Raw genomic sequence first — 72,089 nt, 5'->3', positions numbered from 1 at the left:
CCTAAACCATTCACAACCAATCCAACTCAAGAAGAGTGTCAAAAACCCCGCAATGTGGTGATAAACTAATTTACATACATAACTAAAGACGCGGAAATATAAGGATACAAACCAAAATAGAAAAGGGAGACATATGTCCCTTCAAATTATATACAAAACCAAAATAGAAAAGGTTTACTAAAAGGATAGCCAAACTAGGTCCAAGGTTCCTTGCTCACTAGCTCGTCTGTGACCCCAACTAAGCATCAACAACCTATCAATCGCATTTTATACAAACACGAAAGCCACAATTCAGTGGGGAGTAACTTCGAGTCCTCCCAGCCACGAATCGTCAAAATTAATGTAACATGTAGTAAAACATGTAAACAATATGATAAACAATGTAGTTATCATGTAATCTAACCTATGACCCCTAAACTGACCAAACTAAACTATCATGTGAATCACATAATTCAAATAGTAATCCAAACTTTATCAACTGTAACCGGCTTACATCTCACCTATTACAGTTCATAAAATCACCATACAAGAAAGGGCAATATATCAAAGACAGGCATAAGTTCTTAGTACGGTCAATAGTCACTTTGTAACTCGAGTCTATACCACGAGGTAGGGAAGGTAATCGAACCGGTATCTTGGCTCAGCGGTTAATATTAATAAAACATGGCCAAGAGACAACACAACCCTAGCCTAAAATCTGCGCAGACCTAGACATGCGGATACACACCACCGCACCCAAGACCCACAATTTTTCTAAAACAAAGTGAGTACCCTAAGGAGTCTACCAAAGGGTTGGCTAGTACTTAAGCTGACCCCTTACTATCAAAATAAGTAACTGAGGTCATGCCCCAACTTGGATATAAATCCACTAGTTAGGAACACAAAGGCTATCAAGCAGTGAACATATACTCGTCAAAGACTATAAAGACCTATCTATGATGAAGGCCGAAGTACTCACCTAGGACCTAGTCCCAGCTAGTCCCAGCTTGAATACTTTAGCCAACACCACACAAGTAAGACACTCACTTAACCATAAGAGGGCAAAAAGTCCTACTTACCAACATGAATTCTAACATTCTATCATGTGAAAGGCTATATAATTGTCTATTCAGCATACAAATCCAACACTGTCCTCAATAAGAATTCAATACTAACTTCCAATTCTAGCAATTTTAACAATATTAAAGGCTTTAGGGGAATCTAGGGCCATTACTACAAAATAAGAAGCTATTTAAATTCAACTAACTAAATAAGAAGCTATTTAAATTCAACTAACTACACATGTGAAATAGAGATATAATAAATGGCCTAAAACAAGAAAAAGGCCGATTATCTAATTCATTCAACCGAATTTTTACCCGCAACCCCACCTGCGACAGTGCACGGTCAAATTGCGGTGACCAATCACTCAATTAATCGACATCGCATCAGTCAAAGGGACTAAGGCTCAGTTTTCGGCACAATCAACAAAACATTACAATTATCGCTATAAAATTCATTTTGAGCCTATTAATTACAATTTCATTTTGTAAACTATCCTAACATGTGATAACTATTATTATAAGCATAGTTTTACCATTAACATAATTTTTATTACTTATATGATTCAATTCCTAAAGTGTACTCATACTAACTATGTCATTAATAAACCTTAAATGACAAATTTTGCATGGAAAATCGCGAAACAAGCAACGGACCGACCCGGGCCAACCGTGGGCTAGCCGTGGGCCTGCCACGGGCCTGCCGGCCTGCTGCCCGTCACCCTAACAACCTTTTTTTTATCGTTTTTCTTCATTTTAACTCGTTTTAAGCATTATCTAATCGTTCCCATATCATTTCCATACTATTATGATAATTTAATCTAACAATTGACATGCATGCAACCATTTTAAACATGTGAAAATTACTACACAAACAAAAATCATAAAACATACAAAAACAACACAACATGTGACGATCTTTCGTCGAGTAACTCGAAATATGTTATCTTAAGCTAAGAAAAGAGCAATTAGCACCTCAAACCCAAACCCTAACTAGCAACTATCCGCTTTCTTCGATAAAATACGAGTCCCCAAACTCGTCTTCCAATTCTTCACCTAAATAAACAATAAAAACACAATATATAAGCTTAAATACCGAATTTACCGAAAATTGGTCTTAAAACAACTTCAAGAAAACTGAAATTAAATTATACCAAGTTGTAGATCGCGACGAGGGGATTCCGGAAAGGTAAATTTCGTGAAAAACCGATAAGAAATGAAGGAATTGTGTCGAAAATAAGCTTGATTATGTGAAAATGGTGTTTTGGTATAAGATAATAGAGAAGATGAAGATAGAAAGTAAGAAAATCAGAAAAAAGAAAGAAAAGGGGGAAGGGGTGCCGCGTGAGGGAGAAAGGAAAGGAGGAAAGGAAGGTGCGGGATTTTTAGTCGGGATTTTTACGAGTCGGTTTTGACTCGTTTCAATAATAATTAAATCCGTAAGTCAAACGCAAATTCCGTCAAGACCAAAGTTTTTAAACACGAGATTACAAGAAAATTGAGTATTCATACGACCCATTTCCAATTTCGTTTACCCAACGGTCAAAAGAATTGTCATTTTCCCCCCGATACGCTCTTATTTCGAAATAAAAATTTTACACGGTTTAAACTATTTTTAAACATTTCAAAACTATCAAAATAAATACTTTTCTTCAAAATATAATAAAATTATATTTCTTTGAATTATTTTTACTTTAAATACATTAATGTCAAATTTTACTTGATTAATTAATTATTTTCGAAATATATTAACGGTCCGAAATTTACGGGGCGTTACACCTATACTAACAATGCAATAAAGATGAACTGAAAATAGAGCAAGTGAATACCGAAATTGCAGAAGGATCGTAACGGAATGATTGAAGTCACAACGAAAATCCAATGCGAAATAGTTTCCCAAACCCTAATTATTTATAAAGAATTGTATGTAAAACTTAATGTAAAAACTTGATGTCAAAACTGATGTTTCTAGGTTACGTTATATAGAAAGTATACGTAACTTTTATTTCTAAAACCTAAACATCATGGGCTTGCGCTTCCTCGGTCTTTTAATTCTCGTCTGGGATAGCAGTTGGTCGATCGACGATGGTAGTGGTCGATCGACGATCCTCATGTCTGATAGCTTCGAACCCGCATATTGGTCGATCGACTGAGGGTGGTGGTCGATCGACTGCTCGAGCTGCTATCAGCTTCTAAAATCTCGTGGATTTATCTTTTGGGCCTTGAAATGCGCACCAAGCTCGTTCCTCGGGTGAATAGTTCACGTCAATTGCAATGCAGGATAGGATTTAGCTCGATTTCCGCTGGATTCTTCACATTTCTGCAATAATGTACAAAAATACGGGAAGTAGACGGAAATAGGGAGAAATGTAGCATAAACTACATGAATGAGCTCTGAAATGCGTGTAAAATGGGATGTAAAACATCATATAAAAGACACGCATCAGTGGGTTTGCCCAAGAGCCAGCAGGGTAACAACATGATATGGGTTATAGTGGATCGACTGACCAAGTCAGCTTATTTTTTGCCAATGAAAGATATATGGACTAAGGCACAATTAGCTATGGCTTATCGGAAGAATGTGTTAAGGTTACATGGGGTGCCTAGAGACATAGTATCTGACAGAGATGCGAGGTTTATCTCATGGTTTTGGAAAGAGTTGCAGGAGTCTTTGGGAACGACATTGAAGATGAGTACAGCATTTTATCCTGCAACAGATGGTCAGACAGAGAGAACGATCAAGACTCTTGAGTAGGGATGGCAATGGGTCGGGTCTGATAAGACCCGGACCCGACCCGTGCCCCAAACATTGGACCCGGACCCGACCCAGACCCTAAAGGGTCTAAAATTATTGGACCCATACCCATACCCATACCCAAAGGGTCCGGGTAGGGTCCGGGTCTACCCCGGGTCTAGGGCAAATAATGCTTTTTTTTTTTTGAAAGGAGTACGACATACTGACAAGACAATAGAAAACATTTTGGTTTTGAATCCATACTCTTTTGTGAAGGAGTATGCCTATAGTGAACTACTAGATGCTTCAAAATGACTAAAGTCCAAAGAATAAGAATATGAGCAATGGAGTATAATCAGAGGACAAATCAATACTAATTTAATAGCAAATTGGTATGAAATTTCAATTCAAACAAGCAAGATTAAAATCATACTTAATAATTGAAGGATAGGGAAGAGGATTAAAAAAACCTAAAAAAAGAGGGATTTGCCTGTATTGAAATAGAGAAAAGAGAAGACAGAAGAGGATGTCGAACTCCTCGCCAATCGTCGTCCTTGCCGGTCGGGCCAAGTGCCCTTGCCGATCGATTAGAGTTCAGGGTTAGATTGATAGGGTGGGATTTAGGAAGATGAGGTGAGGAGAATTGTGTAGAACATTAAGATTGTTAAAGTTGTGAATGAAATGAACGGCTGATTGTGTGTTTTTTTTAGGTTAAGAGTTTTTTTTTTTTTTTTAATTAAACGGGTCCAAGGGTCGGGTCCGGGTCTCATAAATCAGACTCAGACCCATACCCGAAAATTTTATGAAGGACCCATACCCGACCAATGCCCGTAGGGTCTCAAAAACTCAGACCCATACCCGACCCATCCGGGTCCGACCCTAAGGGTCTGGGTCGGGTCCCCGACCCACTGCCATCCCTACTCTCGAGGATATGTGACGAGCTTGTGTGATGGATTTTGGTGGTAGCTGGGAACAGAGGTTAGATTTGATTGAGTTTTCCTACAACAACAGCTATCACACTAGTATTGGCATGGCGCCATTTGAGGCCTTATTTGGGAGGAGATGTAGGAGTCCGATTTGCTGGGACAACAGTGCTGAGGTAGTGGTTTTAGGACCAGAGATGGTACATGAGATGGTTGAGCAGATTAAGATGATCAGAGAGAGGATGAGAGCAGCTCAGGATAGGCAAAAGAGTTATGCAGATCTACATCACCGGGATATATAGTTTCAGGTTGGGGACAAGGTTCTTCTGAAATGGTCTCCTATGCGTGGGGTTATGGGATTTAGGAAGAAAGGCAAGCTGAGTCAGAAGTTCATAGGACCATATGAGATCCTAGACCGGGTTGGAGAGGTTGCTTATCGTTTGGTTTTACCGTCTTCTTTGGATAGGGTACATAACGTGTTTCATATATCTCAGCTGCGCAAGTATGTGACTGATCCGTCACATGTGTTAGAGGCAGAGAGCATAGAGCTAGATGAGTCCTTGTCTTACCTTGAGGTGCCTAAGCAGATTATTGACCGGAAGGTTAGGAAGACTAGACATGGTGAGACAGTTTTGCTTAAGATCCTTTTGTCCAATAATGAGGTTGAGGAAGCTACATGGGAGGCAGAGGAGGCCATGAGAGAGCGTTACCCGTTCCTTTTTTATCAGGTATGTATGGTTACGAGGACGTAACCTTGTTTCTTTTAGGGGGGTAGGAGATGATCGCGAAGTGTTTTTACACCTTTTTATGTTGTTTTTGGTATAGTTGGTAGTGAGTTGTGTCAGGTTGAGTTTGGGTTGGTAGCATGTGTCGGAGTTTTTGTGTTGAGTTTTGTTTTGGTTGTTGTGTCGGGAGTGTGGTAGTATGTTTTTATTTTGGTTGTGGTTTGAACTTCGGGGACGAAGTTTTTTTTAAGGAAGCAAGACTGTAATACTACGGTTTTATGAGTCTCTGGGTACTCTATCGAGTGGGCCTTACTCTGTCGAGCAAGGGTGTTTTGATTTTAGAAACAGTATTCTATCTGTAGGGTACTCGATCGAGTAAGTGGCACTCGATCGAGTACGTCAGTTACTCGATCGAGTAGCTCGGTTAGCGGGTATTAATTCAACGGGTTTTGTTAATAACACGGATTAATATATAATTTTTTCCGTCATCTTCAAAAATCACTTTTACAAACCTAATAACTTTAAAAAGGAGATTCAACCTACGTTCTTCGCATCATCCGTGTTATCGACAAATCCTGGAGCTTGAGTGGTCGGATTTCATTGTTCTTTACATCCTTGTGATCCTTCCGTCGAGGGTAAGATCTACATACCAATTTTATAGTAATTAGTTAAGTTTGTTTAAACCCTAGTTTGGGATATTGGGGGGGGGGGGGGGAGGGGGGGTTGATGGTTATTATGATTGTTAGTAATTATATGGTTATGTGAATAGGAGGAGTATTCGTAGAAGAGCGTTTTTGAGACAGCTGTTAGATCGTCTGCTGCTTGTTATTGCATTTCAGGTAGGGTTTTCCCTACTCAGTATTAGTTACATGATATGTATGGTAATTTATGTTCTAGTTAGTGTTGTTGATTGTTTCAGACGATTGTTGAGTTGTATTGTGATTGCTGATTGTCTGTCTGTCTGTGTGTGTTCTTCGGGGCGTGTCCCTGGCTGAGTGGAGTCACTTGCGGGAGTGGCTTCACGCCCATGATTCGCCTTCTGTGGAACCCGCCACAGAAGGGATGCGCACATTAATGGACGTGGGTTATCGCTCGATGGAGATGAGCGGGGATTTGGTGGGTACGGCTGCGGTTAGGGATGTCAATGGGGCGGGGTGGGTGCGGAGGAGGGGCAACCCCCACCCGCATCCGCGAACTATAATGCGTACCCACACCCGCCCCGCAACCCGCAGCGGGTTGAACCTTTCAAACTCGTCCCCGCCCCGCGGGGACCCGTGTACCCGCCAAATTACCTATCTCCTCAAAAAATAATTTTTAAAAATATAAATATTGAATCTAAAACATAGTAGTCTCGTACTCTCGTACATCTTATACAAATAAGTTTCCGCAAAATGGTCTAACGTTTAATTAACTAGTACACAAGTTTTTCAAACCACGAAATAGTTTGAGGATTAACGTTTCTTTTTTTTAGGGGGGTTTCGTTGTTGGGTTTTGGGTGGGTAAGAATTAAGAAGCAAATAAAATTTTTCTAGGTTTATGAAAAAATGGTTTACGCTTTTTATGTAAGTTATAAATTTTATTTTTATATATTACAAATTTGTTTAGGTTTATGAATAAGGCGGGTATACGCGGAGCGGGGTCATGCGAGGCGGGGTGGGCGGGGTGGGTGTGGGGCGGGTCTCACGTCATACCCACACCCGCCCCACGACCCGCGACGAATGACACTTTTGAAACCCATCTCCGCCCAACGACCCGTCAAATCCTTACCCGCACCCGCCCCAAGTGGGGCGGGTGTGGGGCGAGAGACCCGCCAAAACCCGCCCCACTGACATCCCTAGCTGCGGTCCCCCGCTGGCGGTGTGGAGTATCTGTTGCGATGGGTACTCTGGCAGGGTTACACACTTTAGTGTGTAGTCAGTTACGTGGAGATTGTTCATGGAGACCGGGGTTTGATGTGACGATTGTGCTATTTGGTAACTATTGTATTTTATCTTGTTTTGTGTAATTAGTACTGACCCCGTTTAATTGTTTTAAAAACTGTGGTGATCCATTCGGGGAAGGTGAGCAGTTATTGAGCAGGTTTGACTAGAGGCATTTGGGCTAGCTGGGATATGTCACCACGAGCTGATTAGAGTCTTCCGCTGTCATACTTTAGTTGTTTGGACCTTTGGTTTTGAGAACATGTATTGTACCTTTTATCAGTTTGGTTTTGGACTTGTAATCACTTTAAATAGTTTGGCTATTTAAATTATGTTTCTTCATTGTCATTTGATTATCATTGCCTCGGGAAACCGAGATGGTGACGTTCTTATACCTGAGTGATCCTGGTAAGACACTTGGAGTATGGGGGTGTCACAGTTATGCTTAAATAAACCGTTGTAAAAATTTTGAACTCGACAACGGTTATCGTTCGTTATCTTATATTTTTGGCGGTTTGAATGGGAGGGAAAATATGTCAATGGTTATTTATCTAAATAAAACCGTTGTCAAATAATTGTTTGCAACGGGTTGTTTTTAACCGTTATCGTTTTTTAATTATTTTTTTTAAATGATTTTAGCTTGTTCTAGCAGCTACTGAAATGCTATTTTTTCAAAGAAATGCTTTGTAGCAAAATGCATCACTGAAAATAGCATTCCAAAGCAGCCAGCAATCGCAAAAATTCAATCCTGCATCAAAATATTACACCCCGCGATCAATTAAACCCAGTTTCAAAACAGTACAAACAGCTTGATCAAAAGCCAAACACACAACTTCCTCAAAAAAACAAAAGAAGCCAATACACAATGGCTCTATATATACACACACTCGTACATAAAGCATGAGAAAACTATTGAGACTCCACTAATGAAACAACATAACTGGCCCACATATTTCTCATCTGATTGATGTCCTCTGGCGAATATTCTGGGGCTTTGTTGAATATTAGTGGAAACTACAATTCAAAATATACATAATCAAAATAGATATAATACATGGAAGTATACATAATTGAACTCAATTTACGTCTTAAATAGTTTTTAAATCACACTAACCCGTATCGGAATGGTAGATAGTTTTTTGTTGATAACCTCCCACATGGACTGACAAACGTAAAAGGCACATTGTTTGTCGTCTGGTGCTTTAGGAGACTATTATATAAATCACACACAAATCAGCTGAATTAGATAATCAATCTCTCGCATAAACATTAATTAAATGATACGAGTAATTATTAAGAATACACTTACTAATGGCGTGATAAAATTGGGAACAGCGTTGCTTTCATATTTCCCAAGTGGACATAATCTTTTTTTTTTTGCTTCAAAAACACTAATTCATAAATATACACACGTGCCATTATTATTTGCATATATATGGCTCAAGTAATATAATAACAAATGATATTATTGAAGGTTGTAAACTTACTTAGTTATCATCCTTACACAACTGTTAGAGGGTTTGCCTTCGCGAGAGTCAATCCAGTACACTGTTTTTGTTTCCACTTGGATTGCCAGTAGCACCCAATGCTTCCTATTCAATTTGGAACATTGAACTGTTAGTTCATTTACACGCATTTAAGCATGTTAATAATAAATTTATAGACCATGATTCATTACAATAATGACCTACTATACATACATTTGTAGGGAGCAAGCCATAGTTTTTTGGTCGACATCAACCGACGAGCGATACTATTGATTTGTTCTTCGTATGAAATTCTGTGCACAGAGAACGCCTTAGGACTTAAGAATCCGTAGGCGTGAATTGGGACCTTCCACTCAGCGAACTGATTATTTAGGTACCTATTACGCCACATGGAACGAAGAATGTTATTGTAAATGATAATTTGAACAAGCATCATTATTCGTAAATGAAAATGACTAAATAGTTTTGTTAGTGTGAACAAGAAATGTGAACAAACTTATTTCATTCAAATCAAAATGTGTACAACATCTAAATTGTCAAGGTCGACAAATTCCATCAGTTGCTTCGGGTCCAGTACGGCTATATCAGCTGCGTCCATAATTTCCTCTTCAATGTTAATCATGACTGCATCCCCTCTAGGTGACTTCTTTACAGTCAGGTTGTGCAAAGCCTTCAGCGAAGCAGTTTTCATTTTCTTATATTCACACGATTCATAATAAGAATCATAAGCAGGCTTGACTGCAACAACTTCCGTTGACGTAGTAGTAATTGCTTTACCTGCCTCCATGGCTTTGCTTAACTTCTGCAAATCTAAAAATTAAAGTACTTACGATGTGTTACTATTCGTACCCTAATATATTTAAAGAACAAATAATAATTAACGTTTGCGTATAGATACCTCGGGGATGACAACATTGATGAGGTTGTTAGGCTATTATTGCACATAAGAGCTTAGGACTTCTTTCAAATAAGTGATCACCTCATTAGAAAATGGTACTTTTACTTCCCCATACTCGTCTTTATATAATTGAAATACTTCCACTTTCCTGCAATTGTGACGAAGGGGTATACCATGAACCTTAACTTGTTGAAGTCGGTCGTAAGCGAACACGTATCCCCTAGCAACAGCAACTTTCTGTTTCCCCTGTAAATAGAACAGACGACAAGCCACCTTGAAATCGCCCTTCACGACAACTTTAATCAATTAGTACACATACATTCACTATCTTTAATAAATTTCATAAGTAAAAAACGTGTATTGAGATGAATAATTATAAACTAGCAGTTATTACCTTTTTCGGTGTAGAGAAGAACGTATGATCATCAACTACCTCAATCTCATCCTGTGTCACGGTCTTCCTGGCTTCCTCTTCCTCTTCAACTGCCTGATATCGATCCTGGCTCCCACCTCAGTCTCCTTTGCCATTTCTTTCTCCCTTGTCATGTCCTCATCGGCTTCCTTCTGTACATTAACACTTGTCCATATAACACGTACTGATTTTCCAAATGATATAACACATTGTATATATATAAGACATAAATATTATTACCACTTTTTCCTCCTCCTCCTCCTCCTCCTTCTCCTCCTCCTCCTCCTCCTCCTCCTCCTCCTCCTCCTCCTCCTCCTCCTCCTCTGCTTCCTTTATGACTTCTTGAACCATATCCAACTCTTTTTCTGATGGCTTTTCCCCAGTTTCCAACATTCTCACCATCAACCTGACTATTTTCTGTAGCTGTGTAGTAGAAATTAATGTCAACATATATAGTTATAAATTACGTTGGTTTAAATACAGTATTTATAGATTACCTTCTTGGAATCATCACCACTTCGAATAGTTTTCCCAAAATACTTAGTGATACCAACATGCGTCGATACCCCTCTCACACGACCTGGATGCTCTGCTTTGCCGATTGTCCTAGCAAGAATGTCATCACGTCCTTCAGGCTTCCATTTTCCTTCATGTACCTCCTTCTCACAGTTCCTCTACATACGCATAAAACCATTAAGCAACTCACAATTATATAACTCCGACCACTAGTGGTAGGAGTGACATATTTATTCAAACTTACAATTTTCTCTTTGATGTCCTTATCATATTCAGTTTCCGTCTTTCAATTCTTAGGAGTGTGACCTTCCACCCAAGCGTCGTGACGACTGGATTTCCCAAGCTTTGCCTACAATCATTCATCACATTGATATCCTCTCAAAATATGTATGATTACTATGAACATATATAACATCCGACTAAAACACCTAATAGTCTAATACTATAAGAATTATATACTTACAAGTTTCTTCTTAATCAATCTATAACCACCTCGGGAGCCGTAAAATACGGTCTTTTTCTTTGAAAAGTTCGCCTTGTTCCTCTCACTCATAGCCTTCATCAAATAAATTGTATCAAGAAACGTAAGCATGACCAAACACTAAACTAAGTACACTTCTTTACTTATTATTATTATTAAGTTACCTTAAACTTGTCAGACTGCCTATAAGAGATATATCAATCCCAATGGTCTTGACTGACATATGGATACTTCTTTGTTGGTGGTTTCTTGTTCATCTCCCCCGTTTCCTTGTTGAACAAGTGCTTCTCAGCAATCTTTAACTTCCAAGAACTGAGGGCTTCCCCTGTCTTTTTTTTAGGTACTTATCATACTTTTCGGGGACAACGTAAGCTAACTACATATATGATGAGCTTAGTTGATACAAGTGTTTCGGCTAATACACATATCAAGTAGTAACTTAATTTCAACTAAAACATTTATTATTGTATATACATACCTTTATTCTGTTCATTAGCATGGTGTTCCGTATTTTACTCAGTTCACTGATACGCGGCGTACCGAGAGGCATATATTGTCTTACACAACAACCAATCCAACTCGCAAAATACCCGGCATTCTCACCATATGGCAGCCCCGTATCTTTATCCCACTATAAAGGATTATGTATCTTTGAATTAATTGCTTCTAGGGAAACCATGTGGCGCATTCGACCCGCAGTGTGTTGCAAATTATTCTCATCACCTGAGTCGTCGCCTGACGCATTTCCATCGTTTCTTTTCCGCTTTTGGACCATATCTAAATTAGAAATTAATTAACAAATAATAACAATGCATACTTATAAGAACAAACAAATCTCTAGAGAGGAGGGTTTATTAATTCTTTAAAGAGGAGAATCCGGATTGATCTGGCGGCGGCAATGGCGATGATGGCGATGATTGTGACGGCGATAGGGTAGGCTGGTGGTTGAGGAGAAGCTCAATGTTTGAGGATATTATGCGGGGGAGGGGAAGCTCAGAGTATATATGTGTGAATAATATAACACTTGCAAGACCTTGTTTATTGGAAAGTAATAAACACGGTATAAGAAAAACCATTGTATTTTGTTTCCAAAAAGACAACGGTTTTGTTTGAAACCGTAATTGATTAGTACTATCTACAACGGGTTAGAAATAACCGTTGTCTGTAATATTTTCATTTTGTTTGATTTTCCCGCCAAGAAATAAAGCATCATTTTTATATACATAAAAACGGCCTGAACCGTTATAACTATATATGTCCTGAACAACGGTTTAGGTATAACCTTTTTATTTTATATTTCATTGTGTTTGATTTTACCGCCAAGAAATAAAGCATCATTTGGTATATGCCAGCTAATTACAATATGTTTCTCAGAAAATCTTGCTTATTTCCAAATAATTTAAAGGATTACAAGTTTACACATAAAGAGTACAACTACCACTATACATAATAAACTAGGTAAATGACAATTAGAAGAAGAAATTTGACAATTAACTTAAGCCATGCCTCATTATTTTTGAGTTCTACGATATCCATGGTTAACTTCTTGCATTCTTCTTTTGCCTTCAATATTTCACTGTCATTTCCCCGCTTTGATTCTTCAAGTTGATGTAGTATACTTCTCACTTGAGTAATCTTGATATCCATGCTCTTTTTCTCATTCACTAACCTGTTTATAACCTTCCTCTGTCACTCCGTCATTGGTTCATCAACCCACTTGAAATAATTGCATCCACGCATTTTAGTCTCGGGATTATAGAATTTTCAAGTAAGAAACTTTCTTCCCGGATTTTTCAAAGTCCAAGAAGTCCGCAATACTGCCGGAACTGAGCAATTACATGTCCCTGTTGAAATAGAGGAAGAAGAAGAAGAGCTACCACGCACTTGACATAATTTGAGTAATAAGAGAGAGAGAGAGAGAGAGAGAGAGAGAGAGAGAGAGAGAGAGAGAGAGAGAGAGAGAGAGAGAGAGAGAGAGAGAGAGAGAAAGAAAGAAAGAAAGAAAGAAAGAAAGAAAGAAAGAAGGTTATTTAAAATATATGTTATTCAGCAATTGCATAATCTAACATTGTTCTTATAAGAACCGTTGTAATTATCTTATTAATATCTTCCAATTTACATTTATTTTTAGAGATGTTTATATTCTAACACGGTTCTTATGCACTACCGTTGTCATTATATTATATGTTATTGTTTTATTCATTTGTCTGTTCGCAAGTTATTTAAAATCTATGTTAATAAGCATTTGCATGTAATAAAGAGTAGAACTATATATTAAAACGAGCATATTATACAATGGCGCAAAAAACAAAACTGTGAACCCCCGCAATAACGCGGAAAACATAACTTATAAATTCAAGCGCAAATTAGGAAATTTTTAAAACTTTTAAAATTTAAAGCGCGGGTTCATTAAAATCCAAAACATAGATAAAGAATGCGGAAAAAACGTTTAAATTATACAAACGTGATAGTCAAGGTGAGGGAAAATATATCCCTCGAATGACAATACAATATAAGGTGAGTCTAAACAATCCTAATAAACTGACTACAAGGCCAAAGTGCTCGCTAGCTCACACATGTCTTCACCCCATGAATGCACCAACTAATACCTGTCATTCATGTAAACATGAACGCCACAGTCAATGGGGAGTAACTCAAGGTTCTCCCAGCCACAAATTGTCGAAATGAACATAACAAAGAACTAAAACAGGTAAATCATATAAGATACTTACAAAAGATATGAATATCAAGTTTATATGTAAACAAGGCAATTAAATGAGATGGAACAAGATAGACCAATATTAGCATAATAAAGATTCAACTATTCATGTGAGACAATTAAATAATATGAAAGACAAGAATACGGTCATTTATACAAAAGCACGCATTTCAAGGAAATACAACATAGATATGAGATTTAGAATCCGAATCATATGAAGCAGTTAAGTAAGGGATCAACCAATGCAAATTACAAGAATAGAAACTGTAGCCATTATTTGGAAAACCACTTAGAAAACATTGCACGGACGTGGCTACTAATGTCACATTCATACTTATGGCTTGCATCTCACCATAAGAACGGATGGGAGCATCAATCCCGACGATCATATCGCAACTAGAGGGCTTATAGCTCACCCCTAGTATCCGATAGGACCAAGACAAAGTTGAAAGACAAATACCAATATCTATACCAAGCAAGACCTTCACTACTCATATATCAATATATAATTCCCCTCATAGGACGACAATAGTACTCCCAAGACTCAGTCCTAGTCTAAATCGCGACTCTCGGACAAGATGGGTTCCCGATTCGACATGCGGCAGAACAGTCCGCATCCAAGACTCGAAGACAGATCGGAAATAGAGAACCCACAATCGGCAGGACCGTCCGAAAGAGGCAGGAGATATGAGCTAAACCCACAATCGGCAGGACAGTCCGAAAGAGGCGTAAAGACAAGTCAAGCAAAAAGGTATAGCATAACACAAAATCTCATTGAAGACGGCGATATCCGTCACAAGTTTGTGACGGATACCATTTCCTCTCAAAAAATACCCATGAGAGGTGAGTGGGGAAGCACATGGGGGGTGCCCCACCTTATCCTATCTCCCTTTTTGTGAGAGGTCTTCAGCTTGTGACGGGATTAGCCCGTCACAAGCAAGACGCTTTGATAGCATAAAGGCATTATCATAAGAATACGACTCAGCCAAGCGATAAGAATCAACTTGGAAAGAGACTAAATAGTGTAATGAGCCGATGATAATCCAAGTAAGACATTTCATGCCAAATTATATTCATGAATATGAACAAGTAACCCATTTCTTCAATATTTGTCACTTGAACAAAAATGTAAATAATTGGTAACGGACCATTTATAATAAGCAAAACAAGCATTCAATTATAAATGACTCAAATGTAAGATAACCCATAAAAACAGTCCCTCATCACCCCATAAAACAAAGATTTGAAGCTTTTGTCTTATATGATGACCGAGTTAAGATTCATTCTAAATTGTTTCTTTTATATACTTGGGTAACCATTTGTAAAGCTAGTTAATAAGTGATACTCCCTACTGTAAAATTTACACAAAAAGTCACACGTGTACCATCACTGAACTGTCATCCTTTTTATTATATAAAAACCTAGACCAGTGAGATAAGATACCCGGTTGCGAAACGTCGCCGACGTTTTATAACGAATCGTCGACATTTTTCATAAAAAAGACGTCTTTGCCCTTCCTCTCCCTCTCACTACTCAACTCTCTCCTCTCTTCTTCCTCCAAAAACCCACCACCCACAAACACGACTGCCGCCATCGTCGATCACCGCCAGACCCACCACCGCCGCACTCGCCACCTCCGACGACCAGCACCGCAGCACCAACACGCCGACCACCACAAGTAAGTATTTCGATTTAATTTTTGTAATTAGTTTATGCTTTTGGTTATAGAAATCGATTTTAATTAGATTAGATTTTGTAAAATTGATTTTATTTTTGTAATCTTGATGGATTTTTTGTTGTTGTTCGTCTTTGTTGTTGTTTGATTTGTAGATTAGGATGGATTGATTATATTTTTTAATTATTTCAACCCAATTCGAAGTAGTAGTAGTTGTTGTTGTTGTCGTTGTGTCGTTGTTGTCGTTGTTGTCGTACCAGTGAGGAGGGGGATGGAATGGAGGGTCGTGGGTGTCGGGGTTGGTGTTGGACGTTGAAATTCACCGTCTGGGCTGGTGATGGACGATGAATTTCAACGTCTGAAATGGTTAGGGACGATGAAATTCATCGTCTGGAATGGATAGAGACGTTGAAATTCACCGTCTTCGCTGGTGAGGGACGTTAACATTGTTCGTCCGTAACGGCCATGGACGTAGAATTCATACGTCTGATTTTTTTTTTTTCAACATCATAATTTTCGGATTAGATTGGCTTTTATTTTCATAGACTTATTGTTTGTTTTATTTTCATCATAATCTTCAGATTGGCTTTTATTGTTTATTTTATTTTCTATCGATGTTTATCTAACGTTTAATTCTCGTAAATGCAGATGTTGGATAGCATTTGATGTAGATTGTTCGACATTAAATCGGATGAACAAAGTGGATTTTTTTTTAAGTGTGTTGTTAGTTTGGGAGGGCTTGGGAGAGAATAGAGTAGAGAGAGGGAGATGAAGGGTAATGAGTGTCTTTTTTTTTTTAAATGTCGACGATTTGTTATAAAACGTCGAGGACGTTTTACAGCCCTCAATTAAACAATAAAAGTGGAATGGAGAAGGTCTCATTTAAATTCACCATGAACACAAAATTATAAATATAATTATTTTAGTTTTACTTTCTAAATATATTGCTAAACAATACAATTTTTTTTTTTTACAAAACCTTATCCTTTACGTGAAATAATTTCATGAACTAAATACATGGTATTACTACCCTTTTAAAATTATATTATTAATGTTTAATTTCACTTAAGTATTTACAGAATTTGTTTGTAAATTACTTAAATTAAATAAATATTTTCTTTTCCATATATTTTATATTTTCCTAAGAAAATATTTTATATGATCTTTAATACTCATTTGTGGATTAATTAGTTTTATAAAACATCTTCTACATACAACAAAGTTATAGTATATTATTTTTTTTATAGTAACAACAATAGTGAATAGTGCCTTTAAAAAAATAGTGAATTGACAATACAGTTTTTTTGTTTTTAACTTCATTTATTCTTCTTCGTTCTTAATTTCTTATGTATTCAGTTTTTTTTATTTCGAATACATATAATACTACTCCATATGAAATATCTTGAAATTATTAACCTATAGTTAATCAGTATTTTTTTATTGTAGTTTTTTTTAGTTAATTAAGTTTAAAGCTAATGGAATATGGATGTCTTTTTAAAGGAAATAAGTGAATTAAATTAATGCAATATAATAATAAATTGGTAATCCATGTTATATTAGTTTGCCAAGTCACATTGTTATTCTGCACGTGACTTTTTTTTCATCCCATGTGGCATTGTCTACATGACATTTTTAGGCTAGCCTTTTAATAATATTTTATAGATAATGTGTTCAATTATGTTCTAAATTCTACTTTAAGACAATCTATTACTGAGAGCGTCATTATCACAATATTTTCTCAATTTTTAAGTTCACAAGTACTTAAACTATTTTTTTTAGTTGATCTCAACAAATTGTAAAAATTATTTTGTAGGGTAACTTAATAAAACTTCTAAAATTGGTCTCATAAAAAAAGGTATTATCATAGAGATAGTCTAAGTTTTTCTGTGTTCATGTAATCTTTATTTTTTTTTTTAAAGAAAATGATTAATAATTGACAAACGTCTCTCCAAATAGGAGTTTACTCTTTTTTTTTTCTGGGTCACTAATTACATTATCATCATAAAATGTATATTTTTTGTAGTAAGAATTATCCATCATTGTTGTATTGTCACTCATTAAATAATTTATAATGAAATACTAAATACAAATTATTTGAGGAAATGTGATATGGAATAAAATTTAATGCATTAGTGTCATGGAATAAAATTTAATGAATTAGCTAGCCTTTTAACTATATTATATAGATATAGATTGGAATAAAATGGACTTTAAATAATTATTTAGTGTTAATCTTTTTATTACTAAGGCTAATTTTATTCATAAGATGATCTTATAAAACAATTTGCACTAACTACATTTTCATTATGCAGTTTTGCTTGTAATATTCTCTTAACTTTACCCTGGAAGTGTTACTAGGTTCATTACATCTATAAGATAGATGATCTTATAGGATAACTAGGTTTGTGACCCGTGAAATTCACGGGTTTATCTGTTTTTAGTTTTGTGATTTTTATTGTATGTTTATATTCGTCTGAGCAATTAGTTGATCCATTTAAAAAGATATAGTTTTGAAATACATAAAAGTTTGTTAGTTAATGCCTTATTTATCTGACAACTTTGGTTTATTTTCAAAACTATATATTGTACTTTTGTTGTTATTTTGATTAATATACTAATAACATGTGGTTTTTAATAAAATACCTTCAATGAGTCCAGTAATTCTTGACATTCATGTGGGAACTCATTCAATAAATTCATGAGTAACCCCACCAATTGATCAACATATAGGATTATAGGGCTTTTTATCTTCTCAATATTTTAATTCTCATAAATCATATTTTTAATAGTAACATGGTTATGAAGTTTAATAAATGTTTAGTCTTAATATATGATTTATATCAATTTGTCAAAAATCCTAAATTTTAAAATTTTGCAAAGATGATAAATTGAGTTAAATAGTAGCCAACTACAAATCTCATTGCAATCTCATTATGTGTTATAAGAAATATACATTAGTTTTTGTGTCCGTGAAAATCACGGGTGCGTTTGAGATTAATTATATAAGCACATGCACAACGTAACCTCGTTTGTTTGGTACATATTGATATCTTTGTTGCCTCCACTAACACGCAAAAATGTTGTACATGAATTGTTGTTCACGTATTTTGGCGATAAATAATATTAAAATAATATTTATATTAACTAACATAATGTATGTGTTTATATATCTAGTACACTTTTCATTTCCACACTCTTAGGTTGATAGGTTGGTGGTACCGTCACTGTCGTAACACAACCCCAATAAGATGGTATGTGCACTTTTGGACCATTATTTTGTCTTCACTTAAGCACAAAAGTACAAGACCTTGTTAGTAAGTGGTGAGTGGAATCCTTTATAAACATATCATAAGTTTCTTATTTTTCCGATGTGGATAACTTAATCTTATAACCTCATGGGGTGCTAGTGTGTTACAGACTTACAATGTTTTTTGTTTTTGTTTTTTTGGTGTAAACCGGGGTGTCCACCGTCGACAACAGTGTATAATCCCTCGCCGAGGGTGCTCTCACGAAGAGGTAAACGGCTGGCCAAAGAGTTTGCTCCATTCCCATGGGCAGGGATCGAACCCCTGACCTCATGGTTAAGGGATGAGGTGAGCAACCACCACACCAAACCCATTTGGTTACAGACTTACAATGTTGGTGGTGGAGTAATGCATTTTTGTTTATTTATACAGTGCATGATGAGAATTCTCTCTATTTCTTTATACATTTTTCTCTTCACGCAATATTTTTTTTGTTCAATGCTGTATTTCTGGATTTTTTTCTCTCACTTGTTGTAGCACGTGGTTTGTTTGGGTTTAATTTGTTTTGTTCTCACCACAATGCATTTTATTTAAATTTTTGCATAAGACGACTTTAAAAAAGTTTATTTTATATTGTCCTTATAGTACGATATATTAATTTTCTTACGCTATTATAATATTTTAGGACGTTATATGAAAAATTATGTTAAGATATTCATTTTTAAGTTCTCTTTGTACATCCAATTTACTAAAATTGAGGAGGTATACAATAAAAGAGGGGATAACATTTACAAACAAGGTAAAAGTATAGAGTGATTTAATATGATTTTTATTTGTCGTATAACTGATTTTGACAATAAAACCCACAATTTCTTTAATAAATATTCAATTTGACCAATAATATTCAATTTGACCAAAATAATTCTATAAATATGTCTTCATAATGTTTTAGGTCAAATTCTAAATTATCAAACATTTACTGTAATACTACGGTTTTATGGGTCTCTGGGTACTCTATTGAGTGGGGCTTACTCTGTCGAGTAAGTATGTTTTGAGTTACGAAACAGTAGTCTGCCTGTAGGGTACTCGATCGAGTATGTCGGTTATCGGGTAATGTTTGACGGGTTTTGTCAATAATGCGGGATTAATATATAAACTACTCCGTTATCTTTTCTAAACACTTTTTACAAACCTAATTCACAAAGAGAGAGATTGCAACTACGTTGTTTGATTCATCCGCATTATTGGCAAATCCCGGAGCTAGAGGAGTCGGTTTCAATTGTTCTTGATATCATTGTGATCCTTGCGTCAAGGGTAAGTCCTACATGCCATTTTTTTAGCGTTTGGTTGAGGTTGGTTAAACCCTAATTTTGGGATTGAGGTTTTTTATGAATATGTTGTATTAATAGTGATTGTATGATTGTATGTATAGGAGGAGGGTTCGTAGAAGAGAGATTTTGAGACAGCTGCTAGATCGTCTGCTTTTGTGTTGCATTTCAGGTAGGGTTTTCCCTATTCAGCATTAATTACATGTTGTGGTTGGTGATTTTGTGATGATTGTAGTTAAAGTATAATGTTGGTATTGTGACGGTTGTTGAATATTATCATTGTTGTTCTGTATCTGTCTGTGATCTTCGGGGCGCGTCCCTGACTGAGTGGAGTCACTTGCGGGAGTGGCTTCACGCCCTTGATTCGCCTCCCGTTGAACCCGCCACAGGAGGGATGTGCACATTAATGAACATGAGTTTATCGCTCGATGGAGATGAGCGGGGATTTGGTGGGTACGGCTGCGGTCCCCCATTGGCGGCGGTGTGGAGTACCTGTTGCGATGGGTACTCTGGCAGGGTTACACACTTTAGTGTGTAGTCAGTTATGAGGAGGTTGATTATGGAGTTTGGGGTTTGATGTGACGATTGAGCTGTTTGACTTCTGTCTTTTATGATTTATGTCGTGTAATTAGTAATGACCCCGTTTATTGTTTTAAAAATTGCGGTGATCCATTCGGGGATGGTGAACAGTTATTGAGCAGGTTTGATTTGAGGCATTTGGGCTAGCTGGGATGAGTCACGGCGAGCAGTTTAGAGTCTTCCGCTGTCATACTTTAGTTGTTCGGGACATTTGGTTTTTGAGAACATGTATCGTACTTTTAACAATTTTGGTTTTGGATATGTACCGCTTTAAACCGTATTGCTATTTAAATTATGTTTCTTTATTGTCATTTGATTATCATTGTCTCAGGTAACCGAGATGGTGACGTTTCTATATCTGAGTGGTCCTGGTAAGGCACTTGGAGTATGGGGGTGTCACATTTACTCTTTAATTTCTCTCTAAAAAAATTATGGCTGGTGTATCGGAGCTACAATCACATTCTCGTTACGCACAGTCTTTTACTTGCATTCTTCATAATCTCCCGGTTCATTATGGTGTGAATGGAAAGGGTTTAAACCCTAATTTTGGGTGGTTGACGCAAATGCTTCATGACTCCGGTTTCACCGCGGTTAAAAAAGTATACCATGTGTCTACAAACGAGCAATGTTTTGTAGGCTTCGCTTTTATCGTGTTTGACGAAACCAACTACCGTGATAGTTTTCGTCAGGCAAGAAAATTAGGGGCGAGATTTGCGGGGGAAGATGCGGGGAAAGAGGACTTCTATTCGGATGATAAACAACAAGGCCCTTATCTATGGGTTGCGACCCATCTTGATCATCAACTGCTGATATATTGCATGAAGCATTACATTCTTGCCACCGTGCCTATGTCATCGGAAAAAGAGGTCATTCCACCTGCACTTCCCGGTGATAATGAAGGGCCGATCTACGACTTGCTCTATACCGAAATTCATGATGAGTATCCTAATACTTCATCAGATTCTAATAATTAAGTCTTTAATTATTACTAACCTTTCTACTTCACTTTTTAAATAATATACATATACATACATATCATAATTAAAATGTCATCGTCTTCATCATCCGCAGTCGCACCTCCTCAGCAATCGGTAACCCGCTATATCAACCCGATTACGTGCATCATTCACAATCTCCCAGTCATACGTTATGATGATGGGAAGCCAACTTCTAAGTCTCTTAACCCATTGAGGGACATCCTCTTTGAGAATGAGTTTTCAAATGTTAGGACAATCCACCCGGCTTGGATTGCTGGTCGTGGGCTTCTTGGATATGCTCTGATCGAGTTTCGAGGGGATGGTCTTGACGATTTTCGCCAAGCAAAACAACTCGCTGCAAGGTATACATCACGTGACCATCAAAGAGGCAAAAGTGACTTTTATGCCGACGACCCTAAGGATCGTTATGTACACGCTGGGCCTTACTTATGGGTTGCCACCGCTGAGGACGCTCATCTGATGAAAAGGTTCATTTCGTACAGGTTTATTAATGTACCAAAATCATGGGAAGACGAAGAAGTGCCTCAATTTGATCACCGTCTTGATGCCGATGTAGTAAGCTTGATTTATAATCAAGTTTATCCTCAGTACCCACCTCCTAGTCAAACTCCTATTAGGGTGTTTAATTAATTTACTTAGTTAGCTGTTTGTTTTTGTGGTTTTTTATTTTTTATTGTGTTTCCTTTTTTTCTCTTGTTGTACTGTTTTTGTAACACCCGTAAATTTCTCATTTTGACATTTATAATTTATTTAACCGTTCAGTTACTTTATTTTATATTTTTAAATTATTTAATTTAATTAATTTCGTTTTAAACATAAATTTTATAAAAGTTGTATTTTTATAAGCTTGTTTATATAAAAATAAATATTTTTAGTCGGATAGTATTAATAGAGATAATAATAATAATAGTTTTCCGTCTTAAGTTAATATAGATTTGAGACATTTCCCGTCTAGCATAAGATCGACACAATTTACTTGTAAGACTAAGTTTAATCGTGGACCAATCTAAGGGGTCGTTTGGTTCAACAAGTTGGAATGGAATGGAATGGAGTTTGATAGTATAGTAGTATGGGGTTCTAAATCCATATTTGCCTAATCTTGTTTGGTTCACCATAAATTATAGAAGGGGGGAATGGAGTTTGAATCCAAGGTGAGAGGGTGGGTATGGGATTCGAAGGGGTTAGGGTGGAGTTAGCATCCATTGGGTATCTAACTCCATTCCAAATCACCCCAACCAAACACTAGAATGGATTGAGTCCATTCCAATCCATTCCAAAAGCTCCAACCAAACACCCCCTAAATTTGACAATACACATACCACTCACCTCACACACAAAAAGACCAACTTACCCTTTGCATCCCTCTCTCCCTCCCTCCTCCATTCTTACCACATTCTTACCATTCAACCACCGAACTACTGCCACCCGCATCACTACCGCACTACTGTCACCCACCCCACCACTGCCACCCGCCCCACCACCGCACCACTGCCCCATCACCGCACCACCACCACTTTTCTTTTCCCTTTACTCACTTTCCTTCTTATTATCTCTTTTGAGAATAACTGCCACTCACATCCGCACCATTCAACCACCGCACCGCCACTTCACCATTATTTCCCATCACCAGCCACCGCCTCAACTGCCCCTTCCAACACCGGCCCACTTACAAGTGAGTAATGAACAACCTCTATTTTATTTCGAAATCGGGTTTTTTTTTTATTTGAATTATTTTAAGATTGTTTATTTGTTTGATTGTTGTATTTGATAGATTAATTGTGTAGTTTTACAATTCGCATTTCGCATTTCTTGTTGTTGTTGTCGGATTTGTTGTTGGTGGTTGTTGTGACAAAGGTGAGGGACAATGAAATTGAACGTGAGGGAGGGGCATAGACGTTGAAAATAAACGTCCATGTTGGCTATAGACGTGGAATTTGAACGTCGGGTGTGGAGGTAGACGTTGAGCTTGGTCGTCCAACATAGGCTTAGACGTTGAACTTGGTCGACCATTATTGTAGCCTGGACGTTGAATTTGGGCGTCTTTCCTGGGCTTAGACGATGAGTTTCCTCGTCCAACATAGGCATAGACGTTGGGTTTCAACGTCGTCTGAACTGGCCACAGACGTTGAAACTCAATGTCCGGCCATGGTTCGAACTTTTTTTTTTTCCCATTAATTTACTATTTTAATGATTCGTCGCTAGCTGTTAATTTAGGTGATTCGTTGTTTGACATTGAATCCAATTAATATTCTAGATTTTTTTTTTTTTTTTATGTTTGTTGTTTGGGAGGATTGGGAGAGAATAGAGTAGAGAGAGTGTGGGGAAGGGTAGTGATGGTCTTTTTTTAAAAAAAACGTCGACGATTCGTTACAAAACGTCGACGATGTATTACAGCCTCCCAAAAAAAGTAAGGAAAGTGAAGTCCAAACCGAACTTGGAGTCATAGAGTATTTGAGTCATTGCATCAAGTTTAGCCATGGAGTTGAGTTAAGCAAGCAGTCTCTCCATTTTCTTACCAAACCAGCAAACTATTCCTCAATCCCTTTCTCTTCTCACTTGATTCTGAAACTAAACCCACTACTTCTTCACTTCTTCTACTCTTTACAGGTACTACTTCTTCTTCTTCAGTACTTTGTAGTAGTATTGATCATGTTTAGGTTTTAGGATTTTCATTATTGATTCATTAGCATACAATTTCTATATTGCTTCACTTTACGTGCCCTTTATGTTTTTTTCATAATTAAGACGAGCCTGTTCAATGTTTAGCAACCTTTCATGATATTTTGATTATCCAAAGCTTGTCCTTGTACCAATAGTATTCATTCTTTTTCTGGCAACTGCAACCGTCAACCGGAACAAATTGATCGTTTTCGAGGCGGGAATTGATACTTGTTGCACTTTATTTACTGATAGTATGGAGTAACATCTAGGCTTTATGTGTTTAGACTTTAGTACTGTTTTATGGGTTTTCCTGTTTTATGGCTTGTTTGGATACCAAAATAGGAGGGAAAGGGAGGGGAGGGGGAAGGGAAGGGGAGGTGGAGTGGGGTGTTGGTGTTTGGATACAATTTCCCTCCAAATCTTGCCTATTGTGAAGAGATTTTGATTTGCCTCGGAGGAGGGAAAATGGATCCCTCCAAATCTCTCCCCCTCCATTTGCCTCCCCCCTTATTTGTTATCCAAACACTGGATTTTAAATCCTCTACATACCCTCCCTTTCTTTTCCCTCCAAATCCCTCAATCCAAACAAGCCCATATAAATTGACTCGTCATTATGTGTGAACAACATTGAATTTAGGGATTCTTGTTGTTCATTAAGAAAAATCATTGATTGAAAATGTTCACAATCAGGTTTAGACTCTTGTCATTCCCCCTTCGTCTATATATTAATTACCAAGGGTCGAATGTGCTCTATGACTTCTAAACACGTCGAAAGTGTCTTTGTATAGTTGAACTGGGATCCATTGTTTTATAGTGTCCTGGATGAGCACATATCTGAGTAATACTGAAGCTCAATTCCACCTAAATCTGATGTTTATGAAACTCGGATCAGAGTAAAGTAGCAATATCAAATAAGATCTTTGATCTGAATGTACTACTGCCTGTTTATACTTTTTGCGCCTGAGTTGTTTTTAGTATCTTTATATTCTTTTGTGTAGCTTGCTTCTATGCTATGTTTATTTTGTGTGGGGCTTTTTCGTAATGTTTAAATAATGAATTCATTTTGCTACGATATAGAAATATAGAAAAATCCGAGAAGTATTTGCTCTCTGATTTTTTACCTACAGATTTAGGGGGCAGAACAAGGGAAAAAGATGATTCCTCTGAATATCAATGTCACTACTCCGATTCATCTTCCTTTTTTAGTACCTCGTTCCTCTCCTATTCTGCCGTCCTTGTCTCTCTCAAATGTCAAATCCACATCAGGAAGACACGTCCAAAGAGGAAGAGGATTATGCAGGGTGGAGCTTAACCCGGACGCTTCCATCACCATCGCTATTGGCGCCTCTATGTTGAATACCTATTTTTTCGGCCATCCCACCGCTGATGTCGAGGATGCTGCTGATGATGACGACTCAGCTGTGAGCTCCACGGACGCCAGATTCGCTGTCATGACCATCATCAGTGTCATCCCTTACTTCAATTGGTTGGTATGCACCTGCTCTTACCTAACTTTTGCTTCTCCTTCAATATCATTTTTTTTTTTGCTGGTGATTAAAATGAGTGTTTGCCTTGATAGAGCTGGGTGTTTGCGTTAATGGACACCGGCAAGCGTCGCTATGCTGTTTATGCACTTGTATACCTCGCCCCTTACATCAGGTTTTTTCCTTTCTTTAATTTGTAATCATCACTCATGTATTCCACTTTTGCACCGTAGAACCATAGCTCCACTGCATCTTCTAATATGTTGACCTAAAATCGATGCAAGTCTCGTGGTCGTATTACACATTTCTTTGTTACTACATATTGCACACTTGCTACTTCTTACTGATTAATTTGAAGAAAAATTGTTTCTCATCTTACAGGACTAATTTCGCGCTGTCTCCAGATGAGAATTGGCTGCCTATTGCAAGCATTGTTCTTTGCATCATTCATATACAGGTCAACTTAGTCATCATTGTCACGTCTTCACGAGCAGTTTCATGATCCAACACATTCATCATCTTGCATTCTATGTTTACTGCCTTGCTTTTTTGTATCCTTTATTGACGTCTAATAAATATTTGAAATTTAGCTAGAAGCAAGTATTAGAAATGGTGATCTTGAAAGTTTCAACTTCTTCAACGAGATTTGGAAACGTCTTGGCTTTATTAACCTAAAGAAAGACAAGAAAGACAGCCAACCTAGAAATCTAAGAAAAAGGCTCGAAGAGGTAGTTATCCCTACCTTCAAGTTCAACTTCAATTTCTGTATGTTGATTGGATGTTTTTTAACTGTATTGAAACTATATTAGCAGAGAAGACAAGACAATTTGAACCTACCTTTGGGGCGACATCCATCTATGGATGAGATGGGAGATTGGAATGTGCCAAGGCCTTCTGAAGATGTTGAGCATGTCAAGGAAGATACCGATCTAGATGACGGGAAAAAACACTAAGGAGTTGGTTCAGTGATACTTTGCACGACAGTATCGAAGACAGTGAAAAGGGATTAACTTGATGAAAACAGATTACATACATGCTCGCTTTGTTTTTAGTGAAACAACATAAATCTGCACGGTCTTGGTAAATTTGCCTACCTCTTCTCGTATTATGAACTTGTATAGTTTAGTTAGTTAGCTACAGATGAATAGATCATGATAAAAGGAATGCATTTAAAGGGTTCCAAACTTGTGCGTCTGGATACCAGCAAGCTCTTCTCTGATAAGCTATACCCCTTGATAATCTTTGTTCAACTTATATGGCAAATCCTTGTATTTGTTTTCTTTCCCATTTAATCCTTCACTCTATTGTCCTCTATGCCTTGTTTATGCCGCCACTGCTGCCTACATCTTGCTGCATTTATGAGCGCTCCTTTAAACTACGTGAGCTTCAGTTTCTGAGTCTGGAAAAGTCAGGAGTTTAGGTTGTGACCGGCAATGCTATCCCATAGTATGTTTGTTGGCTTATCCTCTCTTTGTACATAATGGGGTCACATCCCTGGCTTTGCCTCAGCCTCCCGTTTTTTTGGATGTCTGGTGGCGCTGTTTATATTTTCATTCGGTATTGTTCTAGTTGCACCGTTTTTAACTTTATTGCCTGGTGTGCCTCATAATTTGTTTCTTCTCCTGTTTCTCTCCCCTTTCGTTTTTCTCTATCTCCCTGCTCCTTCTACCTTTCTGAACTTTGTCCTCCTTCAGATCTTAAGCTGTTTTTTCATTGTTTGCAAAAAAAATCTTATGTTGTTTCCCTTCTTCATTTTGTCTACTGTTGCTGTCTTTTTTCTGTAAATGCTTGTTTCAGGATTTTCAATTGTAATTAAACTACTCTTTGAGTTTTCCATTCCCAATGAAGCTAAAGATCATTATTCTTTAGTTTTGGATTATGATGGAATACAGCAATACGACTCATTAAACTGGTTGCGATTCTTGTATTTGTGAAGTAGAGCAATCATTAGATTCTTGAATTTCCATGTGAGGTACAAATCCGCGTGCGTATACAGGCATCAAAAGGACAACAAGTGTATGTTTTTGGTGGAATATGGGGTCAAGGGATGCGCTCACCGGACACCGGACGTTGGAGGGGTAATCTCAAAGATTTGTTGTACAACTTGGTTCTGCTTCGATCTACAAAAACATAACGAGTGAAAAAAGAAGAAACAGCTCGTAATAGCCCAGACTTTGGAGTGTCTTCTATAGTTCACTTTCTAATTTCTGTTTGCAAGTAGAAATTATAGTATTATGAAATAAACATTGAGATTATTGCTCGCAATTATTATTTGTCTAAAAGAGTGCTGTTTTGTAGCTGTATTTGTTAATAATCATAGGTATACACTGTACAGTGTCGAAGATGTTCAATTTTTTTGTAATCCGACAATTCCGTCAATGCTTGTATTTCATGGATGCTAGTAGAGCCTAAGAATGCTACTACTGAAAGAACACATGAATGAGAAAACAGTTCAAATAATCATCATTCAGATGGGTAAAGATGGTTGGATTATATCGCACATACAACAAATATAGTGCCTTGAATATGTTATATGGATGTACAAAAACATAAAGAGGGAAAAAGAAGAAATCACAAAGGGAGGCTAAAAATACAAACTCGATTAAGCAATGCAAATATGGCAGTGAACTTGCTTGGTTGCCAAAGAGCATTCAACTAAGCAACTCCATCAGTAAACAAATACGACAAGTTCCAACATCTGTACACTTACTTGGTATGCCTTGAATATGGAACAGCTCCCTTGTCTCGTGATTTTTGGGGCCTCATGACAGTTCGCTGAATGTGTACAGTAGGTTTCTTTACAGCGGCTCTATTTCTCATCTCCGCGCTACCAGCAAGGCATAGAAGGTGAAAACAAATGTCAAATCCTAATGCTCAATATTGTACATACAAAGTATTTACTCAGGCTTAACCAACAACATTATCCTGATGCCTTATAAGGCTCCCATCCATCGCGAGGTAGGGAAGGCTATATATACGTATCCATACCCCTCAAAACATAGACAAGTTGTTTTCAACTGACCCATACTGAAAATTGTGCACAAATTGACCAAGTGCTGCTGCATAACACCTCAGAGAACCATTTTTCCTCACTACATGATAGTTAGAAACCACGGGATTGTTTTTTTTTTTTTTTTTTTTTTTTTCTCGCTCCACTGGAAGGGTGCTTCCAAGTTCAAGCAGCCAAGGAGTACTAACAGAGTAACAGGAGAAGAAACACTAATCCTAGCTACGGCTGCAATAGGAAGCAGTAAACTCTTGCATATCTTGATAGGAACAAATCCATTATCCCATATGCACAATTTCAATCAACTTTTACTGTCAAGTAGCAGCCATATATGAAAAATGGAATGAATACCTGTATTCAACTTTTGCCTTTCTCATTATGTTGCTCTTCACAGTGGAGAAAGTGCTTGAGGCTCCAAAAGCTGAAAGTAACATCAATTCAAATAGTGAAAATATAAGCATGGAAAGGTGATGTGATTAAAACCGAATCTTATTTTGGAAACTAAAAAATTGTTGTTTGGGTTCGGAATCGAAAGTATTTGTCAAAATGGTGTCCATGTAGAATTGGAAAAAGACACGCCAATCGCCATTCACAATGGCGTGTTTAATAAATAAACAATTGTGGAAGACAGCCATCTGCAGTATTTTTTTTTGTCATTTTCACAGGCAAACACGCCATTTTGAGATACTTATGATTCCGAACCAAAACGGCAATTTCTTTACGATTATTTCGAAAAGATATTTCACTAAAACCACTGAATAACAGCAAAACTACCTCCACAAAAACTCCGTTTCTTAGAAGAGGGTGGAGCCTTTGCAATAAACTGGATCTGCCGACTTTGCTTTCCTACAATTGACGTGTACAAAAAGTCAGTATCTACAAAGTCCTGTCTAAATGGCAATTACATTAATGAGGAGACACAAACTGAGTGCAAAATGGAATTACGGGCATTTTCATTCTTGAATGATTGTGCCAGTCGATCTAATGATTGCTTCTGGATCTCATTCTGCTCCTTTAACTTAGCCTGCAATATAATAGCATGACTTGAGATCTTGAATGGTAATCAAGTTAATGGCATTGTACGTTTATTCAAACATGGGTTAAAGGGCACAAGCTTTACGCCATTCCAAAAGAAGACTAGAAGAGAGCAAAAAAGTGGAAGGAAGATATGTGAACATTTACACAAGTGAGGATTACCTGATACAGTTGCCTCCATTTATATGACACCCTTTCCTTTGCCATCCTGTCCACAACTATTTCTACATTCTTTGCACCAAATTTTACCTCGTAGTATTTCTTCCAGAGTCTATCAGTAATTGGACTTAGATCCCTCTCCTACACGTGGAACATATAACAAGATTAAAACTAACTGAAATTTCAAGGACAATCAATTACACGGGTCATACAGGAATGATGCATCTTACAGTGTTAGCATTTTCAATATGCATCAACTCCTCCACTGTACAATGGGGTAAAATGCGCTCAAGAAGATGTGAATCTGTGGCGCCAACATCACCAATGTACTTAACATTATCAATTGCGGTTTGAACACACAGATCAACCAAAGATGGAGCCTTTCCATTTCCCTGTCTATTTCTGCCAGAAAAAAGTAAGTTCCCCGATTTCATATTGCCAAAGCCTTTTGTACCCTAGAAACTACAAAGATATAAGGTCAGAAGTTTCTGCATTTGTAGACAAACAAAAGCAAAATGAATGCAAAAGTTGACAAAAAGCGAAAATATTAAGCAGATGAAAGCATTGACATATATTGGTGCAGAGCAATATACAAGCATCAGGTTAGAATAGATTAGAATGACCACCTATTTTCAATGCTATTGTCTTTTCATCTAAGGAAAAATGCTAAGATATCGGACATATAAGCCAAATATTTTTAAAAGAAGACCAGTGATGCTTGTATATATTCTGTACTGCACACTTTTCTGTTTGTGGAAAAAATAAAGAGGATGAGAGAAGGTAAAAAGAGTAAAAGACCAAGAAAAAGTGCCTACATGACAAGTGTAGCACATACGAAGAAACTATAGTCGTTTGACAATCAGTGAGGAGAGCAAATAAAATGAATCAGTCTAAATTTAAAGGGTCGACAGAGTTGGAGAAAGATAAGTTGGGATAAGATTCAATCCGTAGGGGCTTTTCCACTTAGCCCGGTTCAGTACAAACAGAGTTTAGTTTTGCAACCCAAGGACAACTTTACAGCTGAATGCACTCAAAAACCAACCTTCTCTAGCACTTTGCATCCGATTATTTGAATTAGTTAAGCTTTTGGTATCTGTTCTTACTCCCTTTCTTTCAATTAAGATTTGCACTGTTTTGATGATGAGTAGATAACGAAATCAGCGGTCAGGATTAGAGGTTTTCATCGAAATCTTGATATAATAAAATCAACTTTACCCAAAATTAATTAAATGTTTTTATTATAGAATCGGGTAATTAAAGGCCAAAATTAGTTAATTGAAGCTGACAACTCGGAACTCCGACTAAAGTGTGAAGTTTGAGGGAGGGATTAGAAGCTGAGAACGATAACATGAGGTTCATCAAACATGAAAGCAGCAGGCTGAAGATACAGAATAACCAAATTCAAACAACAGCTAATCCAATTATCTAAAGCATCCCAGTAAATACTTCCAATTTATACGAATTCGACAACATCATACACAAATCAAATTTCAGCTTCAAAGGTCTCAATATTTCTCCAAATTGTGATTACAATCATTAAATTACAATAAGAACACAAAAGCGCAACATTATTGAAAAACATAAAAAAAAATTGGAATTAAACAGAAGAATCTGAAAATTAGGGTTTATACCTGAAACAGGAGAAAGAAGAAGGGCGGTATTGAAGGTGGTAGTCGTAAGCCGGTGGGTAATATGATGAACGAAATAAGGCAAAGGTTAGACAGGAACGGAATCAGATGTGATCAACAATAATTAGAACATGGGTTTGTTGACGTCATACAACACTAAAATTACTAATCTACGGAGTAATTGGTAAAATTACTAGTATAGTTCTCGTGCATTTATGCACGGTTTTTTTAGATAACAATATTAAAGATAAGAAGTTACGTACCTTTTATTCATCGCGTTATTAGCAAATCCCAAAGGCTAGGACCGTCGGATTATAGTGTTTTTTACACCGTTGAGTTCGTCGCGTCGAGGGTAAGATTCTTGTATAATTTTTATAATGTTTCGTTGAGTTTGTTTAAAACCTTAATTGGGTAGATTTGGGAGTTTTGGGAGTATTATGTTGATTGGGTGATAATTATATAAATATGTGTTATAGGAGGAGGATTCGTAGAGGAACATTACTGAGTAGCTGCGTGTGACGGCTTGTGACACCCCGCGATAAAGCGGAAAATATAACTAATAAATTAAAGCGGAAATTTATGATATTTTTAAAACCTTTTTTTTTTTTCTACTAGTTAAAGATTAACACGCGGGTGCCAAAAAAATGAAATGAAACAAGTACTACAATAGACAAACTTAAATTATTACAACCCAAGTCTAGAAGGCGGGGAAAAGATATCCCACGAATAAACAAATAAAGGGTTTCTAAACTAGCAACTAAGGCCCAAGGGTTTAGTTCTCGCTAGCCCACACGTCTTCCCCCACGTAAGCATCTTCACCACCTGTCATTCATGTAAACATGAACGCCACAGTCAGTGGGGAGTAACTCAAGGTTCTCCCAGCCACAATATGTCGAAACACAGATAAACAAGAACATATTAGAACATCATAAATATAACTAATTGGTGCAAGCACTCAGACACGAGACTAACATTCAAAACATGCGTAGTCAATCATAAATTAAATAAGGCATATGATACATCCAACTTTGAAAACCAAACAACATACAATACATGAAAAGGGACTACTAACATCACATAATAAGCAAAGCATCCGGCTCAGAGGCTACCTTTAAAGCATGTCCGAGACACAAGTCCTTAAGTACCTTGGCTCAGCGGTTACCTTTAAAACATGTCCAAGGCACGACCTCTAAAGTATCTGGCTCAGCGGTTACCTTTAAAACATGTCCAAATACTACAAACAAGTGCTCGACTCAGAGGTTACTTTTAAAACATGTCTGAAGCACAACACATAAAGTATCTGGCTCAGCGGTTACCTTTAAAACATGTCCAAATACTACAAACAAGTATCCGACTCAGAGGTTACCTTTAAAACATGTTCGAGGTACAACAAACAAGTATCTGGCTCAGCGGTTACCTTTAAAACATGGCCAAATACAACAAACAAGTGCCCGACTCAGAGGTTACCTTTAAAACATGTCCGAGGCACAACAAACAAGTATCTGGCTCAGCGGTTACCTTTAAAACATGGCCAAATACGACAAACAAGTGCCCGACTCAGAGGTTACCTTTAAAACATGTCCGAGGCACAACAAACAAGTATCTGGCTCAGCGGTTACCTTTAAAACATGGCCAAATACGACAAACAAGCACAACAAAAAGCATATAGAACGGGATTATTAATGTAACATTCATACTTATGGCTTGCATCTCACCATAAGTACGGATGGGAACATCAATCCCGACGACCTTATTGCAACTAGAGGGCCTATGGCTCACCCCTAGTATCCGATAGGACCGTGACTCAGGGACGGGATGATTAATGTCACATTCATACTTATGCCTGCATCACCATAAGTACGGATGGGAACATTACTCCCGACGTTCATACCGCAACTAGAGGGCCTCAGGCTCACCCCTAGTACCCGGTAGAACCAAGACTCTCACAACCGAACAATACTAGATATTATCTAGAGTACGACTCACTACAAGTAACTACTTATAATAAATATTTCATACATGTAATATATTAATAAATATTCCACTACATAATTTAACATGCCGATTAAATAAAATAAATAAAATATAACAAGTGATAATGGATAATTTACGTCATGTGAGATTATGGAATAAACTGTGACCGACTCAGGTGACTCATTTACGAGCCCAAGACATAAACTATACGTGGCCCATTAAATGGGGCATACTAAATCTAACACCCTAATCATGTGAAGTCCAACCTATGATTTATGTGAGTCCAATAAGTGGCATACAACAAGCCCAAACACTTAATCATGTACAACCCAAAAGTTTAGTCATATGAAGTCCACCCATTTACTTATATAAAACCCAACAATCAAAATATAATTAATCCATTTGGTGTAACAAAGAGAGCCCAAAACCAAGGAGTAGCGAGCCCAACATGTATGAATATGTAAACGAGCGATGTTAACGAATTGCGTTATATAAGGCATGAGACGGAACTTAATTATTCGAATAAACCAAACTTGCGCCCAAACTAATTCACGAAACGTTTCAACATGTTATTTCATATACAAATGAAATAATTAAATAATGAATTTCACGGTTATAATTCATGTGAGAAAATATATAAATGAACGATATTTAATTGTTTCAAATAACCCGAACTTTGCGCAAAGAGCACCTATAACCACGGCTCAAAGGACCGTTTGGGCAGCCCCCAAACAGCCACCATTACAACCCGAACATCCCAGTTTTGGGTCCTCTTAAACCCGACTCAAACACTCATTTTGAGGCAACTTTAACACGAGTTCTCATGCATAAATAAGACTGAGTTTTACCCATATAACAAGTAGTAACAAGAGGAATTTAACAAGTATAAGACAAGCCTAAAACAGTCCCGAAAGACCACATAAGATCGTCCCCAAAACAGTCCAACTCCCATCTTAAAGCAGTCCGGGAACGTGTGATATGCCCAGTCACTTTGAGGCTCTTATGACCCTTCCCTTGAAATTCCCATATTAAATAATTGATGGATTAAGCAAGATAACTCCTCTAGCAATGACAAATAACTCGAAAGCAGGTAAACAGGTGTAGATACCTCATTTATGCACTTTCCGCAAACCACCCGGTGATGATTGGGCCGCATGTTTGGTACGCGGAACGATTTGTGACAGTTCGTAAGTTTATCGTCAAGTGATTGCTCAAAAACTGATGTCTACCTCTTAGTTGTCATCTACGCGCCGATACGGTCGTTTTGACAGTAATTAGAGTACATTTGGAGTCCGGGCCTAAAACCGTCTTCATTTTCTGTTAAACCATTAAATCCCGAGTCAAAATGTTCTGGAATGTTCCGGATATTTCTATTCCATATTTTATAAATATTTCACAATCTTTTAATCGTTGGTAAACAATTTCCCGTAATATTCATACAAAATATTAAGGAAAATAAGATAATCCCGTTATTCCATAACTTAAACACGGAAATCTTTCTTCCGCAGGAGGAAACCATCTGGGAACAGATGCAGCAGGTGTTGCGCCTGTTCCAAGAGACGCAGTGCATGCTGCGCCTCTTCCCAGGTCCTTTTCTGCGTATTTTTCGTATCTTTTCATTTCTTTTCGAGATTCACTTCCAAAGTTTCTTCGAAAACCCTATTCCTTCACGTGATTAGTATAAATATGAGCCTTCGCTCCTCATATTTCTCACGCGAGTGCCCGCCCTTCTCTTCTCCCTTTGCATTCTAGACCATGTTCTTACTTTTTGGCGTCTACGTGCTTGAACATTCGACCACGTAAGCTCGGATCCTTCTGAGTACCAGCCTCGTTTGCATGACCGACCAATTTGACCAACTCCACCATAATCAACTTAATTAATCTAATCGTTTTCCTCTTACGAGGGCACTTTCGTTACATTCGAGTCGAGCATCACTAATCGGAAACTTAGTTCATCTCGTTTTGTCAAACATGTAAGTCTGAGGGTGTAAATCTCTCCTTTATTTATTATTGTTCTTTACTTTTTGTATCATTAATGTAAGGTTTATGTCGAAAACATCTCTTAAAACCGATTTATAAACCTTGTTTAAAACCCTTTTTTCGGATTACCAGAAGACAAACCGTCGAGAAAGGATGCAGCAACTGCTGCGCCTCTTCGAAGGAGCGCAGTGCCTGCTACGCCTCTTCGTGAGGCTGCCGCAGTTCCCGCTTCCTTTCTTCTTCCTTCGTCCTCTGTAAATTCGTCTCCTTTATTTGTTTTCGTTTGTTTTCGTTAATTCTTTGTTATAATACCATAATCATCTCACATGTATATTATTTATCATTCATTAGTATATAATTCGTCATCAAAATTCGACTTAAATCCCTTGTAATCCAATATTTGCGGGTTTTCGTCATTAAAATCAATCCGGGTTGTAGAGATTCAATTCGTTCATATTGAGTTTCTGGAATTCGACCTTTGATATATTTTCATCTGTCTATTGTCATATTCGTCGTTAACTTGTCATTAATTCGTCATGTTTAACCTAATTAGTTCACCTATGTCACTAATCAATCGTTCATCCATGTAAATAATTCATCTTAATTCCGTCTCATCCATGTTTCGTTGCTTTTATGACTCATTCATATGTAATTAATGAATTAAATCACTTCCATCCGAGTTAAATATATTAATCAATCCTTAAAATCACCAATTAATGTTAACGATTTGCAGTTCCGACTTCACAGCCAGAACTCACCCTTGGAACAGACGCAGCAACTGCTGCGCCTCTTCCAAAGGGCGCAGTCCTGCTCCGTCTGTTCCAGATTGATTTCTGCCTCTAAACTTCCGTTCTGCCTTGACCTAGTTTATTAGTCTACGTATAATTAACTATTAACCGTATTATCACCCTTAAATTCTGTTCGTTAATTCCTTTATTCTTTCTTTTTCTCAAATTATCCGTTTTAAAGGTATTTTCGACATAAATCGCTAAACCCATTGTAATTATTGTAATTTTCATTATTGTAATTTTCTTTATTGTATTTATCATTGTATTTTGTATCATTTGTATGTTTTCACATGTAATTGAACATAAATTCCTACTTTGACTAAATTGTTTGCTAATTAATTGTTCACCGACTTAGTTTAATCTTCACATGCTAGTATTAAAACTTGGATGTTTCATTGCATGCATATAATCGACGATATATTGAGTATAGACGATTTCCCTAATCATTAGTAGATGCCGCTATCGAGGCGGGCGGGATTAGGTGTTCGATCAAAAGAGCTTCCTAATACGTACTCTCACCCCTTACTCCAGATCTCTGTGAACATGCGTGTTCATTGGCATCCACGAGAGTCATTCTAGACATAGAATGCTAAGGGTAACGAGTTCTTGGTGTTCATGTCATTACTTTGTGTCTTGACATGACACGAGGTATTCGAACGGTTCCAATTTCCCATAAAAATTGGTGGCGACTCCACAAATGCAAACGCTTGTTTCCCAAGCGCCCCCGTGGCCCCCATAGACCACAACAGGCAATTTGTTGGTATTTTGTGGCAGTTGAGGGAATACGAAATTTTGGTGTTGTGCAGCTCTTTCAATTTAAAACATAGACAGACATGCATAGGAAGTTTTGACAAATGGTATTGGAAATCGACTTCATACAGTCCATTTCCTCGCATAAAACAGTCCATGAATAACCTGTAACAGACTACCAAGATAGATCTCAAACCAGGTTGTGATAGGCCGCCAAACAGGCCCTCGAGCAGGCCATGGACAGTCCCACGCAACCTCCATTCAAAACACCTTAAGACAACACCATCAACCACCACATATCCGACTCAAAACGGCGCTAACGTGCTGTCTAAAACAGCCGGCTTCATGAACAATTTAAGACGAAATTCTTTACATAAACAAGACGGAAATTACCATACCAATGAGAAAAATGTAAAGAACCAAACTTTATCAGAAAAAGAGTATATAAAACGACACATAAGACGGAATTTCGACGTTTTGTCGAGTAACCTATCACCGTTACCTTAGACGCTCCTTATTCTTCGAATAAACGGTCCTCAAAGCTTGAGTCTTCCACCGGGTCTTCGAAACCTTCAACAAGGAGTAAGAAAACGAAGAGATTGAGGCAAAAATCGAAACTTTTATAAGACGGCGAGATTCGAAACCATCACAAAAACGAGTCTTTCTTACTTTGAAAGATAAAGGAGGAAATAAGGAGAAGAATGGTACAAAAATTAAGAGGATTGGTGAAGGAATGAGCATGAAATCTGGGTTTTTAGGTTGTCGAAAATGGAGTTCTATGTTTGTGTTGTTGTTGCTGTTGAGTCGCTGTTGCTGCTTGTTTTTTTTAAAGGAAGAAGACGAAAGAAAGAAAGAGGATAACAGGGGTGGGGTTCACGGAAATGCAACAATAAATAATAATTATATATAATAATAATAATATGTAAAAGTAGAGTGTGGGGTGGATAGGGGTGTATGTGTCGATTTTCGATTGGTCCGTATTTAGATAAGATTCCCAATTAAAATGTGACGGTCTAACGTTAGACGAAAATTAAGACGGAAATTAATATTACTACTGTCACCATTATTGTCCGATCAAAATATATAAATACATTTATTTTCATATAAATTATGCCTCAAGAATATAATTTAATAACACGTATTTTTATAAAAATGAGCTTTTATATAATACGTTCATAAAAATCGTGTTTGACATAAAATTAATTAAATTAAATAATTCAAAAATATATAATAAAATGATTAAACGGTTTAATAAATTTTAAATGTCAAAATGGGAAATTCGCGGGTGTTACACGGCTTGTGGTTGCTTATTCCAGGTAGGGTTTCCCTACTCGGTTATTGTAGTTTTGTTGATGGTTGATCGTTGTTGTTGATTTATATCATATTGGTAATTGGTAATTGGTAATTGTTGTTATATAATGTGGTTGGTTGTGGTTGGTTGTCTGTGGTTCGCGAGGTGCGCCCTCGGCTGAGTGGATGGCGGTGGGCATAAGGTGGGTTCTGGTTCAATGGCGGTGGGAATGTAACATTGGGATAATCCCGTTTGAATGCGAGACAATCACTAATGACATGGCCAGTTTGTCGATGGTACTGGCATCGATCCTTGAAAGGCCTCGGGTTAGGGTTGGTGACGGGTTGGTTGCGAGGTTAATTGGAGTTGTATTGTTGGTTTCGGTTTGGAGATGGAGTTTAGTTGGTGTGCTGGTTGGTGTAGCGAGGGGTGGAGTGGTGATAGCTACGGTTGGCAGCATTGGCAGTGGGTTGAAAGGAGGTGTTTGAAGGTTCTCTTTTGACAACTAATTCATGTTGAATTAGTCGTTCATGGAAGGCTTCAAAGGTTATAGGGGTGTCACGAGCGCGGACCGCGTCGATCACAGTTTTGTATTGCTCAGCAGGAAGGCCGTGGATGATTTGTGCAATAATATCCTCGACATCCATGGGCTTGCCAAGATGGGCGAGTTGGGTAGTGCAAGATTTGATGGCTAGCATGTATTCGGTGATGGTGCCATCGCCAAGTGTGATATGGCGAAGACGGTCCTTAATCTGGAGTATGTGGCCTCGCGATGGATTGGCGTAGGTTAAGGCGAGAGTTTGCCATGCCTCATGAGAGGTGTTGGCATCGAGGATAATGGTGGAGACGGAGTCGTGTAGGGTTCCAGCGAGGGCTCCGAGAATGAGATTGTCTTGTTTGTACCAAGTTGTGTGGCGGGGTTGGGTGTCAAGTCAGGGTTGGGTTTGGTGTCAGTTGCCGGTGGTGTGATGGTGGCTGGTGGTGGCGGGTTGGAACCATCAAGGAAGGAAAAGAGTCCATAGCCTTTGATGAGCCGTGTAATTTGGTATTGCCATGAGCGATAGGTCGAGGGTGTGAGTTTGATGCAGTTTGGAAAGAGATGGAAATGAGGGGTTTGGTTGGTTCGTCGGAATTTGGAATGAGGGTGTTGTTGGATGCCGACATGGTTGCTGTGTGAAAAACGACGAGAATGGTGAGGATCGATAGTAATCGTGATACCATGTAAGATTATAATGAAGGTTTGAATGTTAATTGTATTACTTAATGATGAATTTACAAGCCTATATATAGAGAGTACAAGAGTGTGAATGTATAAACAAACTAGGTAACAATATAAACAAATTCCTTAAGATAAGGAGAAGAATATAGAGATAATATATACTCCTTTGACTACTATGCTAAATACGGTTGGATAATATCATAATCAAATATTATGATTTGATATGTTTAATAGTTGATGTACCTGACGTGAAGCACCAATGTCTCAGATTGCGTGAAGTCACAAATGAGCATGTTGAGTTCTTCAGGGGATACTGAAGTTGAGGCGCAGTTGAGAGTTTGATGTATCACATGCTTAGGGTATTGTTATAACAGTAGTGTTCATGTAGTTGTCTTTTAGTACTTGTCTTTATTGAATCTGTAATGTGAGATGTTTTATTAGCCGCGTTTAACATTTGATGGAGAAAGGTTGAGTTAAGTGCACACTCTCGACTTGAAGTTCGTGTTTTGTTATCGATATATGGACCCGAATTGTTTTTTTCCTTATTAGTTTTCTACCTTATTTTAACATGTCGTATTGTCGTAACCTTGCGCTTACATAATCATCTACGAGGGTGTTTCTTCAACAGTTATAACATAAGCATCACCGAGGATTCCATCAACACCTACCGTTTAATTTTTATCCTATTTAAAAACTATCAGTCTTGCAATGAATGTCCGGAGCACATGAAGGAACGGGCCCTCGGGGATATAGGGGGAGGGTGACAACATAAGAATTGGATTACATTGTAGGCTTCTGTAGCTGGTTGATGACAGTATTCTCCTATCTTCTTATATCTTATATCTACCTTTTATTGTACCTTTTATCCATAATCCAGAATGCGCAAAATTCATACAATATATTTGTAGGTGAATTTGTTAACATTTTGACACTATTTATACAATATATTTTTTCACTTATGATTAAGGAGTAAATTAGTTACTTGTGGTATTCCTTAATAACTTTAATGTTAAAGATAAAACGTTGGAATATTAACAATTACAATTTATGATAAATTTTAAAAATTACTATTGACTTCACCTACTAACATCCGCCCTTTAATATTCCCCTTTAAAAGTTTTTTAGATGACTTATGAAATATAGTACAGTAATAAATTATAATTTTTTGTTTTTTTAGATAAATACTTTGTAAATAGCTTATTTTGACACGTGACAATAAAAAAAAATACTTATGTTGGCGTTTTAAATATATTGTATATGTATACTATTTATATAATATATTTTTTCTACATATGACTAAGATGTAATTAGTTAGTTTTGGTATTCTAGAAGAATTTTAATTCGAAGATAAGACATTGGATAAATTCTAAAAATTACTATTGAGAGAAAAAAAAAATCAAAAGTGTATTAAAAGTTATTAATTTTACCTATTAACCTTCTCTTTTAATATTTTTTTAGATGACTTTTGAAATATAATCGTATGTTTTTATTTTTTAAATAAATACTCAGTGAGTAGCTTTACTTGACACGTGATGCTCAAAAAACTATTCAAGTTAGCATTTATATTATATTGTATAGATAGATGTATATGCTCAGAAAGTTTATAGCAAAAGGAAATAGTTGCATTTATGGGCAATGTAAAATTAGAATGATATGATTTGTATTTGTCATTCAACTTATTCTAACAATAAATGTCGAAGTTTTAAATTTAGTACACAAAAATTCCTGAAAGACGGTCTCTTAATAGCGTTATCGAGAGACCTCTCACATAACGGGGTGAGAGACCCATTAAATTTCTTTTTTCCCAATTATGCCTACCACTAAATTAGTGGGAGATGAGAGACCTACTGAATTTAGTAGAGTATGTATTTTGATTTCTTAATCGTTGTTTAATTTTTTAAAAGTTAAAACGCCGAAGCTTATTCTTTATTATGCTATTTAAAAACTTAGTACACATTTAAAGTTCGCAAATCCATTAATTTTGTTTTTTTCTTTTCTAAATAATGATAATGAGGTGACTTGCTACAATTGTCTCATAAGTGAATTGGTGTAGTGTGGTGATTTTGGCTTGACTTTTTATATTATTTATAGATATATTAAGTATTTACACTATAGTGACTATACAAATGATTAAGATGGAGGAAATATTTTTTTTGTTACATTTTAAGTTTTTGAACTCGATATTTATGCGAAGCAGGTCACAAACATTACATTATTACTCAAATTTTTTACTACGGAACTTGAAAACTATACTCTCTCATATTCTATGAAATGCTAATATTGATCGTTTATGATCGAACTCGAAAACAACATAGTCTATTAAGGTTAAAATCATGAAGGACACAGTGCCACAGTGGCGCGGAGCTAGGTGGGTTAGTAATCGAATTCGCCTATTTTTTTTTCTTTTTTTTTCTTTGGACAGTTGGATAAAGACATTTGCCTCTTGACAGATGATATTTTTAAAATTTTTAGTTATATTTTATGAGCATACTTATTTCATTACTAGTTGCCCTCTTAAATTTTTTCGCTCCTACATTCAGAGTCTAGCTCCACCCATGGGCGGATTTAGCCACTTTTTACTAGGGCTATAGCCCTAGATGTATTTGAAATACAATTCAGTGCACCAGATTATTATTATTATTGAGTAGCACAGTTGGTAGGTGATGTGTATTCTAGCTAGAAGACCAGGGTTCGATTCCCACATATGCAATGCATTTTTTTCTCCCTTTATTTTTACACAAATTCCTGTTTGTGACGGCACATATTCGTCATTCTTGAGTGACGGATACCATTTTACCTCACAAAGTACCCACTTTTTCTCTCTCTGCAACACTATTCATGTGGTCCCCTTTCTCCACTAACCCATTTTGTTACCATTTTAACTCACAAAATATCCGCCACAAATGGTAACCCGTCACAAGGGAGACCAATTGTTATTTTTAATATCCATTCCTCACAAACTCCAATATGGTTAGTAATGAATCCGTTAAATTTTGTTTCGGAATTCCATTCAAAATATTAAGGCGAAAATCCATACATGGATATGCCAACGGTTTGAATTTTTTTTAACTAATAAATTTCAATAGTTTGTAAATTTTAGCCCTAGATATATGTCGTTCCTGGTTTCGCCACTGGCTCCACCACTATAGAGATATAACCTAATTGAACGAAGTTGCCACAGCCCACAAGAGCACGTCTCAACCAAATTGACCAAGTATTCTAATTTTGTAGGGGAATTATTCCAACTCGAGAAACAATTTTAATATAAGCATAAACTATATGCATAGTCGGCTAGCCGTCGCACACTTGTAAGCTATCACTCGAAGCAATAACACCTCATTCCTTACATAATCACTAATTCACTATCACTCTATCCACATTCCCTTTGATATTCAACTCCATCCCTAAACCGTACAAGGTTATTCATCGAGTATGTAAATTGTTACTCCCTCTATCGCATTGAATAATTTGCGTTTACTTTATCTTATTATGAAAAAATAAATAAAAATAATGTAAACTATTAACTGAAATAAAGGGGATAGATTGCTAGTTATTGTACTAGTGTGTAATGTTTTAAAATTTTATATATACATTTTGTCACGTCTACAATATAATTACAGTAAGTGACTTCCAAATACAAGTATTTTATGGGAATTGATAAGTGTATAAACTACTCCTACTCTCCTAGTATACAAGTATACACACGTCTTAAACAAAAGATTGTGTCTTAAAACAAACTAATAAATGTAAGTGAGTCGATCAAATTTTTAAGATAATTGGGTGATACTTGAGTCATCACAAAGAAGATTTAAGGTATTGTATATACATCTTGTATGCTATTTTCCCCTGTCTATTAGGAGCACAAATAACAATATACCTCCAGTGGTATAATAGTATCATACAACCAAGTTATAACTTATCGAGCTTATGTGTAATTTTTTTGAGCTTTCTTAAGATTAATTTTTTTTATGTTTAAGTGAGTGAATTCAGAAATTTTATGGTATAGCTTGATTTCTTTAAAACAAAACTCGAAAACTTTATTATATAATTTCTGGGTTAGAAAGATACAACTTTAGACAACTGTTGGTTGTAGGATCTATTAACTGTATTAGGAGTACTATGGATTTCATAGTTGCGGTCTTGCCACATACTACTATGGTTCATTTTCAAACCGTTCATAATGAAACAGACTAACACAACATAAAATCTCCAAGGTTCTCTCCACGTGTCGCATAAACAACATTAAAGCATTGTCATAGGCGACGCTCGTAAAGTCCATATCGACATATATACTGATTCTAAATTTCTAAGGCCGTAGAAATAGTTTCGTGAAAATTAAATAATTATATAAAATGGTTTTATGAAATTATTCGTTACAAATCAAATGAGGTAATCTTAGTAAATTAGTGAATAAATAGGTGAAATCTTGAAACGAAATTAATTTCTCCAACGCTTTTATAAAACCGTCTTATATAAAATACGTTAGTAGTAGACCTCAAGATTGGGCAGGTCTCCACAGCAAAACATCGCTGTTGAAAAATGGCATCGTCACTCTTATCTGTACACTTTCCCACTCCACTCCTCAACACTCCAACACAACTATGTACTAGCCACCTAACACTTGCACACATATGAACATGACCAATTAATCTTTTATAATTAGGTTTGCATTAATTTTGTGTATAATATATTTTTTAAATTATATTTGACCTTATATTTGACCTTAGCTATATTCAATGAATCGAACAATAGCTAGATTTTTGCATGCTTCTAACCATTGAGATTGGAGTTAAAATATTACTTTTACAATTATCTTATTTATTATAACAAGCTAAGCAGATCATTGGTGAAATTTTTAGTAAAAACCTCCTCTATTTTAAGATGTACAAAAGTTAATTAGACCGTGACAACACACTCGTTTAATTTTCATAAATTATAAAATACTCCGTAATATACTAAAGGCACCAGTACATTAAATTACACACATTAAAATTCTTTTAATTAAGAATTAAGGATACATAGGTTTAAGTAATTTAAAACTGTCGTATATATACTTCTATACTTCGTATATAAGTACATAAGGAGTATTTCACTAGAAGTAAAACATGGTAATAAACATAGATTAAAGATTGAGTTGGTGGGTAAGCTACTCAAATGTTAGCCTTTGAAAATGTCTTGCTTCTACCTCATGCGATAGAAGAAAATATAGAAACGTTTCTTGTATTCGGAACCGCATTCACATTCACATTCACATTCACATTCGGATTTCGGATTCTCATTGACAACAAATATCTATCAATTTACACTCTACACGTTGTTTTGGATATTATGAGTAATTAAGGGCTAATACGACTAAAATTATGACCTCACTACTTACTCATCACTCGTTTGCCTTTATAACAAGTCATTGCTTCCGTACACTAATGTATTACTCTCCACAAGCCAACACTCTGCTTGCTTTGGCTTCACCAAATACGTAACAACTTTAACAAGTCACCCGGTGTCCGAAATAACGGGTGGCTAACAGGCACTTACCCTTGCTGGACAATTGAAATTTTAATAGTTTTTTATGGACATTTTGAATGATTTCTAAATTTAGCTAGTTGTATTATTACTTATTTATCCCTTTTGTAATTTTTTATCTCCAACTTATATATAAATCTTGATTAAGACTTTTAAATGTAATTAGATCAGATATGATCAAAGTAATAAAGATAAATAGCGCGTTAATTTTGGTTGAAACCGAATTCGCATACAAGGTCATCAATACCAAATATAAATGATGGAATCACTATTTTGATTCATAATTAAAAAATATTCTCTAATTAATATTCGTAATAATTTTAGTAAATTAATATTTGCGTTAACCACTTGCTACTCCACAGTCCACACGTATCTTAGTAGAGTGTCACCTAAAAACACATTCTGGAAAGAACACTTGGCATCAAATAAAATAATGTAAATAAGTTGGTGAGGTGGCATCATATGAATGGTGAGAAAGACGCTAAAAAGATGAGAAAGAATATGCTGGACCACGCATGTATGCTTAATATTTAGTGTACCATACAAGTTAAATGTACCCGAATAACACGGATACTATCCATTTTACACCTACGACAGGATTAAATACATATCAAATTATATGGAAATTGTCTAAAAAAGCCCGAAATTTTCAATTTATTACCATCATATAATAGTATTTATTTATTTAACCTGTTTTAGGATTTAAACGGTTCGTCTTAACTCGTAACCAAGACTTATGATTAAATGTATGTATTCAAAGAGGAGATTATACAGCCAGCTCCTCCACCACTCTTTTACTTGTTCACTTATACCATGCCTAACATGTGCACCTTTGAGTTTATTTTAACTTCTTTCTAATATTCTTGAGTTTATCTCTTTATTTTCCAACTTTTATCGACTTATTTTATTGCCTTTACGTATGAAACTCGTGAAAAAAAACCTCCTAAAAGTCCTAAGCAACGGAATATTGGATAATTCCAAATATGGTACCTCGTTTTATACTTTTTCATTCTTTGTATTTGGACTAAAACTTGCATGAAGGCTTCCCCTGGTAGTCGGTCGACGAGAACTACTGGCAGAGCGGGAGGGGGTTTAGCGGGGCCTATCGCTCCCGCGTGAAAATGATAAATATCAAAAGTAATTTTTCAAGTTTATCTTTATGGCATTACTCGTTCGACTTTGTAAATTTTTTTAACGGCAAATTATGGCTCCGTTACTGGCGAGAACATTATCTTTCTAAGATAAGTATAGCATTCTTATCATTGATAACGTCAAGTTTGGAACCAATTGAACTTGTCATTCACCTAGTCGACTAAGAACACTATTTTTGTCTAAGAATCTAAGAGTATCATTGACAACTTAAAAGCTCGGAAATCGATTGAATTCACCGTTCACCTAGTCGACTAAGAACACTATTTGTCTAAGATAATTAGTAAGTATCGTTGAGATATTGACAACCAAAAGCTCGGAAATCAATTGAACTCGTCATTGTTACGCTTATTCGATCGCAACACTATTTCCTTAATTAGACAAGCATCAAAGACATTAGACAGTTAACTAATTAAACTCGTAGCAATTGTATTAGTTGACTATTGATTAATTTTATGATTAAAAACAAATGCAAACATCTTAAGCTATACTACTAATCAAACATCACTATACATTACAACTGTTATATCTAACTAATCACATGGGAATGGAGTAAAGGACCCTATCTTCTTGGATCAAACACCTCTAATCAAATCAAACAAATATTAATTAAATATTGTCTAAAATATTTGGCCTCACCAAACAAATAATCATGTAATCAATCTGTAATAACAATCATAATTATAATTATTTACATAAATCTTAATTACCACTGTCTAATTAATCAATAACTAACCACAAATCAACAAACTAATAACAACGCTAATACAGAACCGCTAGTTTTCCTTAAGACGGAATATGGTGCTATTCTAGTCCTAACTATGAATAAGAATAATCCACCTATCCAAATTGTAATTGAATAATAAAAATCATCATAGACTAAAAAACGGACGAGACTTCTTGGAAGGATGAGGACTTTCAACTTCTTGATCATACGATACCAATTTCGGAATATTATTATTACTATTACTATTATTATTACTAACCGCCTCAAAGTCAACGACGGTTAGATAATTATCTGGCATCGCTGGCAAATTGAGGTCAAACTCAAACGGCGTATGAGTCACCGTCGACGTCGCCGCTCCTCCGTCCGACACCACCGCAGAATTCTCACTTTTCTGAATCTTTTCCTTATTTTTATTAATAATAATTTTCGACAAATTATTACTATTATTATTACTATTACTGTTAATGACGCCTTCGTAGTGACATCTCTTATGTCCTCCAAGAGCCTGTCCAGACGGAAACGCTTTATTACAAATCGTACACACGTGCGACTTTCCTCCGTTGGAAACAACCGCGGTGGTTGTGACGGCGGCGAATTCGGTGGTGGCTGGAATAGGTTTGCGGTGGCTAGCTTTATGTCCGCCTAACGCTTGGTAAGACGAGAATTCCTTGTCACACACGGCACACTTGTAATTATTATTATTATTCTCCGCTGTCACGGATAGAGAATCTTGATCGTGGTCGCGGCCGCGAGCGAGCATGATGAGACAGAGCGCGAGGTACTCGTCTTCGGACGGTGGAGGATCGGAGCGAGGACGCTTGGAGCGTTTCTTTTTTGCGGATTGAGTGGGGGTTTGCGAGGAAGGGGAGGAGGTGAGGAGTTTTTGGGGTGGCGGTGACGGAGTTGCGGAATCGAGAGTAGTCATGGTAAATTGGTAAGGATTAAGGAAATAAAGAAATAAGGGAAATAATTAAGGAAGGTTGAGTGAGGAAGTGAAAGGGTGGGGTGAGGGGGTATATATAAGGAGGGAAGAGGGGAAAGCAGTTGGTAAGGAGTGAAGTGGGTCAACTGAAAATAGTTGAAGGGAGTTGTAGAAGAGTGGGAATTAGGAAAGAAGAGGAGGTGGTGTGGTGGCTATTGATTAGTTGAGTTGAACTGGCTTTTGTAGGGACTTTTTCTAAGGTCAATTTAATTAATTAATTTAATTATTTATTCTGGATGTATTTGGGTTTAGACACTTGTAGTCTTGTACACTACAACTACGAAGTACTATTATATGGGAGTATTTTTTTTAGTAAATTATTACCATGAGATATCCAAATCGATACGGATTGTCATTAACTGTGATTGTCATTTAATTTTCATCACATCAAGGATAAGAATTTTTATTCTTGTATAAGATATGTAAATCTTTGGTACGCTGTCGTATCATCAAATTACAAACACTGTAGCATCAGTTGTATTTTTTTTAAAAAAAAATTATCACAGTTGTTAGGTTGTGTACTTCCTATATTGATAATACAGCAACTCTCTTATAGGACCGTTCTATAGCATAGGACTGACCCAATAGGAGAAAAGCCCAAACTTATCATTAGATTATATTTGTGTTCCGGGTGTAATTCCGGAGCAGGATTTGTTACCACGTAAGCTTGTAGAATGATGACTTTGCTTGACTCTTTCTTTCGGCCTCTCCTGAAACAATGAACAAACTGAGGGCTCGGCTTGGTACCGAGCGAACTCACTCCGACGTTCAAGTCAGTAAACTTAAAGAGATTAAGTTGTGTGTTACTTGACAAAGTATATTGTAGAGAGATAAGGGAGTTTGTACCAGATTTATAGTGAGTATTAGGGTGAATTGTGGATTATTTGGATCGTTTTCTCAATGAGGGTTGAAGAGTATTTATAGACTTTCACCTTTTGTCACGTAGTGGCCAAGTGGCAGAGCAGGTGGAAAGACTGTTCTACCCTCGGCCGGGGGACCCATGGCAGGCCGGCTGGCCTGGTTGACTCCATGCCGAGGGGACTGGATGTGAGTACGCGGATATGCTTCTCGGCCGGCTAGTTGCTCGACCGAGACCCAGTGACAGCCGACAGTCGCGCTCGCTTAGGGTAAGTCTAAGACGTTGACTTGCTGTGGATATCTTTGACCTTGCTCAATATGTTGACTCGGTCAGCGGGTGCAGAATATGCCCCATCAATTTGTATTTTAATTTTATTTTAATAACTCGATATTTTCTGAGTAATATTGACACATTTAAATAAGTAAGTTATCAATATAAAACATTAGGTTATTAAAATAAAATATTTTTTTACTAATTTATTAAAGAATTTTATTGGGCTTTTTGTAATTAGACTTGTCTTACACATAAAATGGTCTTATATAATAATTTGTGTTGATAATAATTCCTAAATTAAGTCGAATTTCTGCCTTGTTACTACCGACTTACACTTCCTAATTATATTATATTGATCATATAATATATGATCAATATATGTGTCACACTATCTTATCAAATATCACAACTTTTCATAATTGGGCCTTATGTATTTTATTTGTTATTATCTCATTTTTTCCAATACATGTATTTTAAATATCACAAATATTATATTTAAAAGGGTTATTTCATAAGAATAATCCAAACTAAGGCCTCTCTTCTCATATTAATCCAACCTAATGTTTAACTGAGAAAAATCTGAACTATAACATTATTTAACTTGTACTAAACCGATCCCATAATTTACCTGATATTACAGGTTTTCCAACAGGTCACTTGGTGGGATTTTTTTTTTCATGACTTTTTTTTCCAATTATCTATCAATCTTCATCTTCTTAAATCAATACTTTTCTCAAATTACAAAACTCAAATTTTATCAAAATCCAGAAAAATCCTAATCAGTTAACCTAATTAGATCTTCTCCATCCCTTCACTCCCTTACCTCCTTCCTCCATAACCAACCACCACAAACCATAAAGAAGAGGCTTAAATTCATCGCCACTGTATCGCCGACGGCGCTATCAACACCGACCTCTCAACACGCGAGCGCCGACAACTGGCGAATTCGATTTAAGGGAGATAAACGCCTCCAGCAACAAATCCTTCGAGAATTAACGTGTAAACTCGATAATCGGTGGATTCCCCACGGTTTTAGCGGGTGTGGCGGTTGTGAGAGTTAGGGTTGACGGTAACGAGAAGGAGCAGAAAATACAACAAATCAAGTAGCTTAGGAAGGCGCAGAACAACTTCCTAGTAAGCTTGGTAGTCCATTAGTGGAGTATTCTATGTACCAATTGTGTAATTATATGTTTCTTATGCAAACACGACGATCCCCAAATCAATTTTCCCTAATCTCTATTCATCCTTCGAATTGATGATCGTTATTGTTATTGGGTGGCGTATTGTATTGTTCTTGTGCGGTGCTGGTTATTGTTATTTGTGCACATTTGAGCATAACGAGGCTACGTCAATTAAGTGAAATGACGTAATGGGATGAACCGATGAAGGGATAAGGGAAGGAGCTAAGGAGCTAGTTAAAAAATGTTATATTGTTTTTAATGATTTTGTTTTTTAAAGTATGACCGGACAAACAAGTAGTCGGTTACCTAGTGTATTATGAGAAGGATGTGTGTATAGGTCAGATTAATATGAGTTAAAACATAGGTCAGAGTAATACGAGAAGAAGAGACATAGGTTGGATTATTCCCGTAAAATAACCCTATTTAAAATTCACAATTTTTTTAAAAAAATATTACTCATATAATTGAATTAATGTGCGGTTTTCATATTTTTCCTTTATATCACAACTATAAGCTTCATCGGAGGCTTTAAACGCGTGTAAATAATCATAAGTTGTTTCACTTAAAGTAGAAATTTTATTTTATTTTAATAAATAACTTATTTGACAAAAATTAGTTACGCGTGTAAAAATGTCAAATTTTCTCTATTCTAACTCTTAATATTACAAACTAACAAATGTAGATTTTAAAATTCTAATTTAAAGTATATTTAAATACTATTAGCTCTAATTGTTGTCATAAATACATGACAATCTAAAAAAATGTGCATTCGCACGGGATACACCCTAGTAGTATATACAATCGTGAATTGATTGAAGAAGTTGTTCTTATTTATAAAGATAAAGTTTCCAGGTAATTTTCTGAACAGTAAGGTTTTTTTTTTTTTTGACAACAATAAAGCGATTTATATATAAATGTATAAGAAAACTACAAGAGTATCATGTTATGAGAACTACACATTGCATAAGTAGTAGAAACATCAAGAGCAATCCTAACTTCGCTACTATTGCAAAATTGAAAACGGCACTTAGTAAACCTATAACTATATTCCTTAATTTTAACTATGGTATTGCAAATGTGAACCGAAATTTTGGCGTTAACACTAAGAGCTCGGACAAGTTGTTGAGAGGGAGTGAGAAAGATGGCTTCTGCAAAGTTGTGTGTTAAAGCCCATTGCAAAGCTAGAAGTAATGTTGTCGATTGTGCATGAACAAGGGAAGACGATCGAATTGTTGTCCCATGTAACTCCCTAGTGTCCTCTGAAAACAAAGCAATTCCTGAAATTCCATATTGCTTACCACGTATTGCTGCCACTTGTATGTAGTGGTCTTCATCATATGTAGACCGCCAATTTGATGGTGGTTGTGGTATCCTTTCAATACTAAATAATAAGAGTTGTCGATGTGTAAGCTCCTTACTACGATTTAGTATTTGGTGCGGAGTAACATTCCTCTTCTGGAACTCTATCTCATTTCTGGCTAACCAAATGGCCCATAAAGTAGAAAAGAAAATGGTTATGCTGTATCTAGAGTGATGACGTTCATTCTTCATAATGTAAAAGAGAAGCTCCGATATCCATTGTCGTAATGGTATGTGTGGATTCATAGACGCACGTAGTCCTAAATCACCACTTTTCCATATAACTTGAGCAACTTCACAATGCCTGAACAGGTGATCAACTGTTTCTGGATGTCGCTTACATAAGACACAATGGGGTGAGATCTGTAAACCTTTTTGCAGTAGTAGTTCCTTTGTTGGTAAAGCATTATGCATCAATCTCCATGCAAAAAGCTTGCAGCAAGGGTGTAGCTTTAGCTTTCATAATTGGCGCCAAAATCTAACAGGCACATTTGCATCGGTTTTAGCCTTTTCAGCAATAAGAATCTTGTAAGCTGAGCTAACTGAATATAGTCCGTCGCTGGTATATTTCCAGTAAATGAAATCGTCTATATTGACATTAGGTGGCTCCATGTTGATGATGCACTGGAGCGAAGTAGCATGAAAATATTTTCTGAGTGTTGTTATGTTCCAATTACCATCCTCCCTAACAATCGCATGTATTGGAGGTGGTGCTTAGGGGCAACTTGATTACGCAGTAGTATAATTTGAAAAAACACAAAATTACCAGGAGAACCCAATTTTTATTATTGTTTTAAGATATATTATATAAATCTTTGGTGTAGCATCATCAAATTAGAAGAATTGTTGAAGATTTCACTAATATTTTTTAATTTTTTTTAACCTGGTTAAGAAAATCAAGAATCGGTAAAGTTTAATCAATTTTACTACTAATGTTCGTCTTAATCTGAAAAGAAATCAAGTATGTTAGATGAGACAAAAAGAAAAAGCATATTTAGGCTCTATTTGGTAAAACTAACTGAAAAGGTAGTTGAAAACTGAAAAGTTAACTGAAACCTGAAAAGGTAACTGATAAGATAGCTGAAAATTAGGAACTGATAAGGTAGTTGATTATATAAAAAAATGTTTGGCAAACTAACTGAAAAGGTAACTGATTTTGATGAAATGACGTAAAAGGATATGATAATTATTTAATACGTAGTATTGATTTAAAGGGTAAAAATGAGAAATCAAATCGAATCAGGTACCTGAAATCTCAAATGCTACTTTAGGTAGCATTTCATTTTAGGTAGCTTATTTCGTTAAATAATTACTTGGCAAACGCGTACAAAAAAAATAAGGTACCTGAAATTTTGGTCAAATAAGCTACTTTGACCAATTCAAGTACCTGAAATGTCTTGCCAACCAGGGCCTTAAGCCCTTAACCTGTTTACACCTTGAGATGGATACTGTTGTCTTAAGAGATACTTCTTGTGAATTATTAACATATTCGTCTCTTTTATTTATTTACCCATTTTATTCTTTATCATAGTTATTTTATTAAATGTAAATAAATGATTAAAATGGGAAGTATATATTTGTATTTTCGGGGATGTAACAAATTACTCCCATAACTTATGGACTATGTGCAAATGAGTCCCCTAAGTTTCACTCGTAGCAAATTAAGCACAAATCAAGTGTTTTACCATTTTTTAACTAAAACCTATTGTTTACCATTATAAAAACTATTTTAGATATATTTATTAAAAATTACATATACTATTTACATATTCAACGAAAAATGTGAACCAAATTTAGTATAAACAAAAATTTGGTCATGTAACTTTTCATTGTTACTTAATTAACAATTCTCATATTGAACATTTTCCACCAAAATAAATAAATAAATAAAATATTTGAACATGCTTTTTAATAATCACGAATTTTAAGATTAAAATCTCAATAATTATGATTTTCAATAATAATAAAATATTTAGTTAGCAAGTTTTATTCTTAAAAATAAGATATGTGGTTAAATAGTTAATTGCACATAAAAAGAAATTTATGGGCCATTTTACTATATTTATAAATTAAAGGATTTAATTGGACACAGTATCAAACTTATGGAAGTGATTTATTATATTTCCCTTTGTATTTTTCTAGGTCAAGTTAGTTTGTGAGGAAGCTGCATTGGTTAATAGTGTGGTCTATGGTGGCTGGGTATGACTTTAATTTGAAGATTAAAATATAAGGAAATTACAAATCAATGTGCATGTATAGCTAAATCCAAAAGAAATTTGTCAGACGAAAGTTCCATGCACTTAGTTTAGATTTAGATATATAGGTCGTCTATATCTAAGAAACAGTTACTGTATTATGCAACTATACTAGATTCATTTACAAAACATTACTGCACAAATAACATTATACCTCCAATAGTATAATAATATCGTATAATTAACTTATAGCTAACTTGAGCTTGTGTATAATTTTTCAGAGCTTTCTTAAATTTTTAAGTGGGTGAGTTTAGAAGCTTTATAATATCGGTTTTTCTAATGCGTGCCCTAAGGGCACACATTAATACTTAGTTAGGCATAGGTTAAGCATTATCCATAATTAAGATTCTCTCATTTACCTTAATTATATTTTATTTTCCTCTCTCCTAAATATTTTTTCCTCCCACCAATATCTTTCCCTCCCACCGTAAAAAAAAAAATTCTACATAACTTATTCATCACTAAAATTTATACATATTTTTTAAATCATTTTTTCATCTATCCCAAATCAATGATGATCAATCTAAATCGATTCTGATGCAACGAACAAGACTCTGCAGGTACGTGGTTTTTCTTTAGGTATTTGTTTTCAATATAAATTGTTGTATCTTAAACACCAATAAAAATCAATTGATTGTGCATTTGTTCCGTAATAATTCGCCAAGCATGCTTTGGATGGTGTTATTTATTAATAAGCATGTAGATGGATCAACAGACTATTGCCATCCATGATTCATTATTGGATTAAAAATGCTAATTTGGTATATGACTTGTGTTTGTAGGTCAAGTGTACGGTATGTGAGGCTCGCACTCGTGTTTTAATTGTACAGCACTATGAAGATTGAAGAGTCATGTACTCAGTAGCATAATAATGTCACTTGAAATTGCCGCTAAGAAGAGGGAAAAAAGATGCCCAAGTACGAGAAGGCTTGAATCCCAATTTTTTTTGTATAAAGAACTAGAATAAATTTAGATGTTTTATCGTATTTGGTGTACATTTAATTTATTTTTTGTATTTTAGAAATTTATAATTACATTTGTTTTACTTTTTTATGTTCTAAGTTATAATTTTCATTGAGAAAATGATTGTAGTGGATTACAAAAAAAGTTGGGTATGAATTTGAGTAACAATACTCAAAAAAAAAGTCAAATTTCATAACTTATGAAAAATCATACGTGAGAATATTTAGGAGAAAGGGAGAGATATTGGTGGGAGGAAAAAAATATTTAGGAGAGAGAAAAAGAAAAGATAATTAAGGTAAATATGAGAATCTTAATTATGGATAATGCTTAACCTATGCCTAACTAAGTATTAATGTGTGCCCTAAGGGCACGCATTAGAAAAACCGTTCTTAATTTGTCATGACCAAGTCATGTTTACATTTTAATCGTACATCCAACACTTTAACTAGGAATAACATAATCCAAATTATTACATCGAAAACATAATCCTGTCGACACGAGATCACGGTACTATTAGCTTAGTATTCTACTTTATCCATTCCAATTATTTATTTATCTTTGATTAAATATCTCTTTTGAATAATATAACAGATATCAATAAATAATTGAGACGGAGAGTGTACTACGGTTAATGACGATTGTTGTGAGGAGATTTAACTTTGGTACTTGGACAAAGATACTTTGTATTATATGTATGATGGTCATTATCCTACATAATTATGGTGACATTAAGCGATTTCATAAAATGATATATACCAAATATATTGGCATGCTTGACACTACTAAATCTTTGATTGAAATATGATCTCGGATACCATTAAGTCAATTACTACCACGTATTGCATTGATTGGCTGATTGCGAATGCTTTACGGGTACGAATCCCAGCCATCGAGCAACAAATATTATTTGGTACGGAGTATTGGTTTGTGCCTTTGTGGCGAATTAGGGTTTGTTTGGATAAAAAGGATTCGAGTGACCGTAAGAAAGGAATATATAATAATCTTTTATCTTTTATTCCGTTTGTAAATATGAGAGAAAAAAATTGATAGATTCGTCTTATTGTTTTGCGAGTCTAATTATAACTTTTTGATTGATTTGAAATAAAAATTTATAATGTTATTATTCCTCTTCTTACCCTATTAAAAAAATGCTAAATTTCTGAAAATAAAATAAAAATAAAGTATCATTGACACTATTAAATAAATTTATATTTATCAGTTGGTATTGCTTCAGACAGATCATTCTGGAATGAAGTAATGAGACGAGTTTTTTATAACTATTTTACAATCAAATGTAACAACTATTGAAAAACAAGTTAGCATAAGTTGTAACATTGGCTGTACTAATGTGGTACATATGCTTGTTTGAAGTTTCAGACAAAAAGTGATCGTTTGAAACAAAAATTTGTCTAATATATGATTTTGCAACAAAAAGTATGATTTTGCATTTCTTTCTCTTGCGCAATGCCTAGGAAAACGGTTCGTTCTCATATAAACTAGTTTTAAACCCGTGCAAAATTGCACGGGTATGTATTTGAGCCAAAATTAATGCTTTTTTATGTATATTTGTTTTTGCATTTCTATTATGCCTATCATTGTCACCTACCAATTTCGGTGTGCGCGGCTGATAGTTCAGATGCCGAGTTTTATATTCCAAGTACATATGCCGTTATTATTGTTTTTTGAAAAAAAAAAAATTGTACCCTGTACTTTTAAAAAATTATGTTATGATTTTGTGGTACAATAATATTAACAAAAATACATGTAATTTATTTTTGTAATTCATTTCCGTTGTATGTTCGATCCCGTATATAACTGTAATTCCTTTCTAAAATTATTTAATTTTATTGTGTAATTTTGTTTTAAAAATTATGTAATTTAATCACATTTACTCGCATTTGTAATTAATTCTGCGTAAATGTTATGCATTTTCTTTACACGGAATGTATAAAATTTTATCATAATATTAATTCGAAGAAGTATTCCATAAGATGATTTTATATAATTTGTTGCGAGAGGGAATTTATCGCATGTTTGAAAAGACGGATATCTTAATAATTAAATACGTTGCACACTCATGGGTCCCACCATAACCTGAATTTTCCAAAAAAAAAAATGCATTTATGACGTGGCGCGCTGTACAATGAGTATTGTCTTCTGAATTTATATAGATAAGATTATACACCCTCCATCCCGGTCATTTGTTGTCCTTTTGTTTTGGCACAAAGACCAAGAAAATAGGAGATGGTCAATTACTAAATGACATGTGGACCAAATTGAGTGTGAATGAGCAAATTGTTCATCAAATGCATTCCTAAAATAGAAAGGACAACAAATGACTGAGACACCCTAAAATGGAAAAGGACAATAAATGACCGGGACGGAGGGAGTAGTACTTATAATTTCAAAATAAAAATAAAAAACATATGGATGTCTAATTGCTCTATTGGAAGTGATGTTAGAGAAATGAAAAATGAGAGGAAAAGAATATAATAATCACCCGATGAAGGGGTTATTTGATTAATTTTATTTTGAGATAAAAGTAGTTTACCTAATAATCTAATGCAAAATATATAATTTTCACACTAAATGTATTGCGCCATCCCCATCAAGGCATCAATTAACTACCTAATTTATTATAAAAAAGATATCAAACAATATTTAGGTCATGATAGGTGATTATTAACCAATAATGTCTTTAAAATTTGTCTTAACACCAATTTAACAAAGAATTCGAGAGAAAGCACCAAAAAAATCCTAAGAAATAAAGAGATCAACAACATCAAATGCATGGGAAACCAGAAATGGGATTATACATATGGGTCGTTCGGTTATTCATTAAATAACACAGAAATTACAATTCATGTAAATTGCAAAATGGGTAACTTGTTTGGTTACCCCAATTCACATGAAATAGAATAGAATTATCTAAGAACTCCAATTCCTCTATAAGGGAGGAAGTTACTTACCTAAGTCTTACTAGAGCCCTAGGTAAGTGGAAATACGTACATGAATTGCATTTCCTTCCTGCAATAACCAAACCACATTTTTTTTTTAATTTACATGAATTCTAAAATCATATGATCTATCACTTCCTAGACAATGCAACTTCATACATGCAACCAAAAGACTCCTGACTATTAAGTTCAATATAATAGCATTATACAATAATCATATCAAATCTAATTGAATTTATGTACTCCGTGTATTTTTTCTAAGTGTTTAAAATTTCTAAGTTATATTTTAATCTTTTGAAATCAAGATTCAAATTTAACTAAGTTTATATGCATTTGTTTTTTAATTACATTATAAATTTTTGAGTTTAATATCTACGTGAAATAATTTAGAAATTTTACCTTAAAACTTGTAAACTAAATCACTGATCACAAATTCTTATTTAAGACAGATGTTTCCGTCTTAAGTTAATTAGACGGGTCAAGTAGTAATAATACGACAAAAGCAGAATCCATGAAAAAAGCAAAAGATTTGTCTTATACTCCCTCCTATTCACCATTTTCTTCCTTATTTCCTTTTACGGAATATTCATGTTTTCTTCCGTATTTCCTTTTTTGGGTTGAATTGTGTGGTCCAACTTCAATAGCATGTGGGGTAGTGTGTTTTATGTGATTCAAATTCAATTCTTATTTCTTGTGCAAAAAAGAAAGGGGAAGAAAATGGTGTATAGGAAGGAGTAAGATTTAATAAAATAATACTATAATATTTGACTCGTTTCAATGTTAAGACGGATACTTTAAGAGACACTAACCGATCACTGGCGGTACCAGTCTAGGAATTGCAAATGCATGCCTAACCAAACCCACCAAAACCTTATTTAAGTATGAATCAAACTATCAAATTAAAGTAAGGATACTACACAAACTAATTAAGGTAGGACTGAACTATAGATGGACTTATTGCATAATCACATGCATATGCTTTAAATTTGTAAACAACTCCATAAACATGATCATATGCTGCCTCTTATGAATTTTGACGTAATAACTAGTGATGTTTATTGCCTCTACGTCATAAAGTTTTACGTCATTATTCGTTAATCGTTAGGTCTCAAATTTCAACGTCTAAATATGGAGACACGATTAAGAGTATTTCCCAAGTTTTCTTATTGTCACTACTATTTTCATGTATAATTTATTTGCCGGTATGTAGTCCAATTTGATTGGAAATGGGGTAAGACTAACATGGATTTTTTTTTTGGTACAATAGATTTTTAACTCTAAAAGAAAATTTAGCCAGCTATTACACGCAGAATAACTACTCCAAGAACATCTTCGTAGAGAATAGTGCGGAGCTCTGAGGGATGGATCGATCTTCCAAAATGACTAGATATGTGGATGAACTAACCCCTCGATTAGCGAGTCAATCATGAATTGGCCTGATTAATTTCTTTGTAGGCGTGCTCTATCTTAACCGTTCAATAACCCTGTCATTTGATGATAACTTTTGACCAACTATAAGTAGCATGTTTATAGTGTTTTACCTCCGTCCTAACCTAAGACGGTCATAAGATAGAGAGGGTGTGACCAAGTCTAATTGGACCGACTATCTTGACTCCATTACATGATTATATCCTTTATCGTTCAACTATCCAGGCCAACCCTAGTTTCTTTCTTCTTGTCTGTCGTAAATCGTGATCTTTTATCATTGCATTACTTATTTTAATTTTTGTTATTTAATTTCCTCGTTCAACCCCAATTTCAATTTATAACGTCTCAACTCTCACATAAGACCAAATCGATAGGCAACCGAGTCTTGACCGAACCTATTCCCCGTGGATATAAGACCTATCTACTGAAACAACTTTCAAATTAGTTGACCTTGAAGTTTAATTTTAATAGGGTGTGGCAAGTTAGCCACCTACATAAACTATTGCTATAACAAGTTTTCTTCCTTAACCAAGCTAGCACAATGCGTATTGTCCATACTCCTATATAATAGGAGTAAGTTTAGAAATAAGAAAGTGCCTAGATCTTTCTAAACTTTATGGTCACATGGCGTAATTATGAGAACCTCATGGTGTCATGGAGCTAATAAGTCCACAAGTGATCGAATGATATTCCTAAACTTATCCAACATATAAAGGACTTAGTCACAAAAGTGTGAGAGTTTTAAGTGAAGGGGTAACAATTAACGAGAGCTTAAATATACACATTTACAATATGTTTATTCAAACACAAATTCTTGTTTCAGACAGTTATTTTGGTCTGAAATAATAAGATGGGATTTTGTGACCATTTTATGGTCAAATGTCAGTGTTACAGCTTATGGTAACTTGTTTTTTCAGGAGTGGTCACATTTGGTTATCAACTGGTAACAAAATCTCGTCTTATTGTTTCAGACCAAAATGGTCTATCTGAAGGAAGACCAACTAATATTGAAAAACTCGTCATAAAACGATCGAATTTTTTTTAAAGTGTGTTTCTAATTTTCCTGAATTCTAACATATATCTTCGATTTTTAAGTAATATTTGATATACCTCTAAATTCCAAAATTAGCACCTTTTTCCAAGATACAAACGAAATGTGGGGAATTTTATTTCATATCAAACTCCGCTAAGTCTAGAATAACTTGCGGAAAGTTGTCAATACCCCTAAACTCCAAGATTAGCACTTAAAATACCCTAATTATCCAAATTTGAGTTTATAATGTTTACATATTCTTACAACAAATTGTACATTGATGAGAAAATAAGGATTATATTGATGACTTTACGAACTTTGGATGAGTAATCAACTAAAATCACCTAAATATATTATTTAAAATCATAATTTTAGCATTTAGGGTACTCGTAAAACAATTTATTGAGTTCGGGGTATTTTGTGTGATTTTGAAAAACCGAGAGAGTTTATCGTAGAATCCTAGAAAACAAAGGGGTACATCGTAGAAAAACATTACCCTAGATCAAAAACAGTATGCAAAGTCGCTTTGCATAACATATTTGATAAAAAAATATACTATAGAACAAGACGGTGTGACAAAGTAAGACGGTCCACTTTTATAAAATAACTATTATTGCTAATAAATGAGAACCATCTACGTAGAGCTTTTGCAAGGCACAATGTTACAGTAAAACCGTCTCACACAATATTTACCGTTTTTGATAATTGAACTCAAAAAAGGATAGGATTACGTAGAGCATTTGCAAGACTTAAGTATGTCACTCCACGCTACACATAGAGTGAGTACAAGTGGTGACCGTAAATTAGGTGATTAAACACGTGTATTAAGAATTAGGATATTAGGCAAGCTAAGTAAAGCAAGTAATCTAAATTCTTCAATTTTTCTCTAGTTTTAAGCCACAAGTATTCTTCCACCATTAGTTTCCTTTATTAGACTTTGGAGTATTTGTTTAGGTACAACATCTTATCATCAATTCCTTTCTTTATGTCGACAAATCCCAAATTCTTTAAAGTTGTTAATCTCCACTTCTCTAATTGTTAGGAAGCTATACTACTTCACTACTATAGTTATTTCACTATGTACCGAAAATAACTTATTTTAGTTCGTGATTAAGATATAGATATTATGGACAGTAAGTTTTAAGGTTCATTCAAATCCCTCTCGCCCTAAGTTGTAAGAGCAAGTCTTTCTTGTGACGGGCATACACGTCACAAGTTTACGACGGGACAGGTAATACCTATGTGGGTAGATAAGACAAAACAGAATGTTACTCCCTAGATATTCTGCTTTTGTCTTATCCATCTCACATGGATAATACTTGACCCATCGCAAGCTTGTGACGGATATATCCGTCACAAATGAGAATTTGTGAAGTTGTTATGACCTATGGCTCGATTATTCGCGAGAAAAATAGTATACTCCCATGTAGCTATATGTATATTGTGGACTACTAGCAATTAAGATAAATCTTGCTGAAATTGTTGTATATTTAGGCTCTGTTTTTTAAACTAGCTGAAAAGGTAGATAAAACCTAAAAAAGTAGCTAAAATTTAAAAAGGTAACTCATAAGGTAGTTAAAAATTAGAAACTGATAAGGTAACTGATTATATAAAAAAAAATGTTTGGCAAACTAACTGAAAATGTAACTGATTTTGATGAAATGACATAAAAGAATATGATAATTATTTAATAGTATAGATATAAGGGACAAAAAAAAGTAAAATAAAAGCAAATTAGGTACCTGAAATCTCAAATGTTACTCTAGGTAACATTTCATTTTAAGTAGTTTATTTGGTTAAATAAGCTAGCTACTTGCTAAACGCTTACGAAAAAATAAGGTACCTGAAATTCTGGTCAAATAAGCTATTTTGACCAAATCAGGTACCTGAAATGTCTTGCCAAACAGAGTCTTAATGTTTTTTTTGGATTTAATTTCATTTCTTATAAATTTAATTCAGTTTAGATCGACTTTGTACAATTTACTTCAGTTAAGTTAAGTTCAACTCAATTTTGTATTGCACACCCTTACGTGTTGCTTATTATTGGTTAGAAATATTAGACAAGTAATATAACCAATATGTCTTCCTTAAAAGGAATATGTTCGTTTTAATAATAAAATGGGTCGTATAAAACTTCATTTGTATAGATTGGATAAATGTTTTGTTAATCTCAATGCATTTTGTTTTTGTTTTATACATAACACTTGCTCTATCTCAAGGTTCAGACGAATATGACATGTCTTAAATGATTACTTGTATATAACATAAATATCGGTGGTTGACTTAATAGATGTGGAGTAAAAAGTAATATTAAGCAGAAACTAACACTAATTTTTCAACTGAAAAAAACTGAGTTAAACTAAACTGAATTTAATGAAATTGAACTAAACTGAATAAATAAATAATTTATGAAGAAATAAGCTAAATTAAATTGAACTGAAATGAATAAAGTTAAACTAAACTGAGATGAGCTGAAATTATGCTAGAAAGAACAAAGCCTAAATACACTATACTACAAGACTGACAGATTTGTTGCCAGCTTTTGTAGCATTATAATCACTTAACTTATAAAGATAATACTCCAATCATTTTATCATAATCCCTTGGAATCTTGGATTGTCAGAAGCTACAATCCATACTTACATGCTCTTAATTATTGAGTTTATGTGATTTACAATTATACATCACGTGTCCCTAGTGAAAGAATCGTATCATGAGGAGTGGTGGTGGATAATTGGGCAACTATGACTACTCTCTCCCTTCTCCAATCTCCATCCCAACCAATAATTATCTAAAGAGTACCATTACTTTTTTTTTTTTTTTTTTTTTTTTTTTTTTTTTGACAACAATAAACACCTTATATTAAACATAAAGAAAGATACATCGAAAGTTAGCCTGTTGCAAGGCTTACAGACCATAAAGGATGGAGTACAAACAACGTACGAATCTGAAGAAGAGAGTTCCGTACATCTATTGGTACTGGCAATGTGGTTGCCAGAACAGAAGATAATTTTCGACATGTAACATGGAAAGTAACCTGACTATAGTTAGCCTGATGGGCAGACTTCATAGCCTTAAGAAGCCCTCTAGCAGAAGCAATAAATGATGAGCGCGCAGGAATAGTGAAATAGGTAGGAGATCCCAAGACTGAGTCCAAGCACAGACAAGTGTAAACTGTAGAAGCTCGTACCCGATGAGTAGACACATACATAGAGATTCCAACCGGAGGAAATGGAGGTGAGCCTGTAATAGAAAGAGGAAAAGAGCAAACAGCAGTAGCCATAAAAGCAGTCCTGGCCATTTGAAGCTGAGTATTAGAACATACCAGGTCATCAGTGAGACGATAAACAAGTCCAGGATCCATAGGAAAACTTTGGAAGACAATCAAGTTACGGGATGCCCAAATTGCACGGAGCAAGCAGCAGAAGTAAATCAATGTAGCATCTTTGGTCGAACCATAAGACTGTCGTGAAAAATATGATAATAAATCCGTAAGCCAAGAGGTAAAGGGGGTACTGGGGTTCGCCATTGAATTAATACCAAGCGTAGAGGATTTCCATAAGTGTTGTGTGATCAAACATGATCTGAATAAATGATCCATAGACTCTGATGAAGCATGACAGAAGGGACAGGCGGGTACAATATTCATGCCGCGTGATATCAAATTGACGTTGGTTGGTAAAATATTATGCAGCATTCGCCAAAGCAGAAGTGACATTTTGCAAGACAGCGTCTTCCTCCACACTATATGCCAAGGAAAACATTCCGCCATAGGTCGAGCAGAAGAAGCAGCCGAAGATTGTGACCAAAGGAAGAAGTATCCGGACTTAGCTGTGTAAACTCCGTCTTCAGTAAATTTCCAATAAATGAAGTCATCAATATCAGGTGTTGGAGGTTCCATAGCAATAATTGATTTTGCAGTGTTGGGAGAAAAATAACGGAAGAGCATATTCGGATTCCATTCGCCAGAATCATAAGTGAAGGATGATAACTGTGGTGGTGGGTCTGGAGCAGGTGAAACAGGTGTGGGTATATCTCCATTTACCCAACGACTTGCCCAAATATTAACTAATTTACCACTTCCAAGCTTCCAACAGATTGCATCTCGAGATACATTCACAGCACGACATACCCCTGACCAAGAGTAAGATGCATTTGAAATCACAGACCTGGAATTTGGAATAGGCAAATCCTTCTGATATTTTGAAGACCAAAGCTTTGCGAGTAAGGTAGTGGGTTGCGAAGTAATGCGCCAAAAGTTTTTGAGGAGCAAAGATTGACCTAACAGGAAAGTATTTTTAATTCCAAGACCACCATATTCCTTGGGAGCATGTAAAATATCACGCTTAAGCCAGTGGATTGTATTTTTCCTCCAATCACTTCGCCACCAGAACGCCGCAATCAGAGCATCAATTTTGCGGCAGACACCAAGTGGGATAGGGACACAGGATAAAATATGATTTAGCGAAGCTAGCAGGATAGCAGAGATAATAATAAGCTTACTTGGTTGGCTTAGATGAAGTGCAGTCCATGACGCAATACGAGTAGTAATCTTATCAATTAACGGAAAGAACACTTCAGACCTTTTCCGAGGAATATCAATAGGAACACCCAAATAGTCACCAAAGGACGAAACCGTGGGCATCTTCAGGATAGACGTCAAATGTGTCCGGAAGTCCTCCGGTGTGTTCGGACTAAATTTAATGTAGGACTTATCCAGATTAATCATTTGACCGGACACAAGCTCGAAATCCTTGAGTAAATCCCTCAGAGCCTCAAAAGAATTGTGTGTGGCTTTACAACATAATAGCGCATCATCCGCATAAAACAAATGCGATAGTGTAGGCGCATATCTCGAAATTTTGATCCCAGTAAGGGTTTTCATCCTTTCAGCCCTTGCAAGTTGACGAGAAAGAACTTCCATGCAAATAATAAACAAGTAAGGGGAGATAGGGTCCCCCTGACGAAGGCCAGATGATGGGTGCATTGCAGCAGAAGGGGCGCCATTCACTAGAATCCGATAGGAAACCGTTGAAATGCATTCCCAGACAATATTACGCCAGTGAGTTGGAAAACCCATATGTCGCATTAGTGCCATAAGGAAATGCCAAGAAACGCGATCAAAAGCCTTACTCATATCCAATTTCAGCACAGCATAGCAGTTAGTTCCTCCCTTTGTCTTGTTGATGTAATGCAAAACTTCATGTGCCACAAGACAACCATCAGACATTAATCGACCCGGAATAAAAGCTTGTTGAGAATCCGAGATAATCGAAGGAATCACCAATTTTAGCCTATTTGCAAGGCACTTAGAAGCAATACGGTAAATAACGTTGCATAGGCTAATAGGACGGTAATGAGTAACCAACTCAGGATGGTCAATTTTTGGAATAAGTACAATGTGCGTGCAATTCCACTCTTTCAGCATAACTCCAGAATTAAGAAATTGTACCACTGCGGCGGACACAAGACTACCAATCTGAGGCCAAAAATATTGGTAAAACCGGGGTGTAATTCCATCTGGGCCAGGCGATTTTGAACCATCCATGTTCCGCAGGGCACGTAGGACATCATTATCACAGAAAGGCGCCGATAAAACAGAGCAGTCAGCAGATGAAAGAGAAGGCAAATCCAAATTTGACAAGAACGATTCTGTAGATTCAAATGACGACGCAGCAGGAGAAGATGTTGAGGCACACAAAAGAGTACGGAAATAAGTAAGAATTTCACTTTCAACTTCAGCGGGGTCATGGAGCCAGACTCCAGCTGGTGTTCGAATGGCAACAAGGCGCTGTTTAGCCATGCGTTGTCTAACTCTATTAAACAGAAATCGAGTTGGTAAACCATCCAAAACTTCCTTACGTAGCTTAACACGTTGAAGCCAATATCCATGTTGCTTGGAAATAGTTTGAAGTTGGTTAGAACGAAGCACTTGGTAATTAGAAGCCGTAGCCAAATCAGAAATATCCGTTGCTGAAATTTCAAGATCCTTCTCAATGGACGACCAATTAATACCATAACAAATGCGGTGCTGAATAACCCAATTTAGGATAGCAAAGCGCACAGAAGCCAACTTTCGTGAGAGCACATAGGGTAATGATCCAAGCACAGGTGTTTGAAACGCTAAACTCACAAGATTGACAACTTCAGGCAAATGTAAACACCAGTTATCTATACGGTACGGTCGTTTAGTAGCATTATGAGAGGGAAAAAAATGTAAGATAATCGGGGAATGATCCGAAATAAGAATAGGTAAATTTAACAGAGAGGTATGAGGAAACATATCAAACCAATCTTGTGATGCGTAAGCTCGATCAAGTCGTTCCATAATACAGTCATTTCCATATTGTCCATTCATCCATGTGAACCGAGGACCAAAAAACGGAATATCAACCAAACTGTTTTGTAGTTTCCAAGACGTGAAATCAACCTGACCCCGAATAGAGCACGAACCACCAAATTTATCCGAGTGCAATTCAACCTGATTAAAGTCTCCGATTACAAGAAAAGGAGAACAACCCAAAATCACATTAGAAATTGTATCCCATAAAACAGATCGATACTGAAACTTGGATTCCCCATATATAAACATAATGTACATATCATTATACACACCCTGCGGTATCCTAAAACCCAATTTACAAAAGATAAAACGTGGGTTACTACATAGGATGTTAATATCAACCGCACTATCCCAATACAAAAGAAGACCACCACTACGTCCAATAGAATCAACACCAAAGAAATTTGGAAACCCAAGGTGAGCAGTCTTCATAGTCGCAACTTCTACATTAGTATGAGTTTCTTGCAAAAACAAAATCAACGGATGATATTTAAGGACGCATCTATGAAGGGAGTACCATTACTTTTGGTTCTGAGGAAGTGATAATGTCATTACATTTTTTTTTTAATATTATAACTAGTTTTAAAACCCGTGAAAAATTACGGGTTCTATACAAATTTCTTTTTTTTATTAATACTACTTGTATAAAATATATTTTGATTTGAAAACATTGCAGACGATAAAATAGGATGTAAATTATGAGATTGAACAGAATAACACGGTAATATAAACAATAATAATAATAATAATAATAATATGAGATTAGTAGAGAATAGAGGCATTGTATTTGTCGTTAAAATGTGGGTCTTTGTAAAAGATACAAAAAAAATCTAATCATGAGTAACACTTCTTCTTCTCTATTAACAACCTAGTAAATTAATGGGATTTAGGCATTAAATAGAGAGTTTTTTTGAATGTATATGTTGAACGGATGACGTTGCTCATTGCTCTGATGATTCATGATTTATGCTAACTCGTAAATTCAGTAATGATTTGCATTCTCAATTCATCATACTCAAATTAAATAGTCTATTTACATGTATATAGACATAAGTTTTTTATATAGAAATCAATGATTAATACTTATACATGGGTTATGTATTATGTAACTTCAAGATATTGGTGCTCCGGAGATTGAGGAGTTTCTTAACCCCCAATTTACCAAAGGCGGTCAAGTTTTTGTCCTTCAATAGCTAAAAGAAAAATAGTCTAACAAAGTGAACGAAGTAAGACTAATATAGTAATTGAATACATTGAATACGTATCTCTCCATTTCAAATTTAATTATCATTTGATATTTTTTTTTTCTCTTGTAAGAATTATCCGACAATATTGTGTCGATACTATCACTATAACTAAAAGGCCAAGAATAACTAATAGGCTAAAAACTTTAGCATAATTATTGGAACAAAAATAGATAGGCTAATATCAATTAAAATGATCAACGACATAAAAATAGATCCTCATAATGGTGATTACTCCATTTAAGACCTTCAGATTTGATCATCCATATGAACACATCCTCCAACATTAACTATCGTGTTAACTGATATTGAACTAATATCTGAAATAAAAAAAATTGATAATTCTTAAATTGTGTTCTGTACTCACCGATTGTCATGTATTAATAATTAAAATAGGAAAATCTCCCTAAAAAAGAAATTCCAAGAAAAAAAATGAGAAACATCATGCTACCTCTTAAAAAATCCACATATTTGTCGATAGTCATTTGCACGTATCGATCTCCAAGTATGTCATGCTCCTGAAAATTCAATCAATTGTACAAATTAGTATTATGCCAAAATCAATTGTACACGAAATACAAAATTGCATAAGATATACCGAGTATATGTAAAATATTATCAAATGAGTTTTGTATTAATAATTAAAATAGGAAAATCTCCCAAAAAAAAACAATTCCAAGGAAAAAAAAATGAGAAACATCATCCTCATAAAAAATCCACATACTTGTCGATTGGCATTTGCACGTATTGATCTCCAAGTATGTCATGGTCCTGAAAATTCAATCAATTGTACAAATTAGTATTATGCCAAAATCAATTGTACATGAAATACAAAATTGCATAAGATATACCGAGCATATTTAAAATATTATCAAATGAGTTTGACCAATATAAGTAAAATCTTATAATGGAAAAGAGAACATGAGAAAAACGAATGAGTTGTAGGTTGATAAAAAACTATAATAAAAATGCATGTCTATTGTTGTGCTCATGGAATAAACATTATCATCTCAAGAAAAAAAAGTAGTAATTAAGAAGTCATAATATCATCAAAAGTTTTAAGGTAAACTAAAAATATGAATCATTATAAAGAAACTTGAGAAATGAGTTATGGAGAAAGAAGATGAAAAGTATGGTTAAATGCTTGTGGTGAACTGAATAAAGTATTGAAGTGGAAGAAGATAAAAAGTTTATTGTCTTCTTTAATTTTTTTCTAATCCCCCTACTACTAAGAGAATAAAAACTCTTAGTAGTTTTCCCGCCTAAGAAAATAATTCTCAAAACTATATATGGAAACAATATTACATTTATATTTACCTCTTTTCACTACTACAAAAAAGACTTCTTACGACGCTCATCTAACGGCGCTCAGCCCAATAAACGCTGAATTAAGTTCAATTAACCCAAAAATAAGGCGCTTCTAAAAAGCGCTTGATAATAGCGCCGTGGTTTTCAGCATATACAATACGCGGGAGGCAAGAAATGAAAATTTTATTCTACCGCCTATCTCCCTTGTCTACGCATATAGCCTTGAAACTTGAAATTAAAACCTCCCACCACTCAGTATATTCATATCTTCTAGAGATGGGAGAGAATTGAGATGCTAACCCTCATGGTGGCCAAATTAACATACGAGGTTTTCTGCTTCTTTCAATCTTTCTGGTTCTTTTTGTATATTTGTATATATATTTTGGTTGATTTTAGAGTTTTAATTGTCTTTTTACTTATATTTCTTTTTTTTTTTCTCCCAGTAGAAAATTGGGGGTTTCTTTGTTTTGGTTGAACTCGAGAATTACATTCATTCTATCATTATGTAATTGTATATGTTATAATCTTATTCATTCAGTTGTATATGTGATCTCGAAAATTGGGGGTTTCTGGTGGAACTCGAAAATTGGGGGTTTCTTTGTTTTGGTATGCTGCTTTGAATATGACATCCCATTTTGAGGGGTAAACTGTGTTAATTTTCCTGTTAGTTCTTCATTGTTTAATTGCAGGGCTAATTTCGTGGCTGTGTGTAATTACTCCTTTGTGAATAGTTATAGTTTTGTATTGCACCTTATTGTGAAAGGAAGTTGAACTTGTGGCCTGAGTAGTGACTTGTGTCTTGATTGTGGTGCAAATGGTTTTATACTTCAACAATTCTTGTTTAAGACACTGCCTTAACTTAAGCATTTAAGGCACCTCATAATGGATTATAATGGAGACGAAAATGGAAAGAGTTTGTGAGACGTCTTAACTTCAGACGGTCTTAAGCAAGCCCTACTCTCTATAGTTTATGATTCCCTGCCCTGTCTTTCTCAATATCCTTCTTTTAGATGTTGACAGGCGCCTTTGACTACCATTTCTTATCTGACCCCCCCCCTTTAAAAGTGCGTGCTTGTACAAGTATAGTTTGACATTATTTGTAATATTAATGTAGGAATGGATCTTTTCGACTAAGGTAATTGGAATATATGATACGCAACTCGCCAAATGGTATGTGCTAGTTTTCTTAATCCTTGTTTGAATGAAAACATCTGAAGGAAAATGGATAGGAGGGGACATAACTACAATTGTTTGTTTAGCAATATGCAGGTAGAGCAAATTAGATGAGATATAATATGTAGGAGAAACTCATACTGATATACTTATTGCTGGTACATACATCTCTTTATTCATTTCATTGCTTTACACGAGTTCCATATGCCAACTGTTTTTCATTGGTGAAATAAATCCTAAGGGCGTTAAGTTTTTCTTTGCACTTGTTGCAGATTGATGTTTGCGAGAGAACATGAAATTTTTCCAAGTTGACAATGGATTGAAATATGTTATGCAGGCAGATAGTAGGATGAAGCATGCTAGAGTAACCATCGTATTGCTTATGATATGTCACTGAGACAGTCAGTCAATAGGTTGTATTGTACTTCAGCTTTCTACAGTATATAGTTTAGCATCGAGTTTATTTTTGCTGTATTGTTTTTTAACAATGGTTTGTAATACATGGAATGGGGCATGTATCCAACAATATTGTTTTTATTCAATAAAAATTCTTTACGTTGAAATTGTGACATATGTATGCTTAATCACACATTGTTGTAATAGGCACTGAGATTCTATAGAAATATGCGTACATTTATGAGAGATGTTTTAATAAGCGGTGTTAGCATGAAGCTAACCCTTAAATGCTCTGATGTTTCATTGTATACCTGATAACAATGTTGCGGCGCTATTATACAATATATACCGACGCATATAATTAGCGCCTTAAAAGGACCTAGCGGCGTAGGCAAAGCCGACGCTTTTGATAGCGTCGGTATAGCCCTTAGCGACGCTATTTAGCGCCTGTAAAAGAAAATAAAAGCGCTGCAAGAAGCCTTTTTTGTAGTAGTGTTTACAAGAAATAATTTTATTATCCTAATTTATTAGTATACAATCATTTTCATAAATGTTATCCTTCATCAATTACACTCTAAAATTACGCAAATCTCCTTTTTATAATATTATCCTTCATTAGTTAGACTCTAAATATGGTTTTCTAAATGACTTAACAAATTTTTATGTATTTTTTTTGTTAAAAATAAAAAATAAAAATAAAAATATTAGTTAATTATTTGTAAATTGTCTTTTTAAATGCGTAGTATACTGTTTTTACCTGTTTTCGTTATAAGGTAATATGCATTTTAATTAGATTTTACATCACTTAATTTTATTTTATGTCATATCATATAACGATATAACATTATAATGTTATTTTTAACAGTAAAGTAAAAACAGTTTCAGACAGAAATAACGTAACTTAAAGTGTCTTTTGATGATAGTAAACTTTCGTTTTCTACCTCTTACTAAGATTATTTTTAGTACTCCGTACATTATAACATTAAACTCCAAGTATAGTTAATTTATACAATTAATTTTATAAGAAAAATTCTTTATAAAACAAATCTAAAAAATACCGTGTTGTAGCACGGGAACTATACTAGTATTGTAATTGTAAGAATAAATATTAGGGGACATAAAAGAAAATAATTATGATGATGAGACTTGTAATATGACTTCTTGAAATCATGTGGTTATATCACATATCATTTAAAAATGTACTCAATGTTCGCCTTTTTATACTATCTATAAATACTATTAAAAGGCTACCCTAAAATGTCCAATTAAGTCCACGTAGAC

At 35.5% G+C, this 72,089-nt stretch overlaps 5 protein-coding genes and 1 long non-coding RNA gene across 16 annotated transcripts; 2 read left to right on the top strand and 4 right to left on the bottom strand.

Moving 5' to 3' along the window:
* Positions 1-13,454: 13,454 nt before the first annotated feature.
* LOC141592654 (uncharacterized) lies at positions 13,455-31,827 on the bottom strand. Of its 7 annotated transcripts, none has more exons than XM_074413404.1 (8): positions 31,657-31,810; positions 30,256-30,487; positions 30,029-30,166; positions 29,777-29,855; positions 29,606-29,677; positions 29,183-29,252; positions 28,535-28,651; positions 13,455-13,744 (listed from the first exon to the last, which is right to left on the bottom strand). In XM_074413404.1, the coding sequence occupies exons 2-8, from the start codon at positions 30,457-30,459 to the stop codon at positions 13,738-13,740; spliced, it is 687 nt and encodes a 228-aa protein (XP_074269505.1). In that variant the 5' UTR covers positions 30,460-30,487; positions 31,657-31,810; the 3' UTR covers positions 13,455-13,737. The 7 variants fall into 7 exon arrangements, with proteins under 7 accessions (XP_074269505.1, XP_074269502.1, XP_074269508.1 ...); XM_074413401.1 differs by lacking the exon at positions 13,455-13,744 and adding an exon at positions 26,818-27,944 and having other exon boundaries at positions 31,657-31,811; XM_074413407.1 differs by lacking the exon at positions 13,455-13,744 and adding an exon at positions 27,731-27,944 and having other exon boundaries at positions 30,256-30,427; positions 31,657-31,815.
* LOC141592653 (uncharacterized) lies at positions 23,012-28,121 on the top strand. Of its 4 annotated transcripts, XR_012521195.1 has the most exons (7): positions 24,100-24,286; positions 25,468-25,830; positions 25,920-25,999; positions 26,206-26,281; positions 26,415-26,552; positions 26,634-26,904; positions 27,821-28,121. XR_012521195.1 is itself a non-coding variant. In XM_074413399.1 (6 exons), exons 2-6 carry the CDS (start codon positions 25,495-25,497, stop codon positions 26,775-26,777), a joined length of 774 nt encoding a protein of 257 aa, XP_074269500.1. In that variant the 5' UTR covers positions 23,012-23,351; positions 25,468-25,494; the 3' UTR covers positions 26,778-27,136. The 4 variants fall into 4 exon arrangements, 3 of the variants coding, with proteins under 3 accessions (XP_074269500.1, XP_074269501.1, XP_074269498.1); XM_074413399.1 differs by lacking the exons at positions 24,100-24,286; positions 27,821-28,121 and adding an exon at positions 23,012-23,351 and having other exon boundaries at positions 26,634-27,136; XM_074413400.1 differs by lacking the exon at positions 27,821-28,121 and having other exon boundaries at positions 23,960-24,286; positions 26,637-27,136.
* Positions 31,828-46,974: 15,147 nt separating the features above from the next.
* On the bottom strand, positions 46,975-48,189 carry LOC141592652 (zinc finger protein ZAT10-like). Its single transcript, XM_074413396.1, has one exon. It carries the CDS (start codon positions 47,977-47,979, stop codon positions 47,200-47,202), a length of 780 nt encoding a protein of 259 aa, XP_074269497.1. The 5' UTR covers positions 47,980-48,189; the 3' UTR covers positions 46,975-47,199.
* A 3,087-nt stretch (positions 48,190-51,276) lies between these two features.
* LOC141590577 (uncharacterized) lies at positions 51,277-52,320 on the bottom strand. The gene is made up of 2 exons (XM_074411153.1): positions 52,192-52,320; positions 51,277-52,098 (listed from the first exon to the last, which is right to left on the bottom strand). The coding sequence occupies exons 1-2, from the start codon at positions 52,318-52,320 to the stop codon at positions 51,277-51,279; spliced, it is 951 nt and encodes a 316-aa protein (XP_074267254.1).
* Positions 52,321-63,234: 10,914 nt separating this feature from the next.
* Positions 63,235-67,119, bottom strand: LOC141590576 (uncharacterized). The gene has a single exon (XM_074411152.1). The coding sequence runs from the start codon at positions 67,117-67,119 to the stop codon at positions 63,235-63,237; it is 3,885 nt and encodes a 1,294-aa protein (XP_074267253.1).
* Positions 67,120-69,245: 2,126 nt separating this feature from the next.
* LOC141591266 (uncharacterized) lies at positions 69,246-70,976 on the top strand. 2 transcript variants are annotated; one of them, XR_012520775.1, is made up of 4 exons: positions 69,246-69,567; positions 70,354-70,409; positions 70,509-70,570; positions 70,685-70,976. It is a non-coding gene; the product is annotated as an uncharacterized LOC141591266 (long non-coding RNA). The 2 variants fall into 2 exon arrangements; XR_012520773.1 differs by having other exon boundaries at positions 70,499-70,570.
* The last annotated feature ends 1,113 nt before the right edge of the window (positions 70,977-72,089 follow it).

The sequence above is a fragment of the Silene latifolia genome, chromosome 7 (assembly GCF_048544455.1).
Source record: "Silene latifolia isolate original U9 population chromosome 7, ASM4854445v1, whole genome shotgun sequence".
Classification (NCBI taxonomy): domain Eukaryota; kingdom Viridiplantae; phylum Streptophyta; class Magnoliopsida; order Caryophyllales; family Caryophyllaceae; genus Silene; species Silene latifolia.
This window is presented reverse-complemented; position numbering and strand designations above follow the sequence as displayed.

What these genes read in the sequence shown, in the direction of transcription:
- LOC141592654 (XM_074413402.1), bottom strand. Translation starts at nt 30,459, where the DNA reads ATGAAATCGGGGAACTTACTTTTTTCTGGCAGAAATAGACAGGGAAAT. An exon ending in ATTCAAGAATGAAAATGCCC is followed by an intron (nt 29,678 to 29,776) that starts GTAATTCCATTT and finishes CGTCAATTGTAG; the next exon opens with GAAAGCAAAGTCGGCAGATC. An exon ending in CCATATTCAAGGCATACCAA is followed by an intron (nt 27,945 to 28,534) that starts GTAAGTGTACAG and finishes ATGTTTTTGTAG; the next exon opens with ATCGAAGCAGAACCAAGTTG.
- LOC141592653 (XM_074413399.1), top strand. Translation starts at nt 25,495, where the DNA reads ATGATTCCTCTGAATATCAATGTCACTACTCCGATTCATCTTCCTTTT. An exon ending in TTTGCATCATTCATATACAG is followed by an intron (nt 26,282 to 26,414) that starts GTCAACTTAGTC and finishes TTTGAAATTTAG; the next exon opens with CTAGAAGCAAGTATTAGAAA. An exon ending in TAAGAAAAAGGCTCGAAGAG is followed by an intron (nt 26,553 to 26,633) that starts GTAGTTATCCCT and finishes AAACTATATTAG; the next exon opens with CAGAGAAGACAAGACAATTT.
- LOC141592652 (XM_074413396.1), bottom strand. Translation starts at nt 47,979, where the DNA reads ATGACTACTCTCGATTCCGCAACTCCGTCACCGCCACCCCAAAAACTC.
- LOC141590577 (XM_074411153.1), bottom strand. Translation starts at nt 52,320, where the DNA reads ATGGAGCCACCTAATGTCAATATAGACGATTTCATTTACTGGAAATAT. An exon ending in AAACCGATGCAAATGTGCCT is followed by an intron (nt 52,099 to 52,191) that starts GTTAGATTTTGG and finishes TTACCAACAAAG; the next exon opens with GAACTACTACTGCAAAAAGG.
- LOC141590576 (XM_074411152.1), bottom strand. Translation starts at nt 67,119, where the DNA reads ATGAAGACTGCTCACCTTGGGTTTCCAAATTTCTTTGGTGTTGATTCT.